This window comes from Lampris incognitus, chromosome 20, assembly GCF_029633865.1.
Source record: "Lampris incognitus isolate fLamInc1 chromosome 20, fLamInc1.hap2, whole genome shotgun sequence".
NCBI lineage: Eukaryota > Metazoa > Chordata > Actinopteri > Lampriformes > Lampridae > Lampris > Lampris incognitus.
The window spans coordinates 37,080,037-37,152,125 of record NC_079230.1 but is presented as its reverse complement, the minus strand read 5'-3'; positions in this window follow the sequence as shown (position 1 = coordinate 37,152,125).

The window sequence follows — 72,089 nt, the reverse complement described above, 5'->3', positions numbered from 1 at the left end:
CCAAAAAACACATTGGTGAAACCCCTATCTTAAGGCTCTGAGTGTTTGCACACATGTACAAACAGGCATGTTTAAACTATAACGTTTTTAGTGAAATCATGTTTCTCTCGAGGAGAAAACGCGTTTAAAGCCATAAAAAGATCTCACTGTGTTTTGGCATTGACCAAGCTACCAACAAACCTAAAAAATGATCAGAACTGGAGAAATTACACATTGACATTTGGTGAAATCATGTAACTCTTAAGGACGTGTTGCAGACTTGTTGAATAGATTCATTTTTCTTGTTTTGTTTGTTTTTGATGAAATTGTGCTTTTCTCGTCGAGAAAAGGCGTTTAACGCGATAAAAAGGTTTAGTGCGTTATGAATACGGGCTAGCTTACCAAAAGTACAAATGTGAACTAAATAAGGCCGGGAGTCGTTTTTATTGCTTAAAACACGATTTCTCGACCAGAATATGCTTTTTCAAAAAAGCCATGTTCCCATGGCGAGAGACTCGTTTTCTGTGAGAAAATGCATTAAAAGGAGGGATTTCATGAGAAACACTATAAATACATATTTTACTTGTCTGAAAACGCACAGAACCTTGAAATAGAAGGTTTCTCACCAAAAAACACATTGGTGAAACCCCTATCTTAAGGCTCTGAGTGTTTGCACACATGTACAAACAGGCATGTTTAAACTATAACGTTTTTAGTGAAATCATGTTTCTCTCGAGGAGAAAACGCGTTTAAAGCCATAAAAAGATCTCACTGTGTTTTGGCATTGACCAAGCTACCAACAAACCTAAAAAATGATCAGAACTGGAGAAATTACACATTGACATTGGGTGAAATCATGTAACTCTTAAGGACGTGTTGCAGACTTGTTGAATAGATTCATTTTTCTTGTTTTGTTTGTTTTTGATGAAATTGTGCTTTTCTCGTCGAGAAAAGGCGTTTAACGCGATAAAAAGGTTTAGTGCGTTATGAATACGGGCTAGCTTACCAAAAGTACAAATGTGAACTAAATAAGGCCGGGAGTCGTTTTTATTGCTTAAAACACGATTTCTCGACCAGAATATGCTTTTTCAAAAAAGCCATGTTCCCATGGCGAGAGACTCGTTTTCTGTGAGAAAATGCATTAACAGGAGGGATTTCATCAGAAACACTATAAATACATATTGTACTTGTCTGAAAACGCACAGAACCTTGAAATAGAAGGTTTCTCACCAAAAAACACATTGGTGAAACCCCTATCTTAAGGCTCTGAGTGTTTGCACACATGTACAAACAGGCATGTTTAAACTATAACGTTTTTAGTGAAATCATGTTTCTCTCGAGGAGAAAACGCGTTTAAAGCCATAAAAAGATCTCACTGTGTTTTGGCATTGACCAAGCTACCAACAAACCTAAAAAAATGATCAGAACTGGAGAAATTACACATTGACATTGGGTGAAATCATGTAACTCTTAAGGACGTGTTGCAGACTTGTTGAATAGATTCATTTTTCTTGTTTTGTTTGTTTTTGATGAAATTGTGCTTTTCTCGTCGAGAAAAGGCGTTTAACGCGATAAAAAGGTTTAGTGCGTTATGAATACGGGCTAGCTTACCAAAAGTACAAATGTGAACTAAATAAGGCCGGGAGTCGTTTTTATTGCTTAAAACACGATAACTCGACCAGAATATGCTTTTTCAAAAAAGCCATGTTCCCATGGCGAGAGACTCGTTTTCTGTGAGAAAATGCATTAAAAGGAGGGATTTCATCAGAAACACTATAAATACATATTGTACTTGTCTGAAAACGCACAGAACCTTGAAATAGAAGGTTTCTCACCAAAAAACACATTGGTGAAACCCCTATCTTAAGGCTCTGAGTGTTTGCACACATGTACAAACAGGCATGTTTAAACTATAACGTTTTTAGTGAAATCATGTTTCTCTCGAGGAGAAAACGCGTTTAAAGCCATAAAAAGATCTCACTGTGTTTTGGCATTGACCAAGCTACCAACAAACCTAAAAAAATGATCAGAACTGGAGAAATTACACATTGACATTGGGTGAAATCATGTAACTCTTAAGGACGTGTTGCAGACTTGTTGAATAGATTCATTTTTCTTGTTTTGTTTGTTTTTGATGAAATTGTGCTTTTCTCGTCGAGAAAAGGCGTTTAACGCGATAAAAAGGTTTAGTGCGTTATGAATACGGGCTAGCTTACCAAAAGTACAAATGTGAACTAAATAAGGCCGGGAGTCGTTTTTATTGCTTAAAACACGATAACTCGACCAGAAAATGCTTTTTCAAAAAAGCCATGTTCCCATGGCGAGAGACTCGTTTTCTGTGAGAAAATGCATTAAAAGGAGGGATTTCATCAGAAACACTATAAATACATATTGTACTTGTCTGAAAGCGCACAGAACCTTGAAATAGAAGGTTTCTCACCAAAAAACACATTGGTGAAACCCCTATCTTAAGGCTCTGAGTGTTTGCACACATGTACAAACAGGCATGTTTAAACTATAACGTTTTTAGTGAAATCATGTTTCTCTCGAGGAGAAAACGCGTTTAAAGCCATAAAAAGATCTCACTGTGTTTTGGCATTGACCAAGCTACCAACAAACCTAAAAAATGATCAGAACTGGAGAAATTACACATTGACATTGGGTGAAATCATGTAACTCTTAAGGACGTGTTGCAGACTTGTTGAATAGATTCATTTTTCTTGTTTTGTTTGTTTTTGATGAAATTGTGCTTTTCTCGTCGAGAAAAGGCGTTTAACGCGATAAAAAGGTTTAGTGCGTTATGAATACGGGCTAGCTTACCAAAAGTACAAATGTGAACTAAATAAGGCCGGGAGTCGTTTTTATTGCTTAAAACACGATTTCTCGACCAGAATATGCTTTTTCAAAAAAGCCATGTTCCCATGGCGAGAGACTCGTTTTCTGTGAGAAAATGCATTAAAAGGAGGGATTTCATCAGAAACACTATAAATACATATTGTACTTGTCTGAAAGCGCACAGAACCTTGAAATTGAAGGTTTCTCACCAAAAAACACATTGGTGAAACCCCTATCTTAAGGCTCTGAGTGTTTGCACACATGTACAAACAGGCATGTTTAAACTATAACGTTTTTAGTGAAATCATGTTTCTCTCGAGGAGAAAACGCGTTTAAAGCCATAAAAAGATCTCACTGTGTTTTGGCATTGACCAAGCTACCAACAAACCTAAAAAATGATCAGAACTGGAGAAATTACACATTGACATTGGGTGAAATCATGTAACTCTTAAGGACGTGTTGCAGACTTGTTGAATAGATTCATTTTTCTTGTTTTGTTTGTTTTTGATGAAATTGTGCTTTTCTCGTCGAGAAAAGGCGTTTAACGCGATAAAAAGGTTTAGTGCGTTATGAATACGGGCTAGCTTACCAAAAGTACAAATGTGAACTAAATAAGGCCGGGAGTCGTTTTTATTGCTTAAAACACGATTTCTCGACCAGAATATGCTTTTTCAAAAAAGCCATGTTCCCATGGCGAGAGACTCGTTTTCTGTGAGAAAATGCATTAAAAGGAGGGATTTCATGAGAAACACTATAAATACATGTTGTACTTGTCTGAAAACGCACAGAACCTTGAAATAGAAGGTTTCTCACCAAAAAACACATTGGTGAAACCCCTATCTTAAGGCTCTGAGTGTTTGCACACATGTACAAACAGGCATGTTTAAACTATAACGTTTTTAGTGAAATCATGTTTCTCTCGAGGAGAAAACGCGTTTAAAGCCATAAAAAGATCTCACTGTGTTTTGGCATTGACCAAGCTACCAACAAACCTAAAAAATGATCAGAACTGGAGAAATTACACATTGACATTTGGTGAAATCATGTAACTCTTAAGGACGTGTTGCAGACTTGTTGAATAGATTCATTTTTCTTGTTTTGTTTGTTTTTGATGAAATTGTGCTTTTCTCGTCGAGAAAAGGCGTTTAACGCGATAAAAAGGTTTAGTGCGTTATGAATACGGGCTAGCTTACCAAAAGTACAAATGTGAACTAAATAAGGCCGGGAGTCGTTTTTATTGCTTAAAACACGATTTCTCGACCAGAATATGCTTTTTCAAAAAAGCCATGTTCCCATGGCGAGAGACTCGTTTTCTGTGAGAAAATGCATTAAAAGGAGGGATTTCATGAGAAACACTATAAATACATATTGTACTTGTCTGAAAACGCACAGAACCTTGAAAGGTTTCTCACCAAAAAACACATTGGTGAAACCCCTATCTTAAGGCTCTGAGTGTTTGCACACATGTACAAACAGGCATGTTTAAACTATAACGTTTTTAGTGAAATCATGTTTCTCTCGAGGAGAAAACGCGTTTAAAGCCATAAAAAGATCTCACTGTGTTTTGGCATTGACCAAGCTACCAACAAACCTAAAAAATGATCAGAACTGGAGAAATTACACATTGACATTGGGTGAAATCATGTAACTCTTAAGGACGTGTTGCAGACTTGCTGAATAGATTCATTTTTCTTGTTTTGTTTGTTTTTGATGAAATTGTGCTTTTCTCGTCGAGAAAAGGCGTTTAACGCGATAAAAAGGTTTAGTGCGTTATGAATACGGGCTAGCTTACCAAAAGTACAAATGTGAACTAAATAAGGCCGGGAGTCGTTTTTATTGCTTAAAACACGATAACTCGACCAGAAAATGCTTTTTCAAAAAAGCCATGTTCCCATGGCGAGAGACTCGTTTTCTGTGAGAAAATGCATTAAAAGGAGGGATTTCATCAGAAACACTATAAATACATATTGTACTTGTCTGAAAACGCACAGAACCTTGAAATAGAAGGTTTCTCACCAAAAAACACATTGGTGAAACCCCTATCTTAAGGCTCTGAGTGTTTGCACACATGTACAAACAGGCATGTTTAAACTATAACGTTTTTAGTGAAATCATGTTTCTCTCGAGGAGAAAACGCGTTTAAAGCCATAAAAAGATCTCCCTGTGTTTTGGCATTGACCAAGCTACCAACAAACCTAAAAAATGATCAGAACTGGAGAAATTACACATTGACATTGGGTGAAATCATGTAACTCTTAAGGACGTGTTGCAGACTTGTTGAATAGATTCATTTTTCTTGTTTTGTTTGTTTTTGATGAAATTGTGCTTTTCTCGTCGAGAAAAGGCGTTTAACGCGATAAAAAGGTTTAGTGCGTTATGAATACGGGCTAGCTTACCAAAAGTACAAATGTGAACTAAATAAGGCCGGGAGTCGTTTTTATTGCTTAAAACACGATTTCTCGACCAGAATATGCTTTTTCAAAAAAGCCATGTTCCCATGGCGAGAGACTCGTTTTCTGTGAGAAAATGCATTAAAAGGAGGGATTTCATGAGAAACACTATAAATACATGTTGTACTTGTCTGAAAACGCACAGAACCTTGAAATAGAAGGTTTCTCACCAAAAAACACATTGGTGAAACCCCTATCTTAAGGCTCTGAGTGTTTGCACACATGTACAAACAGGCATGTTTAAACTATAACGTTTTTAGTGAAATCATGTTTCTCTCGAGGAGAAAACGCGTTTAAAGCCATAAAAAGATCTCACTGTGTTTTGGCATTGACCAAGCTACCAACAAACCTAAAAAATGATCAGAACTGGAGAAATTACACATTGACATTTGGTGAAATCATGTAACTCTTAAGGACGTGTTGCAGACTTGTTGAATAGATTCATTTTTCTTGTTTTGTTTGTTTTTGATGAAATTGTGCTTTTCTCGTCGAGAAAAGGCGTTTAACGCGATAAAAAGGTTTAGTGCGTTATGAATACGGGCTAGCTTACCAAAAGTACAAATGTGAACTAAATAAGGCCGGGAGTCGTTTTTATTGCTTAAAACACGATTTCTCGACCAGAATATGCTTTTTCAAAAAAGCCATGTTCCCATGGCGAGAGACTCGTTTTCTGTGAGAAAATGCATTAAAAGGAGGGATTTCATGAGAAACACTATAAATACATATTGTACTTGTCTGAAAACGCACAGAACCTTGAAATAGAAGGTTTCTCACCAAAAAACACATTGGTGAAACCCCTATCTTAAGGCTCTGAGTGTTTGCACACATGTACAAACAGGCATGTTTAAACTATAACGTTTTTAGTGAAATCATGTTTCTCTCGAGGAGAAAACGCGTTTAAAGCCATAAAAAGATCTCACTGTGTTTTGGCATTGACCAAGCTACCAACAAACCTAAAAAATGATCAGAACTGGAGAAATTACACATTGACATTGGGTGAAATCATGTAACTCTTAAGGACGTGTTGCAGACTTGTTGAATAGATTCATTTTTCTTGTTTTGTTTGTTTTTGATGAAATTGTGCTTTTCTCGTCGAGAAAAGGCGTTTAACGCGATAAAAAGGTTTAGTGCGTTATGAATACGGGCTAGCTTACCAAAAGTACAAATGTGAACTAAATAAGGCCGGGAGTCGTTTTTATTGCTTAAAACACGATAACTCGACCAGAAAATGCTTTTTCAAAAAAGCCATGTTCCCATGGCGAGAGACTCGTTTTCTGTGAGAAAATGCATTAAAAGGAGGGATTTCATCAGAAACACTATAAATACATATTGTACTTGTCTGAAAACGCACAGAACCTTGAAATAGAAGGTTTCTCACCAAAAAACACATTGGTGAAACCCCTATCTTAAGGCTCTGAGTGTTTGCACACATGTACAAACAGGCATGTTTAAACTATAACGTTTTTAGTGAAATCATGTTTCTCTCGAGGAGAAAACGCGTTTAAAGCCATAAAAAGATCTCACTGTGTTTTGGCATTGACCAAGCTACCAACAAACCTAAAAAATGATCAGAACTGGAGAAATTACACATTGACATTGGGTGAAATCATGTAACTCTTAAGGACGTGTTGCAGACTTGTTGAATAGATTCATTTTTCTTGTTTTGTTTGTTTTTGATGAAATTGTGCTTTTCTCGTCGAGAAAAGGCGTTTAACGCGATAAAAAGGTTTAGTGCGTTATGAATACGGGCTAGCTTACCAAAAGTACAAATGTGAACTAAATAAGGCCGGGAGTCGTTTTTATTGCTTAAAACACGATTTCTCGACCAGAATATGCTTTTTCAAAAAAGCCATGTTCCCATGGCGAGAGACTCGTTTTCTGTGAGAAAATGCATTAAAAGGAGGGATTTCATGAGAAACACAATAAATACATATTGTACTTGTCTGAAAGCGCACAGAACCTTGAAATAGAAGGTTTCTCACCAAAAAACACATTGGTGAAACCCCTATCTTAAGGCTCTGAGTGTTTGCACACATGTACAAACAGGCATATTTAAACTATAACGTTTTTAGTGAAATCATGTTTCTCTCGAGGAGAAAACGCGTTTAAAGCCATAAAAAGATCTCACTGTGTTTTGGCATTGACCAAGCTACCAACAAACCTAAAAAATGATCAGAACTGGAGAAATTACACATTGACATTGGGTGAAATCATGTAACTCTTAAGGACGTGTTGCAGACTTGTTGAATAGATTCATTTTTCTTGTTTTGTTTGTTTTTGATGAAATTGTGCTTTTCTCGTCGAGAAAAGGCGTTTAACGCGATAAAAAGGTTTAGTGCGTTATGAATACGGGCTAGCTTACCAAAAGTACAAATGTGAACTAAATAAGGCCGGGAGTCGTTTTTATTGCTTAAAACACGATAACTCGACCAGAAAATGCTTTTTCAAAAAAGCCATGTTCCCATGGCGAGAGACTCGTTTTCTGTGAGAAAATGCATTAAAAGGAGGGATTTCATCAGAAACACTATAAATACATATTTTACTTGTCTGAAAACGCACAGAACCTTGAAATAGAAGGTTTCTCACCAAAAAACACATTGGTGAAACCCCTATCTTAAGGCTCTGAGTGTTTGCACACATGTACAAACAGGCATGTTTAAACTATAACGTTTTTAGTGAAATCATGTTTCTCTCGAGGAGGAAACGCGTTTAAAGCCATAAAAAGATCTCACTGTGTTTTGGCATTGACCAAGCTACCAACAAACCTAAAAAATGATCAGAACTGGAGAAATTACACATTGACATTGGGTGAAATCATGTAACTCTTAAGGACGTGTTGCAGACTTGTTGAATAGATTCATTTTTCTTGTTTTGTTTGTTTTTGATGAAATTGTGCTTTTCTCGTCGAGAAAAGGCGTTTAACGCGATAAAAAGGTTTAGTGCGTTATGAATACGGGCTAGCTTACCAAAAGTACAAATGTGAACTAAATAAGGCCGGGAGTCGTTTTTATTGCTTAAAACACGATTTCTCGACCAGAATATGCTTTTTCAAAAAAGCCATGTTCCCATGGCGAGAGACTCGTTTTCTGTGAGAAAATGCATTAAAAGGAGGGATTTCATCAGAAACACTATAAATACATATTGTACTTGTCTGAAAGCGCACAGAACCTTGAAATAGAAGGTTTCTCACCAAAAAACACATTGGTGAAACCCCTATCTTAAGGCTCTGAGTGTTTGCACACATGTACAAACAGGCATGTTTAAACTATAACGTTTTTAGTGAAATCATGTTTCTCTCGAGGAGAAAACGCGTTTAAAGCCATAAAAAGATCTCACTGTGTTTTGGCATTGACCAAGCTACCAACAAACCTAAAAAATGATCAGAACTGGAGAAATTACACATTGACATTGGGTGAAATCATGTAACTCTTAAGGACGTGTTGCAGACTTGTTGAATAGATTCATTTTTCTTGTTTTGTTTGTTTTTGATGAAATTGTGCTTTTCTCGTCGAGAAAAGGCGTTTAACGCGATAAAAAGGTTTAGTGCGTTATGAATACGGGCTAGCTTACCAAAAGTACAAATGTGAACTAAATAAGGCCGGGAGTCGTTTTTATTGCTTAAAACACGATTTCTCGACCAGAATATGCTTTTTCAAAAAAGCCATGTTCCCATGGCGAGAGACTCGTTTTCTGTGAGAAAATGCATTAAAAGGAGGGATTTCATCAGAAACACTATAAATACATATTGTACTTGTCTGAAAGCGCACAGAACCTTGAAATAGAAGGTTTCTCACCAAAAAACACATTGGTGAAACCCCTATCTTAAGGCTCTGAGTGTTTGCACACATGTACAAACAGGCATGTTTAAACTATAACGTTTTTAGTGAAATCATGTTTCTCTCGAGGAGAAAACGCGTTTAAAGCCATAAAAAGATCTCACTGTGTTTTGGCATTGACCAAGCTACCAACAAACCTAAAAAATGATCAGAACTGGAGAAATTACACATTGACATTGGGTGAAATCATGTAACTCTTAAGGACGTGTTGCAGACTTGTTGAATAGATTCATTTTTCTTGTTTTGTTTGTTTTTGATGAAATTGTGCTTTTCTCGTCGAGAAAAGGCGTTTAACGCGATAAAAAGGTTTAGTGCGTTATGAATACGGGCTAGCTTACCAAAAGTACAAATGTGAACTAAATAAGGCCGGGAGTCGTTTTTATTGCTTAAAACACGATTTCTCGACCAGAATATGCTTTTTCAAAAAAGCCATGTTCCCATGGCGAGAGACTCGTTTTCTGTGAGAAAATGCATTAAAAGGAGGGATTTCATGAGAAACACTATAAATACATGTTGTACTTGTCTGAAAACGCACAGAACCTTGAAATAGAAGGTTTCTCACCAAAAAACACATTGGTGAAACCCCTATCTTAAGGCTCTGAGTGTTTGCACACATATACAAACAGGCATGTTTAAACTATAACGTTTTTAGTGAAATCATGTTTCTCTCGAGGAGAAAACGCGTTTAAAGCCATAAAAAGATCTCACTGTGTTTTGGCATTGACCAAGCTACCAACAAACCTAAAAAATGATCAGAACTGGAGAAATTACACATTGACATTGGGTGAAATCATGTAACTCTTAAGGACGTGTTGCAGACTTGTTGAATAGATTCATTTTTCTTGTTTTGTTTGTTTTTGATGAAATTGTGCTTTTCTCGTCGAGAAAAGGCGTTTAACGCGATAAAAAGGTTTAGTGCGTTATGAATACGGGCTAGCTTACCAAAAGTACAAATGTGAACTAAATAAGGCCGGGAGTCGTTTTTATTGCTTAAAACACGATAACTCGACCAGAAAATGCTTTTTCAAAAAAGCCATGTTCCCATGGCGAGAGACTCGTTTTCTGTGAGAAAATGCATTAAAAGGAGGGATTTCATGAGAAACACTATAAATACATATTGTACTTGTCTGAAAACGCACAGAACCTTGAAATAGAAGGTTTCTCACCAAAAAACACATTGGTGAAACCCCTATCTTAAGGCTCTGAGTGTTTGCACACATGTACAAACAGGCATGTTTAAACTATAACGTTTTTAGTGAAATCATGTTTCTCTCGAGGAGAAAACGCGTTTAAAGCCATAAAAAGATCTCACTGTGTTTTGGCATTGACCAAGCTACCAACAAACCTAAAAAATGATCAGAACTGGAGAAATTACACATTGACATTTGGTGAAATCATGTAACTCTTAAGGACGTGTTGCAGACTTGTTGAATAGATTCATTTTTCTTGTTTTGTTTGTTTTTGATGAAATTGTGCTTTTCTCGTCGAGAAAAGGCGTTTAACGCGATAAAAAGGTTTAGTGCGTTATGAATACGGGCTAGCTTACCAAAAGTACAAATGTGAACTAAATAAGGCCGGGAGTCGTTTTTATTGCTTAAAACACGATTTCTCGACCAGAATATGCTTTTTCAAAAAAGCCATGTTCCCATGGCGAGAGACTCGTTTTCTGTGAGAAAATGCATTAAAAGGAGGGATTTCATGAGAAACACTATAAATACATATTGTACTTGTCTGAAAACGCACAGAACCTTGAAATAGAAGGTTTCTCACCAAAAAACACATTGGTGAAACCCCTATCTTAAGGCTCTGAGTGTTTGCACACATGTACAAACAGGCATGTTTAAACTATAACGTTTTTAGTGAAATCATGTTTCTCTCGAGGAGAAAACGCGTTTAAAGCCATAAAAAGATCTCACTGTGTTTTGGCATTGACCAAGCTACCAACAAACCTAAAAAATGATCAGAACTGGAGAAATTACACATTGACATTGGGTGAAATCATGTAACTCTTAAGGACGTGTTGCAGACTTGTTGAATAGATTCATTTTTCTTGTTTTGTTTGTTTTTGATGAAATTGTGCTTTTCTCGTCGAGAAAAGGCGTTTAACGCGATAAAAAGGTTTAGTGCGTTATGAATACGGGCTAGCTTACCAAAAGTACAAATGTGAACTAAATAAGGCCGGGAGTCGTTTTTATTGCTTAAAACACGATAACTCGACCAGAAAATGCTTTTTCAAAAAAGCCATGTTCCCATGGCGAGAGACTCGTTTTCTGTGAGAAAATGCATTAAAAGGAGGGATTTCATCAGAAACACTATAAATACATATTGTACTTGTCTGAAAACGCACAGAACCTTGAAATAGAAGGTTTCTCACCAAAAAACACATTGGTGAAACCCCTATCTTAAGGCTCTGAGTGTTTGCACACATGTACAAACAGGCATGTTTAAACTATAACGTTTTTAGTGAAATCATGTTTCTCTCGAGGAGAAAACGCGTTTAAAGCCATAAAAAGATCTCACTGTGTTTTGGCATTGACCAAGCTACCAACAAACCTAAAAAATGATCAGAACTGGAGAAATTACACATTGACATTGGGTGAAATCATGTAACTCTTAAGGACGTGTTGCAGACTTGTTGAATAGATTCATTTTTCTTGTTTTGTTTGTTTTTGATGAAATTGTGCTTTTCTCGTCGAGAAAAGGCGTTTAACGCGATAAAAAGGTTTAGTGCGTTATGAATACGGGCTAGCTTACCAAAAGTACAAATGTGAACTAAATAAGGCCGGGAGTCGTTTTTATTGCTTAAAACACGATTTCTCGACCAGAATATGCTTTTTCAAAAAAGCCATGTTCCCATGGCGAGAGACTCGTTTTCTGTGAGAAAATGCATTAAAAGGAGGGATTTCATGAGAAACACAATAAATACATATTGTACTTGTCTGAAAGCGCACAGAACCTTGAAATAGAAGGTTTCTCACCAAAAAACACATTGGTGAAACCCCTATCTTAAGGCTCTGAGTGTTTGCACACATGTACAAACAGGCATGTTTAAACTATAACGTTTTTAGTGAAATCATGTTTCTCTCGAGGAGAAAACGCGTTTAAAGCCATAAAAAGATCTCACTGTGTTTTGGCATTGACCAAGCTACCAACAAACCTAAAAAATGATCAGAACTGGAGAAATTACACATTGACATTGGGTGAAATCATGTAACTCTTAAGGACGTGTTGCAGACTTGTTGAATAGATTCATTTTTCTTGTTTTGTTTGTTTTTGATGAAATTGTGCTTTTCTCGTCGAGAAAAGGCGTTTAACGCGATAAAAAGGTTTAGTGCGTTATGAATACGGGCTAGCTTACCAAAAGTACAAATGTGAACTAAATAAGGCCGGGAGTCGTTTTTATTGCTTAAAACACGATTTCTCGACCAGAATATGCTTTTTCAAAAAAGCCATGTTCCCATGGCGAGAGACTCGTTTTCTGTGAGAAAATGCATTAAAAGGAGGGATTTCATCAGAAACACTATAAATACATGTTGTACTTGTCTGAAAACGCACAGAACCTTGAAATAGAAGGTTTCTCACCAAAAAACACATTGGTGAAACCCCTATCTTAAGGCTCTGAGTGTTTGCACACATGTACAAACAGGCATGTTTAAACTATAACGTTTTTAGTGAAATCATGTTTCTCTCGAGGAGAAAACGCGTTTAAAGCCATAAAAAGATCTCACTGTGTTTTGGCATTGACCAAGCTACCAACAAACCTAAAAAATGATCAGAACTGGAGAAATTACACATTGACATTGGGTGAAATCATGTAACTCTTAAGGACGTGTTGCAGACTTGTTGAATAGATTCATTTTTCTTGTTTTGTTTGTTTTTGATGAAATTGTGCTTTTCTCGTCGAGAAAAGGCGTTTAACGCGATAAAAAGGTTTAGTGCGTTATGAATACGGGCTAGCTTACCAAAAGTACAAATGTGAACTAAATAAGGCCGGGAGTCGTTTTTATTGCTTAAAACACGATTTCTCGACCAGAATATGCTTTTTCAAAAAAGCCATGTTCCCATGGCGAGAGACTCGTTTTCTGTGAGAAAATGCATTAAAAGGAGGGATTTCATGAGAAACACTATAAATACATATTGTACTTGTCTGAAAACGCACAGAACCTTGAAATAGAAGGTTTCTCACCAAAAAACACATTGGTGAAACCCCTATCTTAAGGCTCTGAGTGTTTGCACACATGTACAAACAGGCATGTTTAAACTATAACGTTTTTAGTGAAATCATGTTTCTCTCGAGGAGAAAACGCGTTTAAAGCCATAAAAAGATCTCACTGTGTTTTGGCATTGACCAAGCTACCAACAAACCTAAAAAATGATCAGAACTGGAGAAATTACACATTGACATTGGGTGAAATCATGTAACTCTTAAGGACGTGTTGCAGACTTGTTGAATAGATTCATTTTTCTTGTTTTGTTTGTTTTTGATGAAATTGTGCTTTTCTCGTCGAGAAAAGGCGTTTAACGCGATAAAAAGGTTTAGTGCGTTATGAATACGGGCTAGCTTACCAAAAGTACAAATGTGAACTAAATAAGGCCGGGAGTCGTTTTTATTGCTTAAAACACGATAACTCGACCAGAAAATGCTTTTTCAAAAAAGCCATGTTCCCATGGCGAGAGACTCGTTTTCTGTGAGAAAATGCATTAAAAGGAGGGATTTCATGAGAAACACTATAAATACATATTGTACTTGTCTGAAAACGCACAGAACCTTGAAATAGAAGGTTTCTCACCAAAAAACACATTGGTGAAACCCCTATCTTAAGGCTCTGAGTGTTTGCACACATGTACAAACAGGCATGTTTAAACTATAACGTTTTTAGTGAAATCATGTTTCTCTCGAGGAGAAAACGCGTTTAAAGCCATAAAAAGATCTCACTGTGTTTTGGCATTGACCAAGCTACCAACAAACCTAAAAAATGATCAGAACTGGAGAAATTACACATTGACATTTGGTGAAATCATGTAACTCTTAAGGACGTGTTGCAGACTTGTTGAATAGATTCATTTTTCTTGTTTTGTTTGTTTTTGATGAAATTGTGCTTTTCTCGTCGAGAAAAGGCGTTTAACGCGATAAAAAGGTTTAGTGCGTTATGAATACGGGCTAGCTTACCAAAAGTACAAATGTGAACTAAATAAGGCCGGGAGTCGTTTTTATTGCTTAAAACACGATTTCTCGACCAGAATATGCTTTTTCAAAAAAGCCATGTTCCCATGGCGAGAGACTCGTTTTCTGTGAGAAAATGCATTAAAAGGAGGGATTTCATCAGAAACACTATAAATACATATTGTACTTGTCTGAAAACGCACAGAACCTTGAAATAGAAGGTTTCTCACCAAAAAACACATTGGTGAAACCCCTATCTTAAGGCTCTGAGTGTTTGCACACATGTACAAACAGGCATGTTTAAACTATAACGTTTTTAGTGAAATCATGTTTCTCTCGAGGAGAAAACGCGTTTAAAGCCATAAAAAGATCTCACTGTGTTTTGGCATTGACCAAGCTACCAACAAACCTAAAAAATGATCAGAACTGGAGAAATTACACATTGACATTGGGTGAAATCATGTAACTCTTAAGGACGTGTTGCAGACTTGTTGAATAGATTCATTTTTCTTGTTTTGTTTGTTTTTGATGAAATTGTGCTTTTCTCGTCGAGAAAAGGCGTTTAACGCGATAAAAAGGTTTAGTGCGTTATGAATACGGGCTAGCTTACCAAAAGTACAAATGTGAACTAAATAAGGCCGGGAGTCGTTTTTATTGCTTAAAACACGATAACTCGACCAGAATATGCTTTTTCAAAAAAGCCATGTTCCCATGGCGAGAGACTCGTTTTCTGTGAGAAAATGCATTAAAAGGAGGGATTTCATGAGAAACACTATAAATACATATTGTACTTGTCTGAAAACGCACAGAACCTTGAAATAGAAGGTTTCTCACCAAAAAACACATTGGTGAAACCCCTATCTTAAGGCTCTGAGTGTTTGCACACATGTACAAACAGGCATGTTTAAACTATAACGTTTTTAGTGAAATCATGTTTCTCTCGAGGAGAAAACGCGTTTAAAGCCATAAAAAGATCTCACTGTGTTTTGGCATTGACCAAGCTACCAACAAACCTAAAAAATGATCAGAACTGGAGAAATTACACATTGACATTGGGTGAAATCATGTAACTCTTAAGGACGTGTTGCAGACTTGTTGAATAGATTCATTTTTCTTGTTTTGTTTGTTTTTGATGAAATTGTGCTTTTCTCGTCGAGAAAAGGCGTTTAACGCGATAAAAAGGTTTAGTGCGTTATGAATACGGGCTAGCTTACCAAAAGTACAAATGTGAACTAAATAAGGCCGGGAGTCGTTTTTATTGCTTAAAACACGATAACTCGACCAGAAAATGCTTTTTCAAAAAAGCCATGTTCCCATGGCGAGAGACTCGTTTTCTGTGAGAAAATGCATTAAAAGGAGGGATTTCATCAGAAACACTATAAATACATATTGTACTTGTCTGAAAGCGCACAGAACCTTGAAATAGAAGGTTTCTCACCAAAAAACACATTGGTGAAACCCCTATCTTAAGGCTCTGAGTGTTTGCACACATGTACAAACAGGCATGTTTAAACTATAACGTTTTTAGTGAAATCATGTTTCTCTCGAGGAGAAAACGCGTTTAAAGCCATAAAAAGATCTCACTGTGTTTTGGCATTGACCAAGCTACCAACAAACCTAAAAAATGATCAGAACTGGAGAAATTACACATTGACATTGGGTGAAATCATGTAACTCTTAAGGACGTGTTGCAGACTTGTTGAATAGATTCATTTTTCTTGTTTTGTTTGTTTTTGATGAAATTGTGCTTTTCTCGTCGAGAAAAGGCGTTTAACGCGATAAAAAGGTTTAGTGCGTTATGAATACGGGCTAGCTTACCAAAAGTACAAATGTGAACTAAATAAGGCCGGGAGTCGTTTTTATTGCTTAAAACACGATTTCTCGACCAGAATATGCTTTTTCAAAAAAGCCATGTTCCCATGGCGAGAGACTCGTTTTCTGTGAGAAAATGCATTAAAAGGAGGGATTTCATCAGAAACACTATAAATACATATTGTACTTGTCTGAAAGCGCACAGAACCTTGAAATTGAAGGTTTCTCACCAAAAAACACATTGGTGAAACCCCTATCTTAAGGCTCTGAGTGTTTGCACACATGTACAAACAGGCATGTTTAAACTATAACGTTTTTAGTGAAATCATGTTTCTCTCGAGGAGAAAACGCGTTTAAAGCCATAAAAAGATCTCACTGTGTTTTGGCATTGACCAAGCTACCAACAAACCTAAAAAATGATCAGAACTGGAGAAATTACACATTGACATTGGGTGAAATCATGTAACTCTTAAGGACGTGTTGCAGACTTGTTGAATAGATTCATTTTTCTTGTTTTGTTTGTTTTTGATGAAATTGTGCTTTTCTCGTCGAGAAAAGGCGTTTAACGCGATAAAAAGGTTTAGTGCGTTATGAATACGGGCTAGCTTACCAAAAGTACAAATGTGAACTAAATAAGGCCGGGAGTCGTTTTTATTGCTTAAAACACGATTTCTCGACCAGAATATGCTTTTTCAAAAAAGCCATGTTCCCATGGCGAGAGACTCGTTTTCTGTGAGAAAATGCATTAAAAGGAGGGATTTCATGAGAAACACTATAAATACATGTTGTACTTGTCTGAAAACGCACAGAACCTTGAAATAGAAGGTTTCTCACCAAAAAACACATTGGTGAAACCCCTATCTTAAGGCTCTGAGTGTTTGCACACATGTACAAACAGGCATGTTTAAACTATAACGTTTTTAGTGAAATCATGTTTCTCTCGAGGAGAAAACGCGTTTAAAGCCATAAAAAGATCTCACTGTGTTTTGGCATTGACCAAGCTACCAACAAACCTAAAAAATGATCAGAACTGGAGAAATTACACATTGACATTTGGTGAAATCATGTAACTCTTAAGGACGTGTTGCAGACTTGTTGAATAGATTCATTTTTCTTGTTTTGTTTGTTTTTGATGAAATTGTGCTTTTCTCGTCGAGAAAAGGCGTTTAACGCGATAAAAAGGTTTAGTGCGTTATGAATACGGGCTAGCTTACCAAAAGTACAAATGTGAACTAAATAAGGCCGGGAGTCGTTTTTATTGCTTAAAACACGATTTCTCGACCAGAATATGCTTTTTCAAAAAAGCCATGTTCCCATGGCGAGAGACTCGTTTTCTGTGAGAAAATGCATTAAAAGGAGGGATTTCATGAGAAACACTATAAATACATATTGTACTTGTCTGAAAACGCACAGAACCTTGAAAGGTTTCTCACCAAAAAACACATTGGTGAAACCCCTATCTTAAGGCTCTGAGTGTTTGCACACATGTACAAACAGGCATGTTTAAACTATAACGTTTTTAGTGAAATCATGTTTCTCTCGAGGAGAAAACGCGTTTAAAGCCATAAAAAGATCTCACTGTGTTTTGGCATTGACCAAGCTACCAACAAACCTAAAAAATGATCAGAACTGGAGAAATTACACATTGACATTGGGTGAAATCATGTAACTCTTAAGGACGTGTTGCAGACTTGTTGAATAGATTCATTTTTCTTGTTTTGTTTGTTTTTGATGAAATTGTGCTTTTCTCGTCGAGAAAAGGCGTTTAACGCGATAAAAAGGTTTAGTGCGTTATGAATACGGGCTAGCTTACCAAAAGTACAAATGTGAACTAAATAAGGCCGGGAGTCGTTTTTATTGCTTAAAACACGATAACTCGACCAGAAAATGCTTTTTCAAAAAAGCCATGTTCCCATGGCGAGAGACTCGTTTTCTGTGAGAAAATGCATTAAAAGGAGGGATTTCATCAGAAACACTATAAATACATATTGTACTTGTCTGAAAACGCACAGAACCTTGAAATAGAAGGTTTCTCACCAAAAAACACATTGGTGAAACCCCTATCTTAAGGCTCTGAGTGTTTGCACACATGTACAAACAGGCATGTTTAAACTATAACGTTTTTAGTGAAATCATGTTTCTCTCGAGGAGAAAACGCGTTTAAAGCCATAAAAAGATCTCACTGTGTTTTGGCATTGACCAAGCTACCAACAAACCTAAAAAATGATCAGAACTGGAGAAATTACACATTGACATTGGGTGAAATCATGTAACTCTTAAGGACGTGTTGCAGACTTGTTGAATAGATTCATTTTTCTTGTTTTGTTTGTTTTTGATGAAATTGTGCTTTTCTCGTCGAGAAAAGGCGTTTAACGCGATAAAAAGGTTTAGTGCGTTATGAATACGGGCTAGCTTACCAAAAGTACAAATGTGAACTAAATAAGGCCGGGAGTCGTTTTTATTGCTTAAAACACGATTTCTCGACCAGAATATGCTTTTTCAAAAAAGCCATGTTCCCATGGCGAGAGACTCGTTTTCTGTGAGAAAATGCATTAAAAGGAGGGATTTCATGAGAAACACAATAAATACATATTGTACTTGTCTGAAAGCGCACAGAACCTTGAAATAGAAGGTTTCTCACCAAAAAACACATTGGTGAAACCCCTATCTTAAGGCTCTGAGTGTTTGCACACATGTACAAACAGGCATGTTTAAACTATAACGTTTTTAGTGAAATCATGTTTCTCTCGAGGAGAAAACGCGTTTAAAGCCATAAAAAGATCTCACTGTGTTTTGGCATTGACCAAGCTACCAACAAACCTAAAAAATGATCAGAACTGGAGAAATTACACATTGACATTGGGTGAAATCATGTAACTCTTAAGGACGTGTTGCAGACTTGTTGAATAGATTCATTTTTCTTGTTTTGTTTGTTTTTGATGAAATTGTGCTTTTCTCGTCGAGAAAAGGCGTTTAACGCGATAAAAAGGTTTAGTGCGTTATGAATACGGGCTAGCTTACCAAAAGTACAAATGTGAACTAAATAAGGCCGGGAGTCGTTTTTATTGCTTAAAACACGATTTCTCGACCAGAATATGCTTTTTCAAAAAAGCCATGTTCCCATGGCGAGAGACTCGTTTTCTGTGAGAAAATGCATTAAAAGGAGGGATTTCATCAGAAACACTATAAATACATGTTGTACTTGTCTGAAAACGCACAGAACCTTGAAATAGAAGGTTTCTCACCAAAAAACACATTGGTGAAACCCCTATCTTAAGGCTCTGAGTGTTTGCACACATGTACAAACAGGCATGTTTAAACTATAACGTTTTTAGTGAAATCATGTTTCTCTCGAGGAGAAAACGCGTTTAAAGCCATAAAAAGATCTCACTGTGTTTTGGCATTGACCAAGCTACCAACAAACCTAAAAAATGATCAGAACTGGAGAAATTACACATTGACATTGGGTGAAATCATGTAACTCTTAAGGACGTGTTGCAGACTTGTTGAATAGATTCATTTTTCTTGTTTTGTTTGTTTTTGATGAAATTGTGCTTTTCTCGTCGAGAAAAGGCGTTTAACGCGATAAAAAGGTTTAGTGCGTTATGAATACGGGCTAGCTTACCAAAAGTACAAATGTGAACTAAATAAGGCCGGGAGTCGTTTTTATTGCTTAAAACACGATTTCTCGACCAGAATATGCTTTTTCAAAAAAGCCATGTTCCCATGGCGAGAGACTCGTTTTCTGTGAGAAAATGCATTAAAAGGAGGGATTTCATGAGAAACACTATAAATACATATTGTACTTGTCTGAAAACGCACAGAACCTTGAAATAGAAGGTTTCTCACCAAAAAACACATTGGTGAAACCCCTATCTTAAGGCTCTGAGTGTTTGCACACATGTACAAACAGGCATGTTTAAACTATAACGTTTTTAGTGAAATCATGTTTCTCTCGAGGAGAAAACGCGTTTAAAGCCATAAAAAGATCTCACTGTGTTTTGGCATTGACCAAGCTACCAACAAACCTAAAAAATGATCAGAACTGGAGAAATTACACATTGACATTGGGTGAAATCATGTAACTCTTAAGGACGTGTTGCAGACTTGTTGAATAGATTCATTTTTCTTGTTTTGTTTGTTTTTGATGAAATTGTGCTTTTCTCGTCGAGAAAAGGCGTTTAACGCGATAAAAAGGTTTAGTGCGTTATGAATACGGGCTAGCTTACCAAAAGTACAAATGTGAACTAAATAAGGCCGGGAGTCGTTTTTATTGCTTAAAACACGATAACTCGACCAGAAAATGCTTTTTCAAAAAAGCCATGTTCCCATGGCGAGAGACTCGTTTTCTGTGAGAAAATGCATTAAAAGGAGGGATTTCATGAGAAACACTATAAATACATATTGTACTTGTCTGAAAACGCACAGAACCTTGAAATAGAAGGTTTCTCACCAAAAAACACATTGGTGAAACCCCTATCTTAAGGCTCTGAGTGTTTGCACACATGTACAAACAGGCATGTTTAAACTATAACGTTTTTAGTGAAATCATGTTTCTCTCGAGGAGAAAACGCGTTTAAAGCCATAAAAAGATCTCACTGTGTTTTGGCATTGACCAAGCTACCAACAAACCTAAAAAATGATCAGAACTGGAGAAATTACACATTGACATTTGGTGAAATCATGTAACTCTTAAGGACGTGTTGCAGACTTGTTGAATAGATTCATTTTTCTTGTTTTGTTTGTTTTTGATGAAATTGTGCTTTTCTCGTCGAGAAAAGGCGTTTAACGCGATAAAAAGGTTTAGTGCGTTATGAATACGGGCTAGCTTACCAAAAGTACAAATGTGAACTAAATAAGGCCGGGAGTCGTTTTTATTGCTTAAAACACGATAACTCGACCAGAAAATGCTTTTTCAAAAAAGCCATGTTCCCATGGCGAGAGACTCGTTTTCTGTGAGAAAATGCATTAAAAGGAGGGATTTCATCAGAAACACTATAAATACATATTTTACTTGTCTGAAAACGCACAGAACCTTGAAATAGAAGGTTTCTCACCAAAAAACACATTGGTGAAACCCCTATCTTAAGGCTCTGAGTGTTTGCACACATGTACAAACAGGCATGTTTAAACTATAACGTTTTTAGTGAAATCATGTTTCTCTCGAGGAGAAAACGCGTTTAAAGCCATAAAAAGATCTCACTGTGTTTTGGCATTGACCAAGCTACCAACAAACCTAAAAAATGATCAGAACTGGAGAAATTACACATTGACATTGGGTGAAATCATGTAACTCTTAAGGACGTGTTGCAGACTTGTTGAATAGATTCATTTTTCTTGTTTTGTTTGTTTTTGATGAAATTGTGCTTTTCTCGTCGAGAAAAGGCGTTTAACGCGATAAAAAGGTTTAGTGCGTTATGAATACGGGCTAGCTTACCAAAAGTACAAATGTGAACTAAATAAGGCCGGGAGTCGTTTTTATTGCTTAAAACACGATTTCTCGACCAGAATATGCTTTTTCAAAAAAGCCATGTTCCCATGGCGAGAGACTCGTTTTCTGTGAGAAAATGCATTAAAAGGAGGGATTTCATCAGAAACACTATAAATACATATTGTACTTGTCTGAAAGCGCACAGAACCTTGAAATAGAAGGTTTCTCACCAAAAAACACATTGGTGAAACCCCTATCTTAAGGCTCTGAGTGTTTGCACACATGTACAAACAGGCATGTTTAAACTATAACGTTTTTAGTGAAATCATGTTTCTCTCGAGGAGAAAACGCGTTTAAAGCCATAAAAAGATCTCACTGTGTTTTGGCATTGACCAAGCTACCAACAAACCTAAAAAATGATCAGAACTGGAGAAATTACACATTGACATTGGGTGAAATCATGTAACTCTTAAGGACGTGTTGCAGACTTGTTGAATAGATTCATTTTTCTTGTTTTGTTTGTTTTTGATGAAATTGTGCTTTTCTCGTCGAGAAAAGGCGTTTAACGCGATAAAAAGGTTTAGTGCGTTATGAATACGGGCTAGCTTACCAAAAGTACAAATGTGAACTAAATAAGGCCGGGAGTCGTTTTTATTGCTTAAAACACGATTTCTCGACCAGAATATGCTTTTTCAAAAAAGCCATGTTCCCATGGCGAGAGACTCGTTTTCTGTGAGAAAATGCATTAAAAGGAGGGATTTCATCAGAAACACTATAAATACATATTGTACTTGTCTGAAAGCGCACAGAACCTTGAAATAGAAGGTTTCTCACCAAAAAACACATTGGTGAAACCCCTATCTTAAGGCTCTGAGTGTTTGCACACATGTACAAACAGGCATGTTTAAACTATAACGTTTTTAGTGAAATCATGTTTCTCTCGAGGAGAAAACGCGTTTAAAGCCATAAAAAGATCTCACTGTGTTTTGGCATTGACCAAGCTACCAACAAACCTAAAAAATGATCAGAACTGGAGAAATTACACATTGACATTGGGTGAAATCATGTAACTCTTAAGGACGTGTTGCAGACTTGTTGAATAGATTCATTTTTCTTGTTTTGTTTGTTTTTGATGAAATTGTGCTTTTCTCGTCGAGAAAAGGCGTTTAACGCGATAAAAAGGTTTAGTGCGTTATGAATACGGGCTAGCTTACCAAAAGTACAAATGTGAACTAAATAAGGCCGGGAGTCGTTTTTATTGCTTAAAACACGATTTCTCGACCAGAATATGCTTTTTCAAAAAAGCCATGTTCCCATGGCGAGAGACTCGTTTTCTGTGAGAAAATGCATTAAAAGGAGGGATTTCATGAGAAACACTATAAATACATGTTGTACTTGTCTGAAAACGCACAGAACCTTGAAATAGAAGGTTTCTCACCAAAAAACACATTGGTGAAACCCCTATCTTAAGGCTCTGAGTGTTTGCACACATATACAAACAGGCATGTTTAAACTATAACGTTTTTAGTGAAATCATGTTTCTCTCGAGGAGAAAACGCGTTTAAAGCCATAAAAAGATCTCACTGTGTTTTGGCATTGACCAAGCTACCAACAAACCTAAAAAATGATCAGAACTGGAGAAATTACACATTGACATTGGGTGAAATCATGTAACTCTTAAGGACGTGTTGCAGACTTGTTGAATAGATTCATTTTTCTTGTTTTGTTTGTTTTTGATGAAATTGTGCTTTTCTCGTCGAGAAAAGGCGTTTAACGCGATAAAAAGGTTTAGTGCGTTATGAATACGGGCTAGCTTACCAAAAGTACAAATGTGAACTAAATAAGGCCGGGAGTCGTTTTTATTGCTTAAAACACGATAACTCGACCAGAAAATGCTTTTTCAAAAAAGCCATGTTCCCATGGCGAGAGACTCGTTTTCTGTGAGAAAATGCATTAAAAGGAGGGATTTCATGAGAAACACTATAAATACATATTGTACTTGTCTGAAAACGCACAGAACCTTGAAATAGAAGGTTTCTCACCAAAAAACACATTGGTGAAACCCCTATCTTAAGGCTCTGAGTGTTTGCACACATGTACAAACAGGCATGTTTAAACTATAACGTTTTTAGTGAAATCATGTTTCTCTCGAGGAGAAAACGCGTTTAAAGCCATAAAAAGATCTCACTGTGTTTTGGCATTGACCAAGCTACCAACAAACCTAAAAAATGATCAGAACTGGAGAAATTACACATTGACATTTGGTGAAATCATGTAACTCTTAAGGACGTGTTGCAGACTTGTTGAATAGATTCATTTTTCTTGTTTTGTTTGTTTTTGATGAAATTGTGCTTTTCTCGTCGAGAAAAGGCGTTTAACGCGATAAAAAGGTTTAGTGCGTTATGAATACGGGCTAGCTTACCAAAAGTACAAATGTGAACTAAATAAGGCCGGGAGTCGTTTTTATTGCTTAAAACACGATTTCTCGACCAGAATATGCTTTTTCAAAAAAGCCATGTTCCCATGGCGAGAGACTCGTTTTCTGTGAGAAAATGCATTAAAAGGAGGGATTTCATGAGAAACACTATAAATACATATTGTACTTGTCTGAAAACGCACAGAACCTTGAAATAGAAGGTTTCTCACCAAAAAACACATTGGTGAAACCCCTATCTTAAGGCTCTGAGTGTTTGCACACATGTACAAACAGGCATGTTTAAACTATAACGTTTTTAGTGAAATCATGTTTCTCTCGAGGAGAAAACGCGTTTAAAGCCATAAAAAGATCTCACTGTGTTTTGGCATTGACCAAGCTACCAACAAACCTAAAAAATGATCAGAACTGGAGAAATTACACATTGACATTGGGTGAAATCATGTAACTCTTAAGGACGTGTTGCAGACTTGTTGAATAGATTCATTTTTCTTGTTTTGTTTGTTTTTGATGAAATTGTGCTTTTCTCGTCGAGAAAAGGCGTTTAACGCGATAAAAAGGTTTAGTGCGTTATGAATACGGGCTAGCTTACCAAAAGTACAAATGTGAACTAAATAAGGCCGGGAGTCGTTTTTATTGCTTAAAACACGATAACTCGACCAGAAAATGCTTTTTCAAAAAAGCCATGTTCCCATGGCGAGAGACTCGTTTTCTGTGAGAAAATGCATTAAAAGGAGGGATTTCATCAGAAACACTATAAATACATATTGTACTTGTCTGAAAACGCACAGAACCTTGAAATAGAAGGTTTCTCACCAAAAAACACATTGGTGAAACCCCTATCTTAAGGCTCTGAGTGTTTGCACACATGTACAAACAGGCATGTTTAAACTATAACGTTTTTAGTGAAATCATGTTTCTCTCGAGGAGAAAACGCGTTTAAAGCCATAAAAAGATCTCACTGTGTTTTGGCATTGACCAAGCTACCAACAAACCTAAAAAATGATCAGAACTGGAGAAATTACACATTGACATTGGGTGAAATCATGTAACTCTTAAGGACGTGTTGCAGACTTGTTGAATAGATTCATTTTTCTTGTTTTGTTTGTTTTTGATGAAATTGTGCTTTTCTCGTCGAGAAAAGGCGTTTAACGCGATAAAAAGGTTTAGTGCGTTATGAATACGGGCTAGCTTACCAAAAGTACAAATGTGAACTAAATAAGGCCGGGAGTCGTTTTTATTGCTTAAAACACGATTTCTCGACCAGAATATGCTTTTTCAAAAAAGCCATGTTCCCATGGCGAGAGACTCGTTTTCTGTGAGAAAATGCATTAAAAGGAGGGATTTCATGAGAAACACAATAAATACATATTGTACTTGTCTGAAAGCGCACAGAACCTTGAAATAGAAGGTTTCTCACCAAAAAACACATTGGTGAAACCCCTATCTTAAGGCTCTGAGTGTTTGCACACATGTACAAACAGGCATGTTTAAACTATAACGTTTTTAGTGAAATCATGTTTCTCTCGAGGAGAAAACGCGTTTAAAGCCATAAAAAGATCTCACTGTGTTTTGGCATTGACCAAGCTACCAACAAACCTAAAAAATGATCAGAACTGGAGAAATTACACATTGACATTGGGTGAAATCATGTAACTCTTAAGGACGTGTTGCAGACTTGTTGAATAGATTCATTTTTCTTGTTTTGTTTGTTTTTGATGAAATTGTGCTTTTCTCGTCGAGAAAAGGCGTTTAACGCGATAAAAAGGTTTAGTGCGTTATGAATACGGGCTAGCTTACCAAAAGTACAAATGTGAACTAAATAAGGCCGGGAGTCGTTTTTATTGCTTAAAACACGATAACTCGACCAGAAAATGCTTTTTCAAAAAAGCCATGTTCCCATGGCGAGAGACTCGTTTTCTGTGAGAAAATGCATTAAAAGGAGGGATTTCATCAGAAACACTATAAATACATATTGTACTTGTCTGAAAACGCACAGAACCTTGAAATAGAAGGTTTCTCACCAAAAAACACATTGGTGAAACCCCTATCTTAAGGCTCTGAGTGTTTGCACACATGTACAAACAGGCATGTTTAAACTATAACGTTTTTAGTGAAATCATGTTTCTCTCGAGGAGAAAACGCGTTTAAAGCCATAAAAAGATCTCACTGTGTTTTGGCATTGACCAAGCTACCAACAAACCTAAAAAATGATCAGAACTGGAGAAATTACACATTGACATTGGGTGAAATCATGTAACTCTTAAGGACGTGTTGCAGACTTGTTGAATAGATTCATTTTTCTTGTTTTGTTTGTTTTTGATGAAATTGTGCTTTTCTCGTCGAGAAAAGGCGTTTAACGCGATAAAAAGGTTTAGTGCGTTATGAATACGGGCTAGCTTACCAAAAGTACAAATGTGAACTAAATAAGGCCGGGAGTCGTTTTTATTGCTTAAAACACGATTTCTCGACCAGAATATGCTTTTTCAAAAAAGCCATGTTCCCATGGCGAGAGACTCGTTTTCTGTGAGAAAATGCATTAAAAGGAGGGATTTCATGAGAAACACTATAAATACATATTGTACTTGTCTGAAAACGCACAGAACCTTGAAATAGAAGGTTTCTCACCAAAAAACACATTGGTGAAACCCCTATCTTAAGGCTCTGAGTGTTTGCACACATGTACAAACAGGCATGTTTAAACTATAACGTTTTTAGTGAAATCATGTTTCTCTCGAGGAGAAAACGCGTTTAAAGCCATAAAAAGATCTCACTGTGTTTTGGCATTGACCAAGCTACCAACAAACCTAAAAAATGATCAGAACTGGAGAAATTACACATTGACATTGGGTGAAATCATGTAACTCTTAAGGACGTGTTGCAGACTTGTTGAATAGATTCATTTTTCTTGTTTTGTTTGTTTTTGATGAAATTGTGCTTTTCTCGTCGAGAAAAGGCGTTTAACGCGATAAAAAGGTTTAGTGCGTTATGAATACGGGCTAGCTTACCAAAAGTACAAATGTGAACTAAATAAGGCCGGGAGTCGTTTTTATTGCTTAAAACACGATAACTCGACCAGAAAATGCTTTTTCAAAAAAGCCATGTTCCCATGGCGAGAGACTCGTTTTCTGTGAGAAAATGCATTAAAAGGAGGGATTTCATCAGAAACACTATAAATACATATTGTACTTGTCTGAAAACGCACAGAACCTTGAAATAGAAGGTTTCTCACCAAAAAACACATTGGTGAAACCCCTATCTTAAGGCTCTGAGTGTTTGCACACATGTACAAACAGGCATGTTTAAACTATAACGTTTTTAGTGAAATCATGTTTCTCTCGAGGAGAAAACGCGTTTAAAGCCATAAAAAGATCTCACTGTGTTTTGGCATTGACCAAGCTACCAACAAACCTAAAAAATGATCAGAACTGGAGAAATTACACATTGACATTGGGTGAAATCATGTAACTCTTAAGGACGTGTTGCAGACTTGTTGAATAGATTCATTTTTCTTGTTTTGTTTGTTTTTGATGAAATTGTGCTTTTCTCGTCGAGAAAAGGCGTTTAACGCGATAAAAAGGTTTAGTGCGTTATGAATACGGGCTAGCTTACCAAAAGTACAAATGTGAACTAAATAAGGCCGGGAGTCGTTTTTATTGCTTAAAACACGATTTCTCGACCAGAATATGCTTTTTCAAAAAAGCCATGTTCCCATGGCGAGAGACTCGTTTTCTGTGAGAAAATGCATTAAAAGGAGGGATTTCATGAGAAACACAATAAATACATATTGTACTTGTCTGAAAGCGCACAGAACCTTGAAATAGAAGGTTTCTCACCAAAAAACACATTGGTGAAACCCCTATCTTAAGGCTCTGAGTGTTTGCACACATGTACAAACAGGCATGTTTAAACTATAACGTTTTTAGTGAAATCATGTTTCTCTCGAGGAGAAAACGCGTTTAAAGCCATAAAAAGATCTCACTGTGTTTTGGCATTGACCAAGCTACCAACAAACCTAAAAAATGATCAGAACTGGAGAAATTACACATTGACATTGGGTGAAATCATGTAACTCTTAAGGACGTGTTGCAGACTTGTTGAATAGATTCATTTTTCTTGTTTTGTTTGTTTTTGATGAAATTGTGCTTTTCTCGTCGAGAAAAGGCGTTTAACGCGATAAAAAGGTTTAGTGCGTTATGAATACGGGCTAGCTTACCAAAAGTACAAATGTGAACTAAATAAGGCCGGGAGTCGTTTTTATTGCTTAAAACACGATAACTCGACCAGAAAATGCTTTTTCAAAAAAGCCATGTTCCCATGGCGAGAGACTCGTTTTCTGTGAGAAAATGCATTAAAAGGAGGGATTTCATCAGAAACACTATAAATACATATTGTACTTGTCTGAAAACGCACAGAACCTTGAAATAGAAGGTTTCTCACCAAAAAACACATTGGTGAAACCCCTATCTTAAGGCTCTGAGTGTTTGCACACATGTACAAACAGGCATGTTTAAACTATAACGTTTTTAGTGAAATCATGTTTCTCTCGAGGAGAAAACGCGTTTAAAGCCATAAAAAGATCTCACTGTGTTTTGGCATTGACCAAGCTACCAACAAACCTAAAAAATGATCAGAACTGGAGAAATTACACATTGACATTGGGTGAAATCATGTAACTCTTAAGGACGTGTTGCAGACTTGTTGAATAGATTCATTTTTCTTGTTTTGTTTGTTTTTGATGAAATTGTGCTTTTCTCGTCGAGAAAAGGCGTTTAACGCGATAAAAAGGTTTAGTGCGTTATGAATACGGGCTAGCTTACCAAAAGTACAAATGTGAACTAAATAAGGCCGGGAGTCGTTTTTATTGCTTAAAACACGATTTCTCGACCAGAATATGCTTTTTCAAAAAAGCCATGTTCCCATGGCGAGAGACTCGTTTTCTGTGAGAAAATGCATTAAAAGGAGGGATTTCATGAGAAACACAATAAATACATATTGTACTTGTCTGAAAGCGCACAGAACCTTGAAATAGAAGGTTTCTCACCAAAAAACACATTGGTGAAACCCCTATCTTAAGGCTCTGAGTGTTTGCACACATGTACAAACAGGCATGTTTAAACTATAACGTTTTTAGTGAAATCATGTTTCTCTCGAGGAGAAAACGCGTTTAAAGCCATAAAAAGATCTCACTGTGTTTTGGCATTGACCAAGCTACCAACAAACCTAAAAAATGATCAGAACTGGAGAAATTACACATTGACATTGGGTGAAATCATGTAACTCTTAAGGACGTGTTGCAGACTTGTTGAATAGATTCATTTTTCTTGTTTTGTTTGTTTTTGATGAAATTGTGCTTTTCTCGTCGAGGAAAGGCGTTTAACGCGATAAAAAGGTTTAGTGCGTTATGAATACGGGCTAGCTTACCAAAAGTACAAATGTGAACTAAATAAGGCCGGGAGTCGTTTTTATTGCTTAAAACACGATTTCTCGACCAGAATATGCTTTTTCAAAAAAGCCATGTTCCCATGGCGAGAGACTCGTTTTCTGTGAGAAAATGCATTAAAAGGAGGGATTTCATCAGAAACACTATAAATACATGTTGTACTTGTCTGAAAACGCACAGAACCTTGAAATAGAAGGTTTCTCACCAAAAAACACATTGGTGAAACCCCTATCTTAAGGCTCTGAGTGTTTGCACACATGTACAAACAGGCATGTTTAAACTATAACGTTTTTAGTGAAATCATGTTTCTCTCGAGGAGAAAACGCGTTTAAAGCCATAAAAAGATCTCACTGTGTTTTGGCATTGACCAAGCTACCAACAAACCTAAAAAATGATCAGAACTGGAGAAATTACACATTGACATTGGGTGAAATCATGTAACTCTTAAGGACGTGTTGCAGACTTGTTGAATAGATTCATTTTTCTTGTTTTGTTTGTTTTTGATGAAATTGTGCTTTTCTCGTCGAGAAAAGGCGTTTAACGCGATAAAAAGGTTTAGTGCGTTATGAATACGGGCTAGCTTACCAAAAGTACAAATGTGAACTAAATAAGGCCGGGAGTCGTTTTTATTGCTTAAAACACGATAACTCGACCAGAAAATGCTTTTTCAAAAAAGCCATGTTCCCATGGCGAGAGACTCGTTTTCTGTGAGAAAATGCATTAAAAGGAGGGATTTCATCAGAAACACTATAAATACATATTGTACTTGTCTGAAAACGCACAGAACCTTGAAATAGAAGGTTTCTCACCAAAAAACACATTGGTGAAACCCCTATCTTAAGGCTCTGAGTGTTTGCACACATGTACAAACAGGCATGTTTAAACTATAACGTTTTTAGTGAAATCATGTTTCTCTCGAGGAGAAAACGCGTTTAAAGCCATAAAAAGATCTCACTGTGTTTTGGCATTGACCAAGCTACCAACAAACCTAAAAAATGATCAGAACTGGAGAAATTACACATTGACATTGGGTGAAATCATGTAACTCTTAAGGACGTGTTGCAGACTTGTTGAATAGATTCATTTTTCTTGTTTTGTTTGTTTTTGATGAAATTGTGCTTTTCTCGTCGAGAAAAGGCGTTTAACGCGATAAAAAGGTTTAGTGCGTTATGAATACGGGCTAGCTTACCAAAAGTACAAATGTGAACTAAATAAGGCCGGGAGTCGTTTTTATTGCTTAAAACACGATTTCTCGACCAGAATATGCTTTTTCAAAAAAGCCATGTTCCCATGGCGAGAGACTCGTTTTCTGTGAGAAAATGCATTAAAAGGAGGGATTTCATGAGAAACACAATAAATACATATTGTACTTGTCTGAAAGCGCACAGAACCTTGAAATAGAAGGTTTCTCACCAAAAAACACATTGGTGAAACCCCTATCTTAAGGCTCTGAGTGTTTGCACACATGTACAAACAGGCATATTTAAACTATAACGTTTTTAGTGAAATCATGTTTCTCTCGAGGAGAAAACGCGTTTAAAGCCATAAAAAGATCTCACTGTGTTTTGGCATTGACCAAGCTACCAACAAACCTAAAAAATGATCAGAACTGGAGAAATTACACATTGACATTGGGTGAAATCATGTAACTCTTAAGGACGTGCTGCAGACTTGTTGAATAGATTCATTTTTCTTGTTTTGTTTGTTTTTGATGAAATTGTGCTTTTCTCGTCGAGAAAAGGCGTTTAACGCGATAAAAAGGTTTAGTGCGTTATGAATACGGGCTAGCTTACCAAAAGTACAAATGTGAACTAAATAAGGCCGGGAGTCGTTTTTATTGCTTAAAACACGATAACTCGACCAGAAAATGCTTTTTCAAAAAAGCCATGTTCCCATGGCGAGAGACTCGTTTTCTGTGAGAAAATGCATTAAAAGGAGGGATTTCATCAGAAACACTATAAATACATATTTTACTTGTCTGAAAACGCACAGAACCTTGAAATAGAAGGTTTCTCACCAAAAAACACATTGGTGAAACCCCTATCTTAAGGCTCTGAGTGTTTGCACACATGTACAAACAGGCATGTTTAAACTATAACGTTTTTAGTGAAATCATGTTTCTCTCGAGGAGAAAACGCGTTTAAAGCCATAAAAAGATCTCACTGTGTTTTGGCATTGACCAAGCTACCAACAAACCTAAAAAATGATCAGAACTGGAGAAATTACACATTGACATTGGGTGAAATCATGTAACTCTTAAGGACGTGTTGCAGACTTGTTGAATAGATTCATTTTTCTTGTTTTGTTTGTTTTTGATGAAATTGTGCTTTTCTCGTCGAGAAAAGGCGTTTAACGCGATAAAAAGGTTTAGTGCGTTATGAATACGGGCTAGCTTACCAAAAGTACAAATGTGAACTAAATAAGGCCGGGAGTCGTTTTTATTGCTTAAAACACGATTTCTCGACCAGAATATGCTTTTTCAAAAAAGCCATGTTCCCATGGCGAGAGACTCGTTTTCTGTGAGAAAATGCATTAAAAGGAGGGATTTCATCAGAAACACTATAAATACATATTGTACTTGTCTGAAAGCGCACAGAACCTTGAAATAGAAGGTTTCTCACCAAAAAACACATTGGTGAAACCCCTATCTTAAGGCTCTGAGTGTTTGCACACATGTACAAACAGGCATGTTTAAACTATAACGTTTTTAGTGAAATCATGTTTCTCTCGAGGAGAAAACGCGTTTAAAGCCATAAAAAGATCTCACTGTGTTTTGGCATTGACCAAGCTACCAACAAACCTAAAAAATGATCAGAACTGGAGAAATTACACATTGACATTGGGTGAAATCATGTAACTCTTAAGGACGTGTTGCAGACTTGTTGAATAGATTCATTTTTCTTGTTTTGTTTGTTTTTGATGAAATTGTGCTTTTCTCGTCGAGAAAAGGCGTTTAACGCGATAAAAAGGTTTAGTGCGTTATGAATACGGGCTAGCTTACCAAAAGTACAAATGTGAACTAAATAAGGCCGGGAGTCGTTTTTATTGCTTAAAACACGATTTCTCGACCAGAATATGCTTTTTCAAAAAAGCCATGTTCCCATGGCGAGAGACTCGTTTTCTGTGAGAAAATGCATTAAAAGGAGGGATTTCATCAGAAACACTATAAATACATATTGTACTTGTCTGAAAGCGCACAGAACCTTGAAATAGAAGGTTTCTCACCAAAAAACACATTGGTGAAACCCCTATCTTAAGGCTCTGAGTGTTTGCACACATGTACAAACAGGCATGTTTAAACTATAACGTTTTTAGTGAAATCATGTTTCTCTCGAGGAGAAAACGCGTTTAAAGCCATAAAAAGATCTCACTGTGTTTTGGCATTGACCAAGCTACCAACAAACCTAAAAAATGATCAGAACTGGAGAAATTACACATTGACATTGGGTGAAATCATGTAACTCTTAAGGACGTGTTGCAGACTTGTTGAATAGATTCATTTTTCTTGTTTTGTTTGTTTTTGATGAAATTGTGCTTTTCTCGTCGAGAAAAGGCGTTTAACGCGATAAAAAGGTTTAGTGCGTTATGAATACGGGCTAGCTTACCAAAAGTACAAATGTGAACTAAATAAGGCCGGGAGTCGTTTTTATTGCTTAAAACACGATTTCTCGACCAGAATATGCTTTTTCAAAAAAGCCATGTTCCCATGGCGAGAGACTCGTTTTCTGTGAGAAAATGCATTAAAAGGAGGGATTTCATGAGAAACACTATAAATACATGTTGTACTTGTCTGAAAACGCACAGAACCTTGAAATAGAAGGTTTCTCACCAAAAAACACATTGGTGAAACCCCTATCTTAAGGCTCTGAGTGTTTGCACACATATACAAACAGGCATGTTTAAACTATAACGTTTTTAGTGAAATCATGTTTCTCTCGAGGAGAAAACGCGTTTAAAGCCATAAAAAGATCTCACTGTGTTTTGGCATTGACCAAGCTACCAACAAACCTAAAAAATGATCAGAACTGGAGAAATTACACATTGACATTGGGTGAAATCATGTAACTCTTAAGGACGTGTTGCAGACTTGTTGAATAGATTCATTTTTCTTGTTTTGTTTGTTTTTGATGAAATTGTGCTTTTCTCGTCGAGAAAAGGCGTTTAACGCGATAAAAAGGTTTAGTGCGTTATGAATACGGGCTAGCTTACCAAAAGTACAAATGTGAACTAAATAAGGCCGGGAGTCGTTTTTATTGCTTAAAACACGATAACTCGACCAGAAAATGCTTTTTCAAAAAAGCCATGTTCCCATGGCGAGAGACTCGTTTTCTGTGAGAAAATGCATTAAAAGGAGGGATTTCATGAGAAACACTATAAATACATATTGTACTTGTCTGAAAACGCACAGAACCTTGAAATAGAAGGTTTCTCACCAAAAAACACATTGGTGAAACCCCTATCTTAAGGCTCTGAGTGTTTGCACACATGTACAAACAGGCATGTTTAAACTATAACGTTTTTAGTGAAATCATGTTTCTCTCGAGGAGAAAACGCGTTTAAAGCCATAAAAAGATCTCACTGTGTTTTGGCATTGACCAAGCTACCAACAAACCTAAAAAATGATCAGAACTGGAGAAATTACACATTGACATTTGGTGAAATCATGTAACTCTTAAGGACGTGTTGCAGACTTGTTGAATAGATTCATTTTTCTTGTTTTGTTTGTTTTTGATGAAATTGTGCTTTTCTCGTCGAGAAAAGGCGTTTAACGCGATAAAAAGGTTTAGTGCGTTATGAATACGGGCTAGCTTACCAAAAGTACAAATGTGAACTAAATAAGGCCGGGAGTCGTTTTTATTGCTTAAAACACGATTTCTCGACCAGAATATGCTTTTTCAAAAAAGCCATGTTCCCATGGCGAGAGACTCGTTTTCTGTGAGAAAATGCATTAAAAGGAGGGATTTCATGAGAAACACTATAAATACATATTGTACTTGTCTGAAAACGCACAGAACCTTGAAATAGAAGGTTTCTCACCAAAAAACACATTGGTGAAACCCCTATCTTAAGGCTCTGAGTGTTTGCACACATGTACAAACAGGCATGTTTAAACTATAACGTTTTTAGTGAAATCATGTTTCTCTCGAGGAGAAAACGCGTTTAAAGCCATAAAAAGATCTCACTGTGTTTTGGCATTGACCAAGCTACCAACAAACCTAAAAAATGATCAGAACTGGAGAAATTACACATTGACATTGGGTGAAATCATGTAACTCTTAAGGACGTGTTGCAGACTTGTTGAATAGATTCATTTTTCTTGTTTTGTTTGTTTTTGATGAAATTGTGCTTTTCTCGTCGAGAAAAGGCGTTTAACGCGATAAAAAGGTTTAGTGCGTTATGAATACGGGCTAGCTTACCAAAAGTACAAATGTGAACTAAATAAGGCCGGGAGTCGTTTTTATTGCTTAAAACACGATAACTCGACCAGAAAATGCTTTTTCAAAAAAGCCATGTTCCCATGGCGAGAGACTCGTTTTCTGTGAGAAAATGCATTAAAAGGAGGGATTTCATCAGAAACACTATAAATACATATTGTACTTGTCTGAAAACGCACAGAACCTTGAAATAGAAGGTTTCTCACCAAAAAACACATTGGTGAAACCCCTATCTTAAGGCTCTGAGTGTTTGCACACATGTACAAACAGGCATGTTTAAACTATAACGTTTTTAGTGAAATCATGTTTCTCTCGAGGAGAAAACGCGTTTAAAGCCATAAAAAGATCTCACTGTGTTTTGGCATTGACCAAGCTACCAACAAACCTAAAAAATGATCAGAACTGGAGAAATTACACATTGACATTGGCTGAAATCATGTAACTCTTAAGGACGTGTTGCAGACTTGTTGAATAGATTCATTTTTCTTGTTTTGTTTGTTTTTGATGAAATTGTGCTTTTCTCGTCGAGAAAAGGCGTTTAACGCGATAAAAAGGTTTAGTGCGTTATGAATACGGGCTAGCTTACCAAAAGTACAAATGTGAACTAAATAAGGCCGGGAGTCGTTTTTATTGCTTAAAACACGATTTCTCGACCAGAATATGCTTTTTCAAAAAAGCCATGTTCCCATGGCGAGAGACTCGTTTTCTGTGAGAAAATGCATTAAAAGGAGGGATTTCATGAGAAACACAATAAATACATATTGTACTTGTCTGAAAGCGCACAGAACCTTGAAATAGAAGGTTTCTCACCAAAAAACACATTGGTGAAACCCCTATCTTAAGGCTCTGAGTGTTTGCACACATGTACAAACAGGCATGTTTAAACTATAACGTTTTTAGTGAAATCATGTTTCTCTCGAGGAGAAAACGCGTTTAAAGCCATAAAAAGATCTCACTGTGTTTTGGCATTGACCAAGCTACCAACAAACCTAAAAAATGATCAGAACTGGAGAAATTACACATTGACATTGGGTGAAATCATGTAACTCTTAAGGACGTGTTGCAGACTTGTTGAATAGATTCATTTTTCTTGTTTTGTTTGTTTTTGATGAAATTGTGCTTTTCTCGTCGAGAAAAGGCGTTTAACGCGATAAAAAGGTTTAGTGCGTTATGAATACGGGCTAGCTTACCAAAAGTACAAATGTGAACTAAATAAGGCCGGGAGTCGTTTTTATTGCTTAAAACACGATTTCTCGACCAGAATATGCTTTTTCAAAAAAGCCATGTTCCCATGGCGAGAGACTCGTTTTCTGTGAGAAAATGCATTAAAAGGAGGGATTTCATCAGAAACACTATAAATACATGTTGTACTTGTCTGAAAACGCACAGAACCTTGAAATAGAAGGTTTCTCACCAAAAAACACATTGGTGAAACCCCTATCTTAAGGCTCTGAGTGTTTGCACACATGTACAAACAGGCATGTTTAAACTATAACGTTTTTAGTGAAATCATGTTTCTCTCGAGGAGAAAACGCGTTTAAAGCCATAAAAAGATCTCACTGTGTTTTGGCATTGACCAAGCTACCAACAAACCTAAAAAATGATCAGAACTGGAGAAATTACACATTGACATTGGGTGAAATCATGTAACTCTTAAGGACGTGTTGCAGACTTGTTGAATAGATTCATTTTTCTTGTTTTGTTTGTTTTTGATGAAATTGTGCTTTTCTCGTCGAGAAAAGGCGTTTAACGCGATAAAAAGGTTTAGTGCGTTATGAATACGGGCTAGCTTACCAAAAGTACAAATGTGAACTAAATAAGGCCGGGAGTCGTTTTTATTGCTTAAAACACGATTTCTCGACCAGAATATGCTTTTTCAAAAAAGCCATGTTCCCATGGCGAGAGACTCGTTTTCTGTGAGAAAATGCATTAAAAGGAGGGATTTCATCAGAAACACTATAAATACATATTGTACTTGTCTGAAAGCGCACAGAACCTTGAAATAGAAGGTTTCTCACCAAAAAACACATTGGTGAAACCCCTATCTTAAGGCTCTGAGTGTTTGCACACATGTACAAACAGGCATGTTTAAACTATAACGTTTTTAGTGAAATCATGTTTCTCTCGAGGAGAAAACGCGTTTAAAGCCATAAAAAGATCTCACTGTGTTTTGGCATTGACCAAGCTACCAACAAACCTAAAAAATGATCAGAACTGGAGAAATTACACATTGACATTGGGTGAAATCATGTAACTCTTAAGGACGTGTTGCAGACTTGTTGAATAGATTCATTTTTCTTGTTTTGTTTGTTTTTGATGAAATTGTGCTTTTCTCGTCGAGAAAAGGCGTTTAACGCGATAAAAAGGTTTAGTGCGTTATGAATACGGGCTAGCTTACCAAAAGTACAAATGTGAACTAAATAAGGCCGGGAGTCGTTTTTATTGCTTAAAACACGATTTCTCGACCAGAATATGCTTTTTCAAAAAAGCCATGTTCCCATGGCGAGAGACTCGTTTTCTGTGAGAAAATGCATTAAAAGGAGGGATTTCATCAGAAACACTATAAATACATGTTGTACTTGTCTGAAAACGCACAGAACCTTGAAATAGAAGGTTTCTCACCAAAAAACACATTGGTGAAACCCCTATCTTAAGGCTCTGAGTGTTTGCACACATGTACAAACAGGCATGTTTAAACTATAACGTTTTTAGTGAAATCATGTTTCTCTCGAGGAGAAAACGCGTTTAAAGCCATAAAAAGATCTCACTGTGTTTTGGCATTGACCAAGCTACCAACAAACCTAAAAAATGATCAGAACTGGAGAAATTACACATTGACATTGGGTGAAATCATGTAACTCTTAAGGACGTGTTGCAGACTTGTTGAATAGATTCATTTTTCTTGTTTTGTTTGTTTTTGATGAAATTGTGCTTTTCTCGTCGAGAAAAGGCGTTTAACGCGATAAAAAGGTTTAGTGCGTTATGAATACGGGCTAGCTTACCAAAAGTACAAATGTGAACTAAATAAGGCCGGGAGTCGTTTTTATTGCTTAAAACACGATTTCTCGACCAGAATATGCTTTTTCAAAAAAGCCATGTTCCCATGGCGAGAGACTCGTTTTCTGTGAGAAAATGCATTAAAAGGAGGGATTTCATGAGAAACACTATAAATACATATTGTACTTGTCTGAAAACGCACAGAACCTTGAAATAGAAGGTTTCTCACCAAAAAACACATTGGTGAAACCCCTATCTTAAGGCTCTGAGTGTTTGCACACATGTACAAACAGGCATGTTTAAACTATAACGTTTTTAGTGAAATCATGTTTCTCTCGAGGAGAAAACGCGTTTAAAGCCATAAAAAGATCTCACTGTGTTTTGGCATTGACCAAGCTACCAACAAACCTAAAAAATGATCAGAACTGGAGAAATTACACATTGACATTGGGTGAAATCATGTAACTCTTAAGGACGTGTTGCAGACTTGTTGAATAGATTCATTTTTCTTGTTTTGTTTGTTTTTGATGAAATTGTGCTTTTCTCGTCGAGAAAAGGCGTTTAACGCGATAAAAAGGTTTAGTGCGTTATGAATACGGGCTAGCTTACCAAAAGTACAAATGTGAACTAAATAAGGCCGGGAGTCGTTTTTATTGCTTAAAACACGATAACTCGACCAGAAAATGCTTTTTCAAAAAAGCCATGTTCCCATGGCGAGAGACTCGTTTTCTGTGAGAAAATGCATTAAAAGGAGGGATTTCATGAGAAACACTATAAATACATATTGTACTTGTCTGAAAACGCACAGAACCTTGAAATAGAAGGTTTCTCACCAAAAAACACATTGGTGAAACCCCTATCTTAAGGCTCTGAGTGTTTGCACACATGTACAAACAGGCATGTTTAAACTATAACGTTTTTAGTGAAATCATGTTTCTCTCGAGGAGAAAACGCGTTTAAAGCCATAAAAAGATCTCACTGTGTTTTGGCATTGACCAAGCTACCAACAAACCTAAAAAATGATCAGAACTGGAGAAATTACACATTGACATTGGGTGAAATCATGTAACTCTTAAGGACGTGTTGCAGACTTGTTGAATAGATTCATTTTTCTTGTTTTGTTTGTTTTTGATGAAATTGTGCTTTTCTCGTCGAGAAAAGGCGTTTAACGCGATAAAAAGGTTTAGTGCGTTATGAATACGGGCTAGCTTACCAAAAGTACAAATGTGAACTAAATAAGGCCGGGAGTCGTTTTTATTGCTTAAAACACGATAACTCGACCAGAATATGCTTTTTCAAAAAAGCCATGTTCCCATGGCGAGAGACTCGTTTTCTGTGAGAAAATGCATTAAAAGGAGGGATTTCATGAGAAACACTATAAATACATATTGTACTTGTCTGAAAACGCACAGAACCTTGAAATAGAAGGTTTCTCACCAAAAAACACATTGGTGAAACCCCTATCTTAAGGCTCTGAGTGTTTGCACACATGTACAAACAGGCATGTTTAAACTATAACGTTTTTAGTGAAATCATGTTTCTCTCGAGGAGAAAACGCGTTTAAAGCCATAAAAAGATCTCACTGTGTTTTGGCATTGACCAAGCTACCAACAAACCTAAAAAATGATCAGAACTGGAGAAATTACACATTGACATTGGGTGAAATCATGTAACTCTTAAGGACGTGTTGCAGACTTGTTGAATAGATTCATTTTTCTTGTTTTGTTTGTTTTTGATGAAATTGTGCTTTTCTCGTCGAGAAAAGGCGTTTAACGCGATAAAAAGGTTTAGTGCGTTATGAATACGGGCTAGCTTACCAAAAGTACAAATGTGAACTAAATAAGGCCGGGAGTCGTTTTTATTGCTTAAAACACGATAACTCGACCAGAAAATGCTTTTTCAAAAAAGCCATGTTCCCATGGCGAGAGACTCGTTTTCTGTGAGAAAATGCATTAAAAGGAGGGATTTCATCAGAAACACTATAAATACATATTGTACTTGTCTGAAAACGCACAGAACCTTGAAATAGAAGGTTTCTCACCAAAAAACACATTGGTGAAACCCCTATCTTAAGGCTCTGAGTGTTTGCACACATGTACAAACAGGCATGTTTAAACTATAACGTTTTTAGTGAAATCATGTTTCTCTCGAGGAGAAAACGCGTTTAAAGCCATAAAAAGATCTCACTGTGTTTTGGCATTGACCAAGCTACCAACAAACCTAAAAAATGATCAGAACTGGAGAAATTACACATTGACATTGGGTGAAATCATGTAACTCTTAAGGACGTGTTGCAGACTTGTTGAATAGATTCATTTTTCTTGTTTTGTTTGTTTTTGATGAAATTGTGCTTTTCTCGTCGAGAAAAGGCGTTTAACGCGATAAAAAGGTTTAGTGCGTTATGAATACGGGCTAGCTTACCAAAAGTACAAATGTGAACTAAATAAGGCCGGGAGTCGTTTTTATTGCTTAAAACACGATTTCTCGACCAGAATATGCTTTTTCAAAAAAGCCATGTTCCCATGGCGAGAGACTCGTTTTCTGTGAGAAAATGCATTAAAAGGAGGGATTTCATGAGAAACACAATAAATACATATTGTACTTGTCTGAAAGCGCACAGAACCTTGAAATAGAAGGTTTCTCACCAAAAAACACATTGGTGAAACCCCTATCTTAAGGCTCTGAGTGTTTGCACACATGTACAAACAGGCATATTTAAACTATAACGTTTTTAGTGAAATCATGTTTCTCTCGAGGAGAAAACGCGTTTAAAGCCATAAAAAGATCTCACTGTGTTTTGGCATTGACCAAGCTACCAACAAACCTAAAAAATGATCAGAACTGGAGAAATTACACATTGACATTGGGTGAAATCATGTAACTCTTAAGGACGTGTTGCAGACTTGTTGAATAGATTCATTTTTCTTGTTTTGTTTGTTTTTGATGAAATTGTGCTTTTCTCGTCGAGAAAAGGCGTTTAACGCGATAAAAAGGTTTAGTGCGTTATGAATACGGGCTAGCTTACCAAAAGTACAAATGTGAACTAAATAAGGCCGGGAGTCGTTTTTATTGCTTAAAACACGATAACTCGACCAGAAAATGCTTTTTCAAAAAAGCCATGTTCCCATGGCGAGAGACTCGTTTTCTGTGAGAAAATGCATTAAAAGGAGGGATTTCATCAGAAACACTATAAATACATATTTTACTTGTCTGAAAACGCACAGAACCTTGAAATAGAAGGTTTCTCACCAAAAAACACATTGGTGAAACCCCTATCTTAAGGCTCTGAGTGTTTGCACACATGTACAAACAGGCATGTTTAAACTATAACGTTTTTAGTGAAATCATGTTTCTCTCGAGGAGAAAACGCGTTTAAAGCCATAAAAAGATCTCACTGTGTTTTGGCATTGACCAAGCTACCAACAAACCTAAAAAATGATCAGAACTGGAGAAATTACACATTGACATTGGGTGAAATCATGTAACTCTTAAGGACGTGTTGCAGACTTGTTGAATAGATTCATTTTTCTTGTTTTGTTTGTTTTTGATGAAATTGTGCTTTTCTCGTCGAGAAAAGGCGTTTAACGCGATAAAAAGGTTTAGTGCGTTATGAATACGGGCTAGCTTACCAAAAGTACAAATGTGAACTAAATAAGGCCGGGAGTCGTTTTTATTGCTTAAAACACGATAACTCGACCAGAAAATGCTTTTTCAAAAAAGCCATGTTCCCATGGCGAGAGACTCGTTTTCTGTGAGAAAATGCATTAAAAGGAGGGATTTCATCAGAAACACTATAAATACATATTGTACTTGTCTGAAAACGCACAGAACCTTGAAATAGAAGGTTTCTCACCAAAAAACACATTGGTGAAACCCCTATCTTAAGGCTCTGAGTGTTTGCACACATGTACAAACAGGCATGTTTAAACTATAACGTTTTTAGTGAAATCATGTTTCTCTCGAGGAGAAAACGCGTTTAAAGCCATAAAAAGATCTCACTGTGTTTTGGCATTGACCAAGCTACCAACAAACCTAAAAAATGATCAGAACTGGAGAAATTACACATTGACATTGGGTGAAATCATGTAACTCTTAAGGACGTGTTGCAGACTTGTTGAATAGATTCATTTTTCTTGTTTTGTTTGTTTTTGATGAAATTGTGCTTTTCTCGTCGAGAAAAGGCGTTTAACGCGATAAAAAGGTTTAGTGCGTTATGAATACGGGCTAGCTTACCAAAAGTACAAATGTGAACTAAATAAGGCCGGGAGTCGTTTTTATTGCTTAAAACACGATTTCTCGACCAGAATATGCTTTTTCAAAAAAGCCATGTTCCCATGGCGAGAGACTCGTTTTCTGTGAGAAAATGCATTAAAAGGAGGGATTTCATGAGAAACACAATAAATACATATTGTACTTGTCTGAAAGCGCACAGAACCTTGAAATAGAAGGTTTCTCACCAAAAATCACATTGGTGAAACCCCTATCTTAAGGCTCTGAGTGTTTGCACACATGTACAAACAGGCATATTTAAACTATAACGTTTTTAGTGAAATCATGTTTCTCTCGAGGAGAAAACGCGTTTAAAGCCATAAAAAGATCTCACTGTGTTTTGGCATTGACCAAGCTACCAACAAACCTAAAAAATGATCAGAACTGGAGAAATTACACATTGACATTGGGTGAAATCATGTAACTCTTAAGGACGTGTTGCAGACTTGTTGAATAGATTCATTTTTCTTGTTTTGTTTGTTTTTGATGAAATTGTGCTTTTCTCGTCGAGAAAAGGCGTTTAACGCGATAAAAAGGTTTAGTGCGTTATGAATACGGGCTAGCTTACCAAAAGTACAAATGTGAACTAAATAAGGCCGGGAGTCGTTTTTATTGCTTAAAACACGATAACTCGACCAGAAAATGCTTTTTCAAAAAAGCCATGTTCCCATGGCGAGAGACTCGTTTTCTGTGAGAAAATGCATTAAAAGGAGGGATTTCATCAGAAACACTATAAATACATATTTTACTTGTCTGAAAACGCACAGAACCTTGAAATAGAAGGTTTCTCACCAAAAAACACATTGGTGAAACCCCTATCTTAAGGCTCTGAGTGTTTGCACACATGTACAAACAGGCATGTTTAAACTATAACGTTTTTAGTGAAATCATGTTTCTCTCGAGGAGAAAACGCGTTTAAAGCCATAAAAAGATCTCACTGTGTTTTGGCATTGACCAAGCTACCAACAAACCTAAAAAATGATCAGAACTGGAGAAATTACACATTGACATTGGGTGAAATCATGTAACTCTTAAGGACGTGTTGCAGACTTGTTGAATAGATTCATTTTTCTTGTTTTGTTTGTTTTTGATGAAATTGTGCTTTTCTCGTCGAGAAAAGGCGTTTAACGCGATAAAAAGGTTTAGTGCGTTATGAATACGGGCTAGCTTACCAAAAGTACAAATGTGAACTAAATAAGGCCGGGAGTCGTTTTTATTGCTTAAAACACGATTTCTCGACCAGAATATGCTTTTTCAAAAAAGCCATGTTCCCATGGCGAGAGACTCGTTTTCTGTGAGAAAATGCATTAAAAGGAGGGATTTCATCAGAAACACTATAAATACATATTGTACTTGTCTGAAAGCGCACAGAACCTTGAAATAGAAGGTTTCTCACCAAAAAACACATTGGTGAAACCCCTATCTTAAGGCTCTGAGTGTTTGCACACATGTACAAACAGGCATGTTTAAACTATAACGTTTTTAGTGAAATCATGTTTCTCTCGAGGAGAAAACGCGTTTAAAGCCATAAAAAGATCTCACTGTGTTTTGGCATTGACCAAGCTACCAACAAACCTAAAAAATGATCAGAACTGGAGAAATTACACATTGACATTGGGTGAAATCATGTAACTCTTAAGGACGTGTTGCAGACTTGTTGAATAGATTCATTTTTCTTGTTTTGTTTGTTTTTGATGAAATTGTGCTTTTCTCGTCGAGAAAAGGCGTTTAACGCGATAAAAAGGTTTAGTGCGTTATGAATACGGGCTAGCTTACCAAAAGTACAAATGTGAACTAAATAAGGCCGGGAGTCGTTTTTATTGCTTAAAACACGATTTCTCGACCAGAATATGCTTTTTCAAAAAAGCCATGTTCCCATGGCGAGAGACTCGTTTTCTGTGAGAAAATGCATTAAAAGGAGGGATTTCATCAGAAACACTATAAATACATATTGTACTTGTCTGAAAACGCACAGAACCTTGAAATAGAAGGTTTCTCACCAAAAAACACATTGGTGAAACCCCTATCTTAAGGCTCTGAGTGTTTGCACACATGTACAAACAGGCATGTTTAAACTATAACGTTTTTAGTGAAATCATGTTTCTCTCGAGGAGAAAACGCGTTTAAAGCCATAAAAAGATCTCACTGTGTTTTGGCATTGACCAAGCTACCAACAAACCTAAAAAATGATCAGAACTGGAGAAATTACACATTGACATTGGGTGAAATCATGTAACTCTTAAGGACGTGTTGCAGACTTGTTGAATAGATTCATTTTTCTTGTTTTGTTTGTTTTTGATGAAATTGTGCTTTTCTCGTCGAGAAAAGGCGTTTAACGCGATAAAAAGGTTTAGTGCGTTATGAATACGGGCTAGCTTACCAAAAGTACAAATGTGAACTAAATAAGGCCGGGAGTCGTTTTTATTGCTTAAAACACGATTTCTCGACCAGAATATGCTTTTTCAAAAAAGCCATGTTCCCATGGCGAGAGACTCGTTTTCTGTGAGAAAATGCATTAAAAGGAGGGATTTCATCAGAAACACTATAAATACATATTGTACTTGTCTGAAAACGCACAGAACCTTGAAATAGAAGGTTTCTCACCAAAAAACACATTGGTGAAACCCCTATCTTAAGGCTCTGAGTGTTTGCACACATGTACAAACAGGCATGTTTAAACTATAACGTTTTTAGTGAAATCATGTTTCTCTCGAGGAGAAAACGCGTTTAAAGCCATAAAAAGATCTCACTGTGTTTTGGCATTGACCAAGCTACCAACAAACCTAAAAAATGATCAAAACTGGAGAAATTACACATTGACATTGGGTGAAATCATGTAACTCTTAAGGACGTGTTGCAGACTTGTTGAATAGATTCATTTTTCTTGTTTTGTTTGTTTTTGATGAAATTGTGCTTTTCTCGTCGAGAAAAGGCGTTTAACGCGATAAAAAGGTTTAGTGCGTTATGAATACGGGCTAGCTTACCAAAAGTACAAATGTGAACTAAATAAGGCCGGGAGTCGTTTTTATTGCTTAAAACACGATTTCTCGACCAGAATATGCTTTTTCAAAAAAGCCATGTTCCCATGGCGAGAGACTCGTTTTCTGTGAGAAAATGCATTAAAAGGAGGGATTTCATGAGAAACACTATAAATACATGTTGTACTTGTCTGAAAACGCACAGAACCTTGAAATAGAAGGTTTCTCACCAAAAAACACATTGGTGAAACCCCTATCTTAAGGCTCTGAGTGTTTGCACACATGTACAAACAGGCATGTTTAAACTATAACGTTTTTAGTGAAATCATGTTTCTCTCGAGGAGAAAACGCGTTTAAAGCCATAAAAAGATCTCACTGTGTTTTGGCATTGACCAAGCTACCAACAAACCTAAAAAATGATCAGAACTGGAGAAATTACACATTGACATTGGGTGAAATCATGTAACTCTTAAGGACGTGTTGCAGACTTGTTGAATAGATTCATTTTTCTTGTTTTGTTTGTTTTTGATGAAATTGTGCTTTTCTCGTCGAGAAAAGGCGTTTAACGCGATAAAAAGGTTTAGTGCGTTATGAATACGGGCTAGCTTACCAAAAGTACAAATGTGAACTAAATAAGGCCGGGAGTCGTTTTTATTGCTTAAAACACGATAACTCGACCAGAATATGCTTTTTCAAAAAAGCCATGTTCCCATGGCGAGAGACTCGTTTTCTGTGAGAAAATGCATTAAAAGGAGGGATTTCATGAGAAACACTATAAATACATGTTGTACTTGTCTGAAAACGCACAGAACCTTGAAATAGAAGGTTTCTCACCAAAAAACACATTGGTGAAACCCCTATCTTAAGGCTCTGAGTGTTTGCACACATGTACAAACAGGCATGTTTAAACTATAACGTTTTTAGTGAAATCATGTTTCTCTCGAGGAGAAAACGCGTTTAAAGCCATAAAAAGATCTCACTGTGTTTTGGCATTGACCAAGCTACCAACAAACCTAAAAAATGATCAGAACTGGAGAAATTACACATTGACATTTGGTGAAATCATGTAACTCTTAAGGACGTGTTGCAGACTTGTTGAATAGATTCATTTTTCTTGTTTTGTTTGTTTTTGATGAAATTGTGCTTTTCTCGTCGAGAAAAGGCGTTTAACGCGATAAAAAGGTTTAGTGCGTTATGAATACGGGCTAGCTTACCAAAAGTACAAATGTGAACTAAATAAGGCCGGGAGTCGTTTTTATTGCTTAAAACACGATTTCTCGACCAGAATATGCTTTTTCAAAAAAGCCATGTTCCCATGGCGAGAGACTCGTTTTCTGTGAGAAAATGCATTAAAAGGAGGGATTTCATCAGAAACACTATAAATACATATTGTACTTGTCTGAAAACGCACAGAACCTTGAAATAGAAGGTTTCTCACCAAAAAACACATTGGTGAAACCCCTATCTTAAGGCTCTGAGTGTTTGCACACATGTACAAACAGGCATGTTTAAACTATAACGTTTTTAGTGAAATCATGTTTCTCTCGAGGAGAAAACGCGTTTAAAGCCATAAAAAGATCTCACTGTGTTTTGGCATTGACCAAGCTACCAACAAACCTAAAAAATGATCAGAACTGGAGAAATTACACATTGACATTGGGTGAAATCATGTAACTCTTAAGGACGTGTTGCAGACTTGTTGAATAGATTCATTTTTCTTGTTTTGTTTGTTTTTGATGAAATTGTGCTTTTCTCGTCGAGAAAAGGCGTTTAACGCGATAAAAAGGTTTAGTGCGTTATGAATACGGGCTAGCTTACCAAAAGTACAAATGTGAACTAAATAAGGCCGGGAGTCGTTTTTATTGCTTAAAACACGATTTCTCGACCAGAATATGCTTTTTCAAAAAAGCCATGTTCCCATGGCGAGAGACTCGTTTTCTGTGAGAAAATGCATTAAAAGGAGGGATTTCATCAGAAACACTATAAATACATATTGTACTTGTCTGAAAACGCACAGAACCTTGAAATAGAAGGTTTCTCACCAAAAAACACATTGGTGAAACCCCTATCTTAAGGCTCTGAGTGTTTGCACACATGTACAAACAGGCATGTTTAAACTATAACGTTTTTAGTGAAATCATGTTTCTCTCGAGGAGAAAACGCGTTTAAAGCCATAAAAAGATCTCACTGTGTTTTGGCATTGACCAAGCTACCAACAAACCTAAAAAATGATCAAAACTGGAGAAATTACACATTGACATTGGGTGAAATCATGTAACTCTTAAGGACGTGTTGCAGACTTGTTGAATAGATTCATTTTTCTTGTTTTGTTTGTTTTTGATGAAATTGTGCTTTTCTCGTCGAGAAAAGGCGTTTAACGCGATAAAAAGGTTTAGTGCGTTATGAATACGGGCTAGCTTACCAAAAGTACAAATGTGAACTAAATAAGGCCGGGAGTCGTTTTTATTGCTTAAAACACGATTTCTCGACCAGAATATGCTTTTTCAAAAAAGCCATGTTCCCATGGCGAGAGACTCGTTTTCTGTGAGAAAATGCATTAAAAGGAGGGATTTCATGAGAAACACTATAAATACATGTTGTACTTGTCTGAAAACGCACAGAACCTTGAAATAGAAGGTTTCTCACCAAAAAACACATTGGTGAAACCCCTATCTTAAGGCTCTGAGTGTTTGCACACATGTACAAACAGGCATGTTTAAACTATAACGTTTTTAGTGAAATCATGTTTCTCTCGAGGAGAAAACGCGTTTAAAGCCATAAAAAGATCTCACTGTGTTTTGGCATTGACCAAGCTACCAACAAACCTAAAAAATGATCAGAACTGGAGAAATTACACATTGACATTGGGTGAAATCATGTAACTCTTAAGGACGTGTTGCAGACTTGTTGAATAGATTCATTTTTCTTGTTTTGTTTGTTTTTGATGAAATTGTGCTTTTCTCGTCGAGAAAAGGCGTTTAACGCGATAAAAAGGTTTAGTGCGTTATGAATACGGGCTAGCTTACCAAAAGTACAAATGTGAACTAAATAAGGCCGGGAGTCGTTTTTATTGCTTAAAACACGATAACTCGACCAGAATATGCTTTTTCAAAAAAGCCATGTTCCCATGGCGAGAGACTCGTTTTCTGTGAGAAAATGCATTAAAAGGAGGGATTTCATGAGAAACACTATAAATACATGTTGTACTTGTCTGAAAACGCACAGAACCTTGAAATAGAAGGTTTCTCACCAAAAAACACATTGGTGAAACCCCTATCTTAAGGCTCTGAGTGTTTGCACACATGTACAAACAGGCATGTTTAAACTATAACGTTTTTAGTGAAATCATGTTTCTCTCGAGGAGAAAACGCGTTTAAAGCCATAAAAAGATCTCACTGTGTTTTGGCATTGACCAAGCTACCAACAAACCTAAAAAATGATCAGAACTGGAGAAATTACACATTGACATTTGGTGAAATCATGTAACTCTTAAGGACGTGTTGCAGACTTGTTGAATAGATTCATTTTTCTTGTTTTGTTTGTTTTTGATGAAATTGTGCTTTTCTCGTCGAGAAAAGGCGTTTAACGCGATAAAAAGGTTTAGTGCGTTATGAATACGGGCTAGCTTACCAAAAGTACAAATGTGAACTGAATAAGGCCGGGAGTCGTTTTTATTGCTTAAAACACGATTTCTCGACCAGAATATGCTTTTTCAAAAAAGCCATGTTCCCATGGCGAGAGACTCGTTTTCTGTGAGAAAATGCATTAAAAGGAGGGATTTCATGAGAAACACTATAAATACATATTGTACTTGTCTGAAAACGCACAGAACCTTGAAATAGAAGGTTTCTCACCAAAAAACACATTGGTGAAACCCCTATCTTAAGGCTCTGAGTGTTTGCACACATGTACAAACAGGCATGTTTAAACTATAACGTTTTTAGTGAAATCATGTTTCTCTCGAGGAGAAAACGCGTTTAAAGCCATAAAAAGATCTCACTGTGTTTTGGCATTGACCAAGCTACCAACAAACCTAAAAAATGATCAGAACTGGAGAAATTACACATTGACATTGGGTGAAATCATGTAACTCTTAAGGACGTGTTGCAGACTTGTTGAATAGATTCATTTTTCTTGTTTTGTTTGTTTTTGATGAAATTGTGCTTTTCTCGTCGAGAAAAGGCGTTTAACGCGATAAAAAGGTTTAGTGCGTTATGAATACGGGCTAGCTTACCAAAAGTACAAATGTGAACTAAATAAGGCCGGGAGTCGTTTTTATTGCTTAAAACACGATAACTCGACCAGAAAATGCTTTTTCAAAAAAGCCATGTTCCCATGGCGAGAGACTCGTTTTCTGTGAGAAAATGCATTAAAAGGAGGGATTTCATCAGAAACACTATAAATACATATTTTACTTGTCTGAAAACGCACAGAACCTTGAAATAGAAGGTTTCTCACCAAAAAACACATTGGTGAAACCCCTATCTTAAGGCTCTGAGTGTTTGCACACATGTACAAACAGGCATGTTTAAACTATAACGTTTTTAGTGAAATCATGTTTCTCTCGAGGAGAAAACGCGTTTAAAGCCATAAAAAGATCTCACTGTGTTTTGGCATTGACCAAGCTACCAACAAACCTAAAAAATGATCAGAACTGGAGAAATTACACATTGACATTGGGTGAAATCATGTAACTCTTAAGGACGTGTTGCAGACTTGTTGAATAGATTCATTTTTCTTGTTTTGTTTGTTTTTGATGAAATTGTGCTTTTCTCGTCGAGAAAAGGCGTTTAACGCGATAAAAAGGTTTAGTGCGTTATGAATACGGGCTAGCTTACCAAAAGTACAAATGTGAACTAAATAAGGCCGGGAGTCGTTTTTATTGCTTAAAACACGATTTCTCGACCAGAATATGCTTTTTCAAAAAAGCCATGTTCCCATGGCGAGAGACTCGTTTTCTGTGAGAAAATGCATTAAAAGGAGGGATTTCATCAGAAACACTATAAATACATATTGTACTTGTCTGAAAGCGCACAGAACCTTGAAATAGAAGGTTTCTCACCAAAAAACACATTGGTGAAACCCCTATCTTAAGGCTCTGAGTGTTTGCACACATGTACAAACAGGCATGTTTAAACTATAACGTTTTTAGTGAAATCATGTTTCTCTCGAGGAGAAAACGCGTTTAAAGCCATAAAAAGATCTCACTGTGTTTTGGCATTGACCAAGCTACCAACAAACCTAAAAAATGATCAGAACTGGAGAAATTACACATTGACATTGGGTGAAATCATGTAACTCTTAAGGACGTGTTGCAGACTTGTTGAATAGATTCATTTTTCTTGTTTTGTTTGTTTTTGATGAAATTGTGCTTTTCTCGTCGAGAAAAGGCGTTTAACGCGATAAAAAGGTTTAGTGCGTTATGAATACGGGCTAGCTTACCAAAAGTACAAATGTGAACTAAATAAGGCCGGGAGTCGTTTTTATTGCTTAAAACACGATTTCTCGACCAGAATATGCTTTTTCAAAAAAGCCATGTTCCCATGGCGAGAGACTCGTTTTCTGTGAGAAAATGCATTAAAAGGAGGGATTTCATGAGAAACACTATAAATACATATTGTACTTGTCTGAAAACGCACAGAACCTTGAAATAGAAGGTTTCTCACCAAAAAACACATTGGTGAAACCCCTATCTTAAGGCTCTGAGTGTTTGCACACATGTACAAACAGGCATGTTTAAACTATAACGTTTTTAGTGAAATCATGTTTCTCTCGAGGAGAAAACGCGTTTAAAGCCATAAAAAGATCTCACTGTGTTTTGGCATTGACCAAGCTACCAACAAACCTAAAAAATGATCAGAACTGGAGAAATTACACATTGACATTGGGTGAAATCATGTAACTCTTAAGGACGTGTTGCAGACTTGTTGAATAGATTCATTTTTCTTGTTTTGTTTGTTTTTGATGAAATTGTGCTTTTCTCGTCGAGAAAAGGCGTTTAACGCGATAAAAAGGTTTAGTGCGTTATGAATACGGGCTAGCTTACCAAAAGTACAAATGTGAACTAAATAAGGCCGGGAGTCGTTTTTATTGCTTAAAACACGATTTCTCGACCAGAATATGCTTTTTCAAAAAAGCCATGTTCCCATGGCGAGAGACTCGTTTTCTGTGAGAAAATGCATTAAAAGGAGGGATTTCATGAGAAACACTATAAATACATGTTGTACTTGTCTGAAAACGCACAGAACCTTGAAATAGAAGGTTTCTCACCAAAAAACACATTGGTGAAACCCCTATCTTAAGGCTCTGAGTGTTTGCACACATGTACAAACAGGCATGTTTAAACTATAACGTTTTTAGTGAAATCATGTTTCTCTCGAGGAGAAAACGCGTTTAAAGCCATAAAAAGATCTCACTGTGTTTTGGCATTGACCAAGCTACCAACAAACCTAAAAAATGATCAGAACTGGAGAAATTACACATTGACATTGGGTGAAATCATGTAACTCTTAAGGACGTGTTGCAGACTTGTTGAATAGATTCATTTTTCTTGTTTTGTTTGTTTTTGATGAAATTGTGCTTTTCTCGTCGAGAAAAGGCGTTTAACGCGATAAAAAGGTTTAGTGCGTTATGAATACGGGCTAGCTTACCAAAAGTACAAATGTGAACTAAATAAGGCCGGGAGTCGTTTTTATTGCTTAAAACACGATTTCTCGACCAGAATATGCTTTTTCAAAAAAGCCATGTTCCCATGGCGAGAGACTCGTTTTCTGTGAGAAAATGCATTAAAAGGAGGGATTTCATGAGAAACACTATAAATACATGTTGTACTTGTCTGAAAACGCACAGAACCTTGAAATAGAAGGTTTCTCACCAAAAAACACATTGGTGAAACCCCTATCTTAAGGCTCTGAGTGTTTGCACACATGTACAAACAGGCATGTTTAAACTATAACGTTTTTAGTGAAATCATGTTTCTCTCGAGGAGAAAACGCGTTTAAAGCCATAAAAAGATCTCACTGTGTTTTGGCATTGACCAAGCTACCAACAAACCTAAAAAATGATCAGAACTGGAGAAATTACACATTGACATTTGGTGAAATCATGTAACTCTTAAGGACGTGTTGCAGACTTGTTGAATAGATTCATTTTTCTTGTTTTGTTTGTTTTTGATGAAATTGTGCTTTTCTCGTCGAGAAAAGGCGTTTAACGCGATAAAAAGGTTTAGTGCGTTATGAATACGGGCTAGCTTACCAAAAGTACAAATGTGAACTAAATAAGGCCGGGAGTCGTTTTTATTGCTTAAAACACGATAACTCGACCAGAATATGCTTTTTCAAAAAAGCCATGTTCCCATGGCGAGAGACTCGTTTTCTGTGAGAAAATGCATTAAAAGGAGGGATTTCATGAGAAACACTATAAATACATGTTGTACTTGTCTGAAAACGCACAGAACCTTGAAATAGAAGGTTTCTCACCAAAAAACACATTGGTGAAACCCCTATCTTAAGGCTCTGAGTGTTTGCACACATGTACAAACAGGCATGTTTAAACTATAACGTTTTTAGTGAAATCATGTTTCTCTCGAGGAGAAAACTTGTTTAAAGCCATAAAAAGATCTCACTGTGTTTTGGCATTGACCAAGCTACCAACAAACCTAAAAAATGATCAGAACTGGAGAAATTACACATTGACATTTGGTGAAATCATGTAACTCTTAAGGACGTGTTGCAGACTTGTTGAATAGATTCATTTTTCTTGTTTTGTTTGTTTTTGATGAAATTGTGCTTTTCTCGTCGAGAAAAGGCGTTTAACGCGATAAAAAGGTTTAGTGCGTTATGAATACGGGCTAGCTTACCAAAAGTACAAATGTGAACTGAATAAGGCCGGGAGTCGTTTTTATTGCTTAAAACACGATTTCTCGACCAGAATATGCTTTTTCAAAAAAGCCATGTTCCCATGGCGAGAGACTCGTTTTCTGTGAGAAAATGCATTAAAAGGAGGGATTTCATGAGAAACACTATAAATACATATTGTACTTGTCTGAAAACGCACAGAACCTTGAAATAGAAGGTTTCTCACCAAAAAACACATTGGTGAAACCCCTATCTTAAGGCTCTGAGTGTTTGCACACATGTACAAACAGGCATGTTTAAACTATAACGTTTTTAGTGAAATCATGTTTCTCTCGAGGAGAAAACGCGTTTAAAGCCATAAAAAGATCTCACTGTGTTTTGGCATTGACCAAGCTACCAACAAACCTAAAAAATGATCAGAACTGGAGAAATTACACATTGACATTGGGTGAAATCATGTAACTCTTAAGGACGTGTTGCAGACTTGTTGAATAGATTCATTTTTCTTGTTTTGTTTGTTTTTGATGAAATTGTGCTTTTCTCGTCGAGAAAAGGCGTTTAACGCGATAAAAAGGTTTAGTGCGTTATGAATACGGGCTAGCTTACCAAAAGTACAAATGTGAACTAAATAAGGCCGGGAGTCGTTTTTATTGCTTAAAACACGATAACTCGACCAGAAAATGCTTTTTCAAAAAAGCCATGTTCCCATGGCGAAAGACTCGTTTTCTGTGAGAAAATGCATTAAAAGGAGGGATTTCATCAGAAACACTATAAATACATATTGTACTTGTCTGAAAACGCACAGAACCTTGAAATAGAAGGTTTCTCACCAAAAAACACATTGGTGAAACCCCTATCTTAAGGCTCTGAGTGTTTGCACACATGTACAAACAGGCATGTTTAAACTATAACGTTTTTAGTGAAATCATGTTTCTCTCGAGGAGAAAACGCGTTTAAAGCCATAAAAAGATCTCACTGTGTTTTGGCATTGACCAAGCTACCAACAAACCTAAAAAATGATCAAAACTGGAGAAATTACACATTGACATTGGGTGAAATCATGTAACTCTTAAGGACGTGTTGCAGACTTGTTGAATAGATTCATTTTTCTTGTTTTGTTTGCTTTTGATGAAATTGTGCTTTTCTCGTCGAGAAAAGGCGTTTAACGCGATAAAAAGGTTTAGTGCGTTATGAATACGGGCTAGCTTACCAAAAGTACAAATGTGAACTAAATAAGGCCGGGAGTCGTTTTTATTGCTTAAAACACGATAACTCGACCAGAATATGCTTTTTCAAAAAAGCCATGTTCCCATGGCGAGAGACTCGTTTTCTGTGAGAAAATGCATTAAAAGGAGGGATTTCATGAGAAACACTATAAATACATGTTGTACTTGTCTGAAAACGCACAGAACCTTGAAATAGAAGGTTTCTCACCAAAAAACACATTGGTGAAACCCCTATCTTAAGGCTCTGAGTGTTTGCACACATGTACAAACAGGCATGTTTAAACTATAACGTTTTTAGTGAAATCATGTTTCTCTCGAGGAGAAAACGCGTTTAAAGCCATAAAAAGATCTCACTGTGTTTTGGCATTGACCAAGCTACCAACAAACCTAAAAAATGATCAGAACTGGAGAAATTACACATTGACATTTGGTGAAATCATGTAACTCTTAAGGACGTGTTGCAGACTTGTTGAATAGATTCATTTTTCTTGTTTTGTTTGTTTTTGATGAAATTGTGCTTTTCTCGTCGAGAAAAGGCGTTTAACGCGATAAAAAGGTTTAGTGCGTTATGAATACGGGCTAGCTTACCAAAAGTACAAATGTGAACTGAATAAGGCCGGGAGTCGTTTTTATTGCTTAAAACACGATTTCTCGACCAGAATATGCTTTTTCAAAAAAGCCATGTTCCCATGGCGAGAGACTCGTTTTCTGTGAGAAAATGCATTAAAAGGAGGGATTTCATGAGAAACACTATAAATACATATTGTACTTGTCTGAAAACGCACAGAACCTTGAAATAGAAGGTTTCTCACCAAAAAACACATTGGTGAAACCCCTATCTTAAGGCTCTGAGTGTTTGCACACATGTACAAACAGGCATGTTTAAACTATAACGTTTTTAGTGAAATCATGTTTCTCTCGAGGAGAAAACGCGTTTAAAGCCATAAAAAGATCTCACTGTGTTTTGGCATTGACCAAGCTACCAACAAACCTAAAAAATGATCAGAACTGGAGAAATTACACATTGACATTGGGTGAAATCATGTAACTCTTAAGGACGTGTTGCAGACTTGTTGAATAGATTCATTTTTCTTGTTTTGTTTGTTTTTGATGAAATTGTGCTTTTCTCGTCGAGAAAAGGCGTTTAACGCGATAAAAAGGTTTAGTGCGTTATGAATACGGGCTAGCTTACCAAAAGTACAAATGTGAACTAAATAAGGCCGGGAGTCGTTTTTATTGCTTAAAACACGATAACTCGACCAGAAAATGCTTTTTCAAAAAAGCCATGTTCCCATGGCGAAAGACTCGTTTTCTGTGAGAAAATGCATTAAAAGGAGGGATTTCATCAGAAACACTATAAATACATATTGTACTTGTCTGAAAACGCACAGAACCTTGAAATAGAAGGTTTCTCACCAAAAAACACATTGGTGAAACCCCTATCTTAAGGCTCTGAGTGTTTGCACACATGTACAAACAGGCATGTTTAAACTATAACGTTTTTAGTGAAATCATGTTTCTCTCGAGGAGAAAACGCGTTTAAAGCCATAAAAAGATCTCACTGTGTTTTGGCATTGACCAAGCTACCAACAAACCTAAAAAATGATCAAAACTGGAGAAATTACACATTGACATTGGGTGAAATCATGTAACTCTTAAGGACGTGTTGCAGACTTGTTGAATAGATTCATTTTTCTTGTTTTGTTTGTTTTTGATGAAATTGTGCTTTTCTCGTCGAGAAAAGGCGTTTAACGCGATAAAAAGGTTTAGTGCGTTATGAATACGGGCTAGCTTACCAAAAGTACAAATGTGAACTAAATAAGGCCGGGAGTCGTTTTTATTGCTTAAAACACGATTTCTCGACCAGAATATGCTTTTTCAAAAAAGCCATGTTCCCATGGCGAGAGACTCGTTTTCTGTGAGAAAATGCATTAAAAGGAGGGATTTCATGAGAAACACTATAAATACATGTTGTACTTGTCTGAAAACGCACAGAACCTTGAAATAGAAGGTTTCTCACCAAAAAACACATTGGTGAAACCCCTATCTTAAGGCTCTGAGTGTTTGCACACATGTACAAACAGGCATGTTTAAACTATAACGTTTTTAGTGAAATCATGTTTCTCTCGAGGAGAAAACGCGTTTAAAGCCATAAAAAGATCTCACTGTGTTTTGGCATTGACCAAGCTACCAACAAACCTAAAAAATGATCAAAACTGGAGAAATTACACATTGACATTGGGTGAAATCATGTAACTCTTAAGGACGTGTTGCAGACTTGTTGAATAGATTCATTTTTCTTGTTTTGTTTGTTTTTGATGAAATTGTGCTTTTCTCGTCGAGAAAAGGCGTTTAACGCGATAAAAAGGTTTAGTGCGTTATGAATACGGGCTAGCTTACCAAAAGTACAAATGTGAACTAAATAAGGCCGGGAGTCGTTTTTATTGCTTAAAACACGATTTCTCGACCAGAATATGCTTTTTCAAAAAAGCCATGTTCCCATGGCGAGAGACTCGTTTTCTGTGAGAAAATGCATTAAAAGGAGGGATTTCATGAGAAACACTATAAATACATGTTGTACTTGTCTGAAAACGCACAGAACCTTGAAATAGAAGGTTTCTCACCAAAAAACACATTGGTGAAACCCCTATCTTAAGGCTCTGAGTGTTTGCACACATGTACAAACAGGCATGTTTAAACTATAACGTTTTTAGTGAAATCATGTTTCTCTCGAGGAGAAAACGCGTTTAAAGCCATAAAAAGATCTCACTGTGTTTTGGCATTGACCAAGCTACCAACAAACCTAAAAAATGATCAGAACTGGAGAAATTACACATTGACATTGGGTGAAATCATGTAACTCTTAAGGACGTGTTGCAGACTTGTTGAATAGATTCATTTTTCTTGTTTTGTTTGTTTTTGATGAAATTGTGCTTTTCTCGTCGAGAAAAGGCGTTTAACGCGATAAAAAGGTTTAGTGCGTTATGAATACGGGCTAGCTTACCAAAAGTACAAATGTGAACTAAATAAGGCCGGGAGTCGTTTTTATTGCTTAAAACACGATTTCTCGACCAGAATATGCTTTTTCAAAAAAGCCATGTTCCCATGGCGAGAGACTCGTTTTCTGTGAGAAAATGCATTAAAAGGAGGGATTTCATGAGAAACACTATAAATACATGTTGTACTTGTCTGAAAACGCACAGAACCTTGAAATAGAAGGTTTCTCACCAAAAAACACATTGGTGAAACCCCTATCTTAAGGCTCTGAGTGTTTGCACACATGTACAAACAGGCATGTTTAAACTATAACGTTTTTAGTGAAATCATGTTTCTCTCGAGGAGAAAACGCGTTTAAAGCCATAAAAAGATCTCACTGTGTTTTGGCATTGACCAAGCTACCAACAAACCTAAAAAATGATCAGAACTGGAGAAATTACACATTGACATTTGGTGAAATCATGTAACTCTTAAGGACGTGTTGCAGACTTGTTGAATAGATTCATTTTTCTTGTTTTGTTTGTTTTTGATGAAATTGTGCTTTTCTCGTCGAGAAAAGGCGTTTAACGCGATAAAAAGGTTTAGTGCGTTATGAATACGGGCTAGCTTACCAAAAGTACAAATGTGAACTAAATAAGGCCGGGAGTCGTTTTTATTGCTTAAAACACGATTTCTCGACCAGAATATGCTTTTTCAAAAAAGCCATGTTCCCATGGCGAGAGACTCGTTTTCTGTGAGAAAATGCATTAAAAGGAGGGATTTCATGAGAAACACTATAAATACATATTGTACTTGTCTGAAAACGCACAGAACCTTGAAATAGAAGGTTTCTCACCAAAAAACACATTGGTGAAACCCCTATCTTAAGGCTCTGAGTGTTTGCACACATGTACAAACAGGCATGTTTAAACTATAACGTTTTTAGTGAAATCATGTTTCTCTCGAGGAGAAAACGCGTTTAAAGCCATAAAAAGATCTCACTGTGTTTTGGCATTGACCAAGCTACCAACAAACCTAAAAAATGATCAGAACTGGAGAAATTACACATTGACATTGGGTGAAATCATGTAACTCTTAAGGACGTGTTGCAGACTTGTTGAATAGATTCATTTTTCTTGTTTTGTTTGTTTTTGATGAAATTGTGCTTTTCTCGTCGAGAAAAGGCGTTTAACGCGATAAAAAGGTTTAGTGCGTTATGAATACGGGCTAGCTTACCAAAAGTACAAATGTGAACTAAATAAGGCCGGGAGTCGTTTTTATTGCTTAAAACACGATTTCTCGACCAGAATATGCTTTTTCAAAAAAGCCATGTTCCCATGGCGAGAGACTCGTTTTCTGTGAGAAAATGCATTAAAAGGAGGGATTTCATGAGAAACACTATAAATACATGTTGTACTTGTCTGAAAACGCACAGAACCTTGAAATAGAAGGTTTCTCACCAAAAAACACATTGGTGAAACCCCTATCTTAAGGCTCTGAGTGTTTGCACACATGTACAAACAGGCATGTTTAAACTATAACGTTTTTAGTGAAATCATGTTTCTCTCGAGGAGAAAACGCGTTTAAAGCCATAAAAAGATCTCACTGTGTTTTGGCATTGACCAAGCTACCAACAAACCTAAAAAATGATCAGAACTGGAGAAATTACACATTGACATTGGGTGAAATCATGTAACTCTTAAGGACGTGTTGCAGACTTGTTGAATAGATTCATTTTTCTTGTTTTGTTTGTTTTTGATGAAATTGTGCTTTTCTCGTCGAGAAAAGGCGTTTAACGCGATAAAAAGGTTTAGTGCGTTATGAATACGGGCTAGCTTACCAAAAGTACAAATGTGAACTAAATAAGGCCGGGAGTCGTTTTTATTGCTTAAAACACGATTTCTCGACCAGAATATGCTTTTTCAAAAAAGCCATGTTCCCATGGCGAGAGACTCGTTTTCTGTGAGAAAATGCATTAAAAGGAGGGATTTCATGAGAAACACTATAAATACATGTTGTACTTGTCTGAAAACGCACAGAACCTTGAAATAGAAGGTTTCTCACCAAAAAACACATTGGTGAAACCCCTATCTTAAGGCTCTGAGTGTTTGCACACATGTACAAACAGGCATGTTTAAACTATAACGTTTTTAGTGAAATCATGTTTCTCTCGAGGAGAAAACGCGTTTAAAGCCATAAAAAGATCTCACTGTGTTTTGGCATTGACCAAGCTACCAACAAACCTAAAAAATGATCAGAACTGGAGAAATTACACATTGACATTGGGTGAAATCATGTAACTCTTAAGGACGTGTTGCAGACTTGTTGAATAGATTCATTTTTCTTGTTTTGTTTGTTTTTGATGAAATTGTGCTTTTCTCGTCGAGAAAAGGCGTTTAACGCGATAAAAAGGTTTAGTGCGTTATGAATACGGGCTAGCTTACCAAAAGTACAAATGTGAACTAAATAAGGCCGGGAGTCGTTTTTATTGCTTAAAACACGATAACTCGACCAGAAAATGCTTTTTCAAAAAAGCCATGTTCCCATGGCGAGAGACTCGTTTTCTGTGAGAAAATGCATTAAAAGGAGGGATTTCATCAGAAACACTATAAATACATATTGTACTTGTCTGAAAACGCACAGAACCTTGAAATAGAAGGTTTCTCACCAAAAAACACATTGGTGAAACCCCTATCTTAAGGCTCTGAGTGTTTGCACACATGTACAAACAGGCATGTTTAAACTATAACGTTTTTAGTGAAATCATGTTTCTCTCGAGGAGAAAACGCGTTTAAAGCCATAAAAAGATCTCACTGTGTTTTGGCATTGACCAAGCTACCAACAAACCTAAAAAATGATCAGAACTGGAGAAATTACACATTGACATTGGGTGAAATCATGTAACTCTTAAGGACGTGTTGCAGACTTGTTGAATAGATTCATTTTTCTTGTTTTGTTTGTTTTTGATGAAATTGTGCTTTTCTCGTCGAGAAAAGGCGTTTAACGCGATAAAAAGGTTTAGTGCGTTATGAATACGGGCTAGCTTACCAAAAGTACAAATGTGAACTAAATAAGGCCGGGAGTCGTTTTTATTGCTTAAAACACGATTTCTCGACCAGAATATGCTTTTTCAAAAAAGCCATGTTCCCATGGCGAGAGACTCGTTTTCTGTGAGAAAATGCATTAAAAGGAGGGATTTCATCAGAAACACAATAAATACATATTGTACTTGTCTGAAAGCGCACAGAACCTTGAAATAGAAGGTTTCTCACCAAAAAACACATTGGTGAAACCCCTATCTTAAGGCTCTGAGTGTTTGCACACATGTACAAACAGGCATGTTTAAACTATAACGTTTTTAGTGAAATCATGTTTCTCTCGAGGAGAAAACGCGTTTAAAGCCATAAAAAGATCTCACTGTGTTTTGGCATTGACCAAGCTACCAACAAACCTAAAAAATGATCAGAACTGGAGAAATTACACATTGACATTGGGTGAAATCATGTAACTCTTAAGGACGTGTTGCAGACTTGTTGAATAGATTCATTTTTCTTGTTTTGTTTGTTTTTGATGAAATTGTGCTTTTCTCGTCGAGAAAAGGCGTTTAACGCGATAAAAAGGTTTAGTGCGTTATGAATACGGGCTAGCTTACCAAAAGTACAAATGTGAACTAAATAAGGCCGGGAGTCGTTTTTATTGCTTAAAACACGATAACTCGACCAGAAAATGCTTTTTCAAAAAAGCCATGTTCCCATGGCGAGAGACTCGTTTTCTGTGAGAAAATGCATTAAAAGGAGGGATTTCATGAGAAACACTATAAATACATGTTGTACTTGTCTGAAAACGCACAGAACCTTGAAATAGAAGGTTTCTCACCAAAAAACACATTGGTGAAACCCCTATCTTAAGGCTCTGAGTGTTTGCACACATGTACAAACAGGCATGTTTAAACTATAACGTTTTTAGTGAAATCATGTTTCTCTCGAGGAGAAAACGCGTTTAAAGCCATAAAAAGATCTCACTGTGTTTTGGCATTGACCAAGCTACCAACAAACCTAAAAAATGATCAGAACTGGAGAAATTACACATTGACATTTGGTGAAATCATGTAACTCTTAAGGACGTGTTGCAGACTTGTTGAATAGATTCATTTTTCTTGTTTTGTTTGTTTTTGATGAAATTGTGCTTTTCTCGTTCAGAAAAGGCGTTTAACGCGATAAAAGGTTTAGTGCGTTATGAATACGGGCTAGCTTACCAAAAGTACAAATGTGAACTAAATAAGGCCGGGAGTCGTTTTTATTGCTTAAAACACGATTTCTCGACCAGAATATGCTTTTTCAAAAAAGCCATGTTCCCATGGCGAGAGACTCGTTTTCTGTGAGAAAATGCATTAAAAGGAGGGATTTCATGAGAAACACTATAAATACATGTTGTACTTGTCTGAAAACGCACAGAACCTTGAAATAGAAGGTTTCTCACCAAAAAACACATTGGTGAAACCCCTATCTTAAGGCTCTGAGTGTTTGCACACATGTACAAACAGGCATGTTTAAACTATAACGTTTTTAGTGAAATCATGTTTCTCTCGAGGAGAAAACGCGTTTAAAGCCATAAAAAGATCTCACTGTGTTTTGGCATTGACCAAGCTACCAACAAACCTAAAAAATGATCAGAACTGGAGAAATTACACATTGACATTGGGTGAAATCATGTAACTCTTAAGGACGTGTTGCAGACTTGTTGAATAGATTCATTTTTCTTGTTTTGTTTGTTTTTGATGAAATTGTGCTTTTCTCGTCGAGAAAAGGCGTTTAACGCGATAAAAAGGTTTAGTGCGTTATGAATACGGGCTAGCTTACCAAAAGTACAAATGTGAACTAAATAAGGCCGGGAGTCGTTTTTATTGCTTAAAACACGATTTCTCGACCAGAATATGCTTTTTCAAAAAAGCCATGTTCCCATGGCGAGAGACTCGTTTTCTGTGAGAAAATGCATTAAAAGGAGGGATTTCATGAGAAACACTATAAATACATGTTGTACTTGTCTGAAAACGCACAGAACCTTGAAATAGAAGGTTTCTCACCAAAAAACACATTGGTGAAACCCCTATCTTAAGGCTCTGAGTGTTTGCACACATGTACAAACAGGCATGTTTAAACTATAACGTTTTTAGTGAAATCATGTTTCTCTCGAGGAGAAAACGCGTTTAAAGCCATAAAAAGATCTCACTGTGTTTTGGCATTGACCAAGCTACCAACAAACCTAAAAAATGATCAGAACTGGAGAAATTACACATTGACATTGGGTGAAATCATGTAACTCTTAAGGACGTGTTGCAGACTTGTTGAATAGATTCATTTTTCTTGTTTTGTTTGTTTTTGATGAAATTGTGCTTTTCTCGTCGAGAAAAGGCGTTTAACGCGATAAAAAGGTTTAGTGCGTTATGAATACGGGCTAGCTTACCAAAAGTACAAATGTGAACTAAATAAGGCCGGGAGTCGTTTTTATTGCTTAAAACACGATTTCTCGACCAGAATATGCTTTTTCAAAAAAGCCATGTTCCCATGGCGAGAGACTCGTTTTCTGTGAGAAAATGCATTAAAAGGAGGGATTTCATCAGAAACACTATAAATACATATTGTACTTGTCTGAAAACGCACAGAACCTTGAAATAGAAGGTTTCTCACCAAAAAACACATTGGTGAAACCCCTATCTTAAGGCTCTGAGTGTTTGCACACATGTACAAACAGGCATGTTTAAACTATAACGTTTTTAGTGAAATCATGTTTCTCTCGAGGAGAAAACGCGTTTAAAGCCATAAAAAGATCTCACTGTGTTTTGGCATTGACCAAGCTACCAACAAACCTAAAAAATGATCAGAACTGGAGAAATTACACATTGACATTGGGTGAAATCATGTAACTCTTAAGGACGTGTTGCAGACTTGTTGAATAGATTCATTTTTCTTGTTTTGTTTGTTTTTGATGAAATTGTGCTTTTCTCGTCGAGAAAAGGCGTTTAACGCGATAAAAAGGTTTAGTGCGTTATGAATACGGGCTAGCTTACCAAAAGTACAAATGTGAACTAAATAAGGCCGGGAGTCGTTTTTATTGCTTAAAACACGATAACTCGACCAGAAAATGCTTTTTCAAAAAAGCCATGTTCCCATGGCGATAGACTCGTTTTCTGTGAGAAAATGCATTAAAAGGAGGGATTTCATCAGAAACACTATAAATACATATTGTACTTGTCTGAAAACGCACAGAACCTTGAAATAGAAGGTTTCTCACCAAAAAACACATTGGTGAAACCCCTATCTTAAGGCTCTGAGTGTTTGCACACATGTACAAACAGGCATGTTTAAACTATAACGTTTTTAGTGAAATCATGTTTCTCTCGAGGAGAAAACGCGTTTAAAGCCATAAAAAGATCTCACTGTGTTTTGGCATTGACCAAGCTACCAACAAACCTAAAAAATGATCAGAACTGGAGAAATTACACATTGACATTGGGTGAAATCATGTAACTCTTAAGGACGTGTTGCAGACTTGTTGAATAGATTCATTTTTCTTGTTTTGTTTGTTTTTGATGAAATTGTGCTTTTCTCGTCGAGAAAAGGCGTTTAACGCGATAAAAAGGTTTAGTGCGTTATGAATACGGGCTAGCTTACCAAAAGTACAAATGTGAACTAAATAAGGCCGGGAGTCGTTTTTATTGCTTAAAACACGATTTCTCGACCAGAATATGCTTTTTCAAAAAAGCCATGTTCCCATGGCGAGAGACTCGTTTTCTGTGAGAAAATGCATTAAAAGGAGGGATTTCATGAGAAACACTATAAATACATGTTGTACTTGTCTGAAAACGCACAGAACCTTGAAATAGAAGGTTTCTCACCAAAAAACACATTGGTGAAACCCCTATCTTAAGGCTCTGAGTGTTTGCACACATGTACAAACAGGCATGTTTAAACTATAACGTTTTTAGTGAAATCATGTTTCTCTCGAGGAGAAAACGCGTTTAAAGCCATAAAAAGATCTCACTGTGTTTTGGCATTGACCAAGCTACCAACAAACCTAAAAAATGATCAGAACTGGAGAAATTACACATTGACATTTGGTGAAATCATGTAACTCTTAAGGACGTGTTGCAGACTTGTTGAATAGATTCATTTTTCTTGTTTTGTTTGTTTTTGATGAAATTGTGCTTTTCTCGTCGAGAAAAGGCGTTTAACGCGATAAAAAGGTTTAGTGCGTTATGAATACGGGCTAGCTTACCAAAAGTACAAATGTGAACTAAATAAGGCCGGGAGTCGTTTTTATTGCTTAAAACACGATTTCTCGACCAGAATATGCTTTTTCAAAAAAGCCATGTTCCCATGGCGAGAGACTCGTTTTCTGTGAGAAAATGCATTAAAAGGAGGGATTTCATCAGAAACACTATAAATACATATTGTACTTGTCTGAAAGCGCACAGAACCTTGAAATAGAAGGTTTCTCACCAAAAAACACATTGGTGAAACCCCTATCTTAAGGCTCTGAGTGTTTGCACACATGTACAAACAGGCATGTTTAAACTATAACGTTTTTAGTGAAATCATGTTTCTCTCGAGGAGAAAACGCGTTTAAAGCCATAAAAAGATCTCACTGTGTTTTGGCAATGACCAAGCTACCAACAAACCTAAAAAATGATCAGAACTGGAGAAATTACACATTGACATTGGGTGAAATCATGTAACTCTTAAGGACGTGTTGCAGACTTGTTGAATAGATTCATTTTTCTTGTTTTGTTTGTTTTTGATGAAATTGTGCTTTTCTCGTCGAGAAAAGGCGTTTAACGCGATAAAAAGGTTTAGTGCGTTATGAATACGGGCTAGCTTACCAAAAGTACAAATGTGAACTAAATAAGGCCGGGAGTCGTTTTTATTGCTTAAAACACGATTTCTCGACCAGAAAATGCTTTTTCAAAAAAGCCATGTTCCCATGGCGAGAGACTCGTTTTCTGTGAGAAAATGCATTAAAAGGAGGGATTTCATGAGAAACACTATAAATACATGTTGTACTTGTCTGAAAACGCACAGAACCTTGAAATAGAAGGTTTCTCACCAAAAAACACATTGGTGAAACCCCTATCTTAAGGCTCTGAGTGTTTGCACACATGTACAAACAGGCATGTTTAAACTATAACGTTTTTAGTGAAATCATGTTTCTCTCGAGGAGAAAACGCGTTTAAAGCCATAAAAAGATCTCACTGTGTTTTGGCATTGACCAAGCTACCAACAAACCTAAAAAATGATCAGAACTGGAGAAATTACACATTGACATTTGGTGAAATCATGTAACTCTTAAGGACGTGTTGCAGACTTGTTGAATAGATTCATTTTTCTTGTTTTGTTTGTTTTTGATGAAATTGTGCTTTTCTCGTCGAGAAAAGGCGTTTAACGCGATAAAAAGGTTTAGTGCGTTATGAATACGGGCTAGCTTACCAAAAGTACAAATGTGAACTAAATAAGGCCGGGAGTCGTTTTTATTGCTTAAAACACGATTTCTCGACCAGAATATGCTTTTTCAAAAAAGCCATGTTCCCATGGCGAGAGACTCGTTTTCTGTGAGAAAATGCATTAAAAGGAGGGATTTCATGAGAAACACTATAAATACATGTTGTACTTGTCTGAAAACGCACAGAACCTTGAAATAGAAGGTTTCTCACCAAAAAACACATTGGTGAAACCCCTATCTTAAGGCTCTGAGTGTTTGCACACATGTACAAACAGGCATGTTTAAACTATAACGTTTTTAGTGAAATCATGTTTCTCTCGAGGAGAAAACGCGTTTAAAGCCATAAAAAGATCTCACTGTGTTTTGGCATTGACCAAGCTACCAACAAACCTAAAAAATGATCAAAACTGGAGAAATTACACATTGACATTGGGTGAAATCATGTAACTCTTAAGGACGTGTTGCAGACTTGTTGAATAGATTCATTTTTCTTGTTTTGTTTGTTTTTGATGAAATTGTGCTTTTCTCGTCGAGAAAAGGCGTTTAACGCGATAAAAAGGTTTAGTGCGTTATGAATACGGGCTAGCTTACCAAAAGTACAAATGTGAACTAAATAAGGCCGGGAGTCGTTTTTATTGCTTAAAACACGATTTCTCGACCAGAATATGCTTTTTCAAAAAAGCCATGTTCCCATGGCGAGAGACTCGTTTTCTGTGAGAAAATGCATTAAAAGGAGGGATTTCATGAGAAACACTATAAATACATGTTGTACTTGTCTGAAAACGCACAGAACCTTGAAATAGAAGGTTTCTCACCAAAAAACACATTGGTGAAACCCCTATCTTAAGGCTCTGAGTGTTTGCACACATGTACAAACAGGCATGTTTAAACTATAACGTTTTTAGTGAAATCATGTTTCTCTCGAGGAGAAAACGCGTTTAAAGCCATAAAAAGATCTCACTGTGTTTTGGCATTGACCAAGCTACCAACAAACCTAAAAAATGATCAGAACTGGAGAAATTACACATTGACATTGGGTGAAATCATGTAACTCTTAAGGACGTGTTGCAGACTTGTTGAATAGATTCATTTTTCTTGTTTTGTTTGTTTTTGATGAAATTGTGCTTTTCTCGTCGAGAAAAGGCGTTTAACGCGATAAAAAGGTTTAGTGCGTTATGAATACGGGCTAGCTTACCAAAAGTACAAATGTGAACTAAATAAGGCCGGGAGTCGTTTTTATTGCTTAAAACACGATTTCTCGACCAGAATATGCTTTTTCAAAAAAGCCATGTTCCCATGGCGAGAGACTCGTTTTCTGTGAGAAAATGCATTAAAAGGAGGGATTTCATGAGAAACACTATAAATACATGTTGTACTTGTCTGAAAACGCACAGAACCTTGAAATAGAAGGTTTCTCACCAAAAAACACATTGGTGAAACCCCTATCTTAAGGCTCTGAGTGTTTGCACACATGTACAAACAGGCATGTTTAAACTATAACGTTTTTAGTGAAATCATGTTTCTCTCGAGGAGAAAACGCGTTTAAAGCCATAAAAAGATCTCACTGTGTTTTGGCATTGACCAAGCTACCAACAAACCTAAAAAATGATCAGAACTGGAGAAATTACACATTGACATTTGGTGAAATCATGTAACTCTTAAGGACGTGTTGCAGACTTGTTGAATAGATTCATTTTTCTTGTTTTGTTTGTTTTTGATGAAATTGTGCTTTTCTCGTCGAGAAAAGGCGTTTAACGCGATAAAAAGGTTTAGTGCGTTATGAATACGGGCTAGCTTACCAAAAGTACAAATGTGAACTAAATAAGGCCGGGAGTCGTTTTTATTGCTTAAAACACGATTTCTCGACCAGAATATGCTTTTTCAAAAAAGCCATGTTCCCATGGCGAGAGACTCGTTTTCTGTGAGAAAATGCATTAAAAGGAGGGATTTCATGAGAAACACTATAAATACATGTTGTACTTGTCTGAAAACGCACAGAACCTTGAAATAGAAGGTTTCTCACCAAAAAACACATTGGTGAAACCCCTATCTTAAGGCTCTGAGTGTTTGCACACATGTACAAACAGGCATGTTTAAACTATAACGTTTTTAGTGAAATCATGTTTCTCTCGAGGAGAAAACGCGTTTAAAGCCATAAAAAGATCTCACTGTGTTTTGGCATTGACCAAGCTACCAACAAACCTAAAAAATGATCAGAACTGGAGAAATTACACATTGACATTGGGTGAAATCATGTAACTCTTAAGGACGTGTTGCAGACTTGTTGAATAGATTCATTTTTCTTGTTTTGTTTGTTTTTGATGAAATTGTGCTTTTCTCGTCGAGAAAAGGCGTTTAACGCGATAAAAAGGTTTAGTGCGTTATGAATACGGGCTAGCTTACCAAAAGTACAAATGTGAACTAAATAAGGCCGGGAGTCGTTTTTATTGCTTAAAACACGATTTCTCGACCAGAATATGCTTTTTCAAAAAAGCCATGTTCCCATGGCGAGAGACTCGTTTTCTGTGAGAAAATGCATTAAAAGGAGGGATTTCATGAGAAACACTATAAATACATGTTGTACTTGTCTGAAAACGCACAGAACCTTGAAATAGAAGGTTTCTCACCAAAAAACACATTGGTGAAACCCCTATCTTAAGGCTCTGAGTGTTTGCACACATGTACAAACAGGCATGTTTAAACTATAACGTTTTTAGTGAAATCATGTTTCTCTCGAGGAGAAAACGCGTTTAAAGCCATAAAAAGATCTCACTGTGTTTTGGCATTGACCAAGCTACCAACAAACCTAAAAAATGATCAGAACTGGAGAAATTACACATTGACATTGGGTGAAATCATGTAACTCTTAAGGACGTGTTGCAGACTTGTTGAATAGATTCATTTTTCTTGTTTTGTTTGTTTTTGATGAAATTGTGCTTTTCTCGTCGAGAAAAGGCGTTTAACGCGATAAAAAGGTTTAGTGCGTTATGAATACGGGCTAGCTTACCAAAAGTACAAATGTGAACTAAATAAGGCCGGGAGTCGTTTTTATTGCTTAAAACACGATTTCTCGACCAGAATATGCTTTTTCAAAAAAGCCATGTTCCCATGGCGAGAGACTCGTTTTCTGTGAGAAAATGCATTAAAAGGAGGGATTTCATGAGAAACACTATAAATACATGTTGTACTTGTCTGAAAACGCACAGAACCTTGAAATAGAAGGTTTCTCACCAAAAAACACATTGGTGAAACCCCTATCTTAAGGCTCTGAGTGTTTGCACACATGTACAAACAGGCATGTTTAAACTATAACGTTTTTAGTGAAATCATGTTTCTCTCGAGGAGAAAACGCGTTTAAAGCCATAAAAAGATCTCACTGTGTTTTGGCATTGACCAAGCTACCAACAAACCTAAAAAATGATCAGAACTGGAGAAATTACACATTGACATTGGGTGAAATCATGTAACTCTTAAGGACGTGTTGCAGACTTGTTGAATAGATTCATTTTTCTTGTTTTGTTTGTTTTTGATGAAATTGTGCTTTTCTCGTCGAGAAAAGGCGTTTAACGCGATAAAAAGGTTTAGTGCGTTATGAATACGGGCTAGCTTACCAAAAGTACAAATGTGAACTAAATAAGGCCGGGAGTCGTTTTTATTGCTTAAAACACGATAACTCGACCAGAAAATGCTTTTTCAAAAAAGCCATGTTCCCATGGCGAGAGACTCGTTTTCTGTGAGAAAATGCATTAAAAGGAGGGATTTCATCAGAAACACTATAAATACATATTGTACTTGTCTGAAAACGCACAGAACCTTGAAATAGAAGGTTTCTCACCAAAAAACACATTGGTGAAACCCCTATCTTAAGGCTCTGAGTGTTTGCACACATGTACAAACAGGCATGTTTAAACTATAACGTTTTTAGTGAAATCATGTTTCTCTCGAGGAGAAAACGCGTTTAAAGCCATAAAAAGATCTCACTGTGTTTTGGCATTGACCAAGCTACCAACAAACCTAAAAAATGATCAGAACTGGAGAAATTACACATTGACATTGGGTGAAATCATGTAACTCTTAAGGACGTGTTGCAGACTTGTTGAATAGATTCATTTTTCTTGTTTTGTTTGTTTTTGATGAAATTGTGCTTTTCTCGTCGAGAAAAGGCGTTTAACGCGATAAAAAGGTTTAGTGCGTTATGAATACGGGCTAGCTTACCAAAAGTACAAATGTGAACTAAATAAGGCCGGGAGTCGTTTTTATTGCTTAAAACACGATTTCTCGACCAGAATATGCTTTTTCAAAAAAGCCATGTTCCCATGGCGAGAGACTCGTTTTCTGTGAGAAAATGCATTAAAAGGAGGGATTTCATCAGAAACACAATAAATACATATTGTACTTGTCTGAAAGCGCACAGAACCTTGAAATAGAAGGTTTCTCACCAAAAAACACATTGGTGAAACCCCTATCTTAAGGCTCTGAGTGTTTGCACACATGTACAAACAGGCATGTTTAAACTATAACGTTTTTAGTGAAATCATGTTTCTCTCGAGGAGAAAACGCGTTTAAAGCCATAAAAAGATCTCACTGTGTTTTGGCATTGACCAAGCTACCAACAAACCTAAAAAATGATCAGAACTGGAGAAATTACACATTGACATTGGGTGAAATCATGTAACTCTTAAGGACGTGTTGCAGACTTGTTGAATAGATTCATTTTTCTTGTTTTGTTTGTTTTTGATGAAATTGTGCTTTTCTCGTCGAGAAAAGGCGTTTAACGCGATAAAAAGGTTTAGTGCGTTATGAATACGGGCTAGCTTACCAAAAGTACAAATGTGAACTAAATAAGGCCGGGAGTCGTTTTTATTGCTTAAAACACGATAACTCGACCAGAAAATGCTTTTTCAAAAAAGCCATGTTCCCATGGCGAGAGACTCGTTTTCTGTGAGAAAATGCATTAAAAGGAGGGATTTCATGAGAAACACTATAAATACATGTTGTACTTGTCTGAAAACGCACAGAACCTTGAAATAGAAGGTTTCTCACCAAAAAACACATTGGTGAAACCCCTATCTTAAGGCTCTGAGTGTTTGCACACATGTACAAACAGGCATGTTTAAACTATAACGTTTTTAGTGAAATCATGTTTCTCTCGAGGAGAAAACGCGTTTAAAGCCATAAAAAGATCTCACTGTGTTTTGGCATTGACCAAGCTACCAACAAACCTAAAAAATGATCAGAACTGGAGAAATTACACATTGACATTTGGTGAAATCATGTAACTCTTAAGGACGTGTTGCAGACTTGTTGAATAGATTCATTTTTCTTGTTTTGTTTGTTTTTGATGAAATTGTGCTTTTCTCGTCGAGAAAAGGCGTTTAACGCGATAAAAAGGTTTAGTGCGTTATGAATACGGGCTAGCTTACCAAAAGTACAAATGTGAACTAAATAAGGCCGGGAGTCGTTTTTATTGCTTAAAACACGATTTCTCGACCAGAATATGCTTTTTCAAAAAAGCCATGTTCCCATGGCGAGAGACTCGTTTTCTGTGAGAAAATGCATTAAAAGGAGGGATTTCATGAGAAACACTATAAATACATGTTGTACTTGTCTGAAAACGCACAGAACCTTGAAATAGAAGGTTTCTCACCAAAAAACACATTGGTGAAACCCCTATCTTAAGGCTCTGAGTGTTTGCACACATGTACAAACAGGCATGTTTAAACTATAACGTTTTTAGTGAAATCATGTTTCTCTCGAGGAGAAAACGCGTTTAAAGCCATAAAAAGATCTCACTGTGTTTTGGCATTGACCAAGCTACCAACAAACCTAAAAAATGATCAGAACTGGAGAAATTACACATTGACATTGGGTGAAATCATGTAACTCTTAAGGACGTGTTGCAGACTTGTTGAATAGATTCATTTTTCTTGTTTTGTTTGTTTTTGATGAAATTGTGCTTTTCTCGTCGAGAAAAGGCGTTTAACGCGATAAAAAGGTTTAGTGCGTTATGAATACGGGCTAGCTTACCAAAAGTACAAATGTGAACTAAATAAGGCCGGGAGTCGTTTTTATTGCTTAAAACACGATTTCTCGACCAGAATATGCTTTTTCAAAAAAGCCATGTTCCCATGGCGAGAGACTCGTTTTCTGTGAGAAAATGCATTAAAAGGAGGGATTTCATGAGAAACACTATAAATACATGTTGTACTTGTCTGAAAACGCACAGAACCTTGAAATAGAAGGTTTCTCACCAAAAAACACATTGGTGAAACCCCTATCTTAAGGCTCTGAGTGTTTGCACACATGTACAAACAGGCATGTTTAAACTATAACGTTTTTAGTGAAATCATGTTTCTCTCGAGGAGAAAACGCGTTTAAAGCCATAAAAAGATCTCACTGTGTTTTGGCATTGACCAAGCTACCAACAAACCTAAAAAATGATCAGAACTGGAGAAATTACACATTGACATTG